The sequence below is a fragment of the Pelobates fuscus genome, chromosome 4 (assembly GCF_036172605.1).
Source record: "Pelobates fuscus isolate aPelFus1 chromosome 4, aPelFus1.pri, whole genome shotgun sequence".
Classification (NCBI taxonomy): domain Eukaryota; kingdom Metazoa; phylum Chordata; class Amphibia; order Anura; family Pelobatidae; genus Pelobates; species Pelobates fuscus.
The window spans coordinates 63002354-63074442 of record NC_086320.1 but is presented as its reverse complement, the minus strand read 5'-3'; the positions used below and the strand labels follow the sequence as shown (position 1 = coordinate 63074442).

Genomic DNA, 72089 nt, shown 5'->3' with positions numbered 1-72089 from the left:
ACAGCCATAGCTCATCAAATGTAGTTTCATAGACTGTAAGCTCTTTTGAACACAGTCTTCATCAACCTATTGTTCCTGTAGCATTTTGTAATTGTCTCATTTATTGTTAAATTTCCCCTTATAATATTGTAAATCTCTGCAGAATATGTTGGAACTCTATAAATACCAATAATACTAATAACTATTAACCATACTTTGTATCTGTTCTATTCCCAGAATCTTGTTACAGGGAAATAATCTGTATTTGTGACCATCTTCAACTCTTTATATTCTAATGGCTGGCTATGAAATGTTTGCTGCCCTTCGTGTCATATCTGTAGGTTTTACTTTATAAAAACTTGTAAGGAATCTAGTATAAAAGGATTGCAAGGTGTAGGCCAATCTTCACAAAGAAGATACAAAAAAAGAAAAAAGGGCTTGCCAGTTTTAATAAAACACTGACAGGGTAAAACATACACTTAAAGTAACATGACACCCATAACACCCAAAAGGATTACCCCCTTCCCCACAGTTGGCCAAGTAAATGATTTAAAACCCTTTTAACATTTTTAATTTCAGCGCCGAGGCTCCCTTGATGTCACAGTGATGGTGGGACCTAGTGTGTTTTGCATGCATTAACATTTTCCCATGGGAAGACATTGAAGAAGTCCTTTCCTATGGGGAATTGCAAAGCTTTAACATGTCCAATGTCGTTTCGCAAAGTAAAACTCCATTAGGCACGAGTAAGCATCTGGAAGACAGCCACTCGAAGTGTATTTACCCTTGCAAAGTAAACATTGCAATTTCTCAGATCCTGCAATCTTTTACAATGTAGGGTTAAACAGACAGGAGCACTGCACCCAGACCACTTAAATTACATTAAGTGATCTGGTTGTCTTTAGTGTCCCTTTAAATAATATACCTAGGTGGGACTATCAGAAATAAACAAGGCTGATAAACTAACCAATGTCAAGGAAACCAGAAGCCAACATTGTCATTCTAGATGAGGCAAAACCAAGAAACAAACAATGAACACAGAAATGTACTTAAAGGCTACAAAGAAACACAAAAGCACAATAAGCCTCAGGTGGTATGTATTTAAATGACATTTAGAAGGCTTGTCTCATTCCTGCACAACAAAAAAAATCATTACTGATGCTGCTAAAATAAAGCAAAGCACGGATTACATAAATAAAAATCCCAGGAAGCAACCAGCATTTAAACTGCTTTCTACAGAACTATGTTTCCCTAACATTCTAGGCTCAGTTAGGTATCAACAGCAAGTCTGTACAACACAAATTCAAAGCTAGTTATGTCTGGAGTGCGCTGTGACTAGGTTTGTCTTGCTGACCAGATGTTGATACTGTTGGTTGTTCGAGGAACCTGGGATCCACTGCTGTAATGTAGTTATACCCAGCATCTGTGAGAGAAATGTAATTAGTTTACTAATGTCTGTGTGATGTAATTACATTTTATGTGATACATTTATTATTGTTTATTGACTCACCTAGCGGGGATTTATTCCTGGTCAGTGATTACTTATAAATTAACCTCCGATACTCAGTCTCCTGTAGTGACAGTTGATCCGTTTTTCCTAGACATATGTCACGCTGTTGGGGCAGGAAGATATGTCAGTTGGCGGACACAGAAGGATCTGACATTTGGCTGGAACTATTTTAATGACAATCTTCTGAAAAAATGATGATGGTTATGTGATCAATGTGAAACAAAAATGTATTATTAATGGAGTTTTTCTAGTGATTTACAAGGAGAGAATTGTCAAATCAACTACTAAACGTGTCTGTAAAGAGAATGGTTTATCAAGGACGTGGTGGTTAGACAAACCATAATACCAAAGTAACATGTGTATGATCTTGGGCATCTGATTGAACTGTGTCTTTACTTCCCCAAACATTTTCTTTTCCCAAGATCTCATATTACTAAAGTAATAAAGGTCCAGGCACTCCTTGGTTCAAGACAGGTACTTTATTGGGAACCACAACAGCAATGTTTCGCCCCAAAAGGTCTTTGTCAAGCTTGACAAAGACCTCTTGGGGTCAAAATGTTGCAGTTGTGGTTCCTAATAAAGTACCTATCTTGAACCAAGGAGTGCCTGGACCTCTATTACTTTATTCATTTTTATAAAATCTGATGTTTGATTCCGGTTCAGCAAGCACCCTGGCTCAGATTTATGGGAGTGAGTGCAGTTCCACACACACTACTAAAGATCTCATATTACAGCACATTGACTTCTTCAATGTCATGTCATTTTCTTGGCTGCTGGGTCGGCCTTGTTCAGCTCTTTATCGGTCAATAAATATGAGATACCACACATTTTACTTGAGGACAAGTTGTGTTGGTGCCTCAGCCTTCCTTTTTTTAATTTGGAACCTAACTGATGATTTTGTTGAAAAAGATATTGATTCTTTAAGATCCGGGATTCAAATGTATATGGTCTATTAAGGAAGAAGATATATACCATGGAATTGAGAGAGGAGAAATGAGTTGTATGAAGTTGTGTGACTTTGTATGAAGAATAACACTCTTTGATAAGAGTAATGTCTCTTCAAGATGTGTAGACTAGGGTATGGAGATTAGTGCAATCAAAAAAAGAAAGGATATACCTGTAAAGGATTTTTATGTATTTACCTGTGTGCTTTCGGTTATGCCTTCTCCCTGCAGTGTAAATTCATGTAATAAGTTTGTTTCTTTTGTGTAGTTGAGCAATGTATCCGTCTACCGAATAGAGACCACCCAGGGTAGCAATCAGAACTTAGAACGTTGAGAAAACCGTAACTTAATTGCTCCTAGGTGGCCGCCATTCGGCATACGAACACGTGGCGAGAACAAAGGATGGCGGCCATCTTAAATCTCACGAATGCGGTCAGCGGGACTTACGCATGAATTGCCTGGAACTGTTTTCGGCATGGCAATTCCGCGAACACCCGGTCACCATGGAAGTCCCGGCTGACTACTTTCCACTCCATGAATCAAACCGGCATTCAGGAGGTGGAATCTACCGAACAAGGGGAGCATTTCTATATAACCAACTGCAACGTTCGTATGGTAGTTTACATGTAATTAGGCGCGAACGGAGACTGGCTCTTGCTGCTGATTTCATGGAACTGTAAAACGGATACCACCACATGGCGAGCCGGTCAAACTTCCACACGATGCGACACGGAAACTACCGAACGGAATTTTGTGAGATTTGGATATGTGACTCCCAGTATCCTCAGTTACCCAGGGATGTCAATGTTATAATTGTATGTGTTATAGAAAGTACTTTTCTAAAAAAAATTGAAAATTGTAATGTTTCTGGCCAGCAGATAATTGAGTTTAGTATGTTGCTGAAACTCAATTATCTAGCCTGGCCCAGAGGAGGAGTCTGTTACTGTTTAAATTGAATGCCTGTTGCTTTCAGAAAATCTGTCTTGTTCCAGCATTAAGCTTTGGCTCATGTGTGGATTATTTGGCGATACCAGCGTTATTTATTCCTGTGGATTATTGGGAATATTCTTTTATGGGGAAAAAGGGAATATTGGACGGTGATATAAACTACTACCGTCACAATATCTAATAATTAATTTAAGCAAATATTTAGTAGTCAGTATTGAATATTGCACATGTGAAGATGCACAAATTCACAGTTCAATCGATGTCCAGGCGCTAGGTCTTAGGCCAGGATTGGACAAATTTGCAGCCATAGACAGGCAGGATTCGTCAAACTTAAAAACAGTTATTTCACGTTCTCTTTAAATTCACTATGAATTCTCCCTTTAGTGAATAACTCTGTAAAAGCTCACAAGCAACTTTGTATTGCATGCCAAGCAATAACTGAGCAATACACAGTTGTCCATGGGCATCTTTAAAAATGATGAAAGATACACCCAGACCAACTCCCACATGGAGTGTCCTTCCTATACTCCATGCTACAAACAGAAACCCCATCCGAGACACCCCTTTTCATGGGAAAATGGGAGGCGGCCCACGGCAACACACTTACAGATGCGGAATGGGAATCCATCTGCTACCTCACACACCATTGCTCCACACATAGTAAAACACAAGAAACAGCCTACAAGTTACTAACACACTGGTATAGGACACCACACCTCCTCCACCACATAAACCCAGACCACTCCAGACTATGCTGGAGATGCGAACGAGAGGAAGGCACTATAAAACACATCTGGTGGGATTGCGCGATGATCAAACCATACTGGATACACAAAATGCTATAGAAATTTACGGACGCACCACCCCCCCTGGAACCGGCAGCAATGCTCCTGCACCACACTCCAGTTCCCCACTCTAAAGTTAAGTACAAAAAATCCATGACCATTAGAATACTCAATGTGGCCAAGCGAGTGCTCCCCCAGTTCTGGAAACAGACCGTGACGCCTCCGCTCACAACCTGGCTCAGCCAAATGGAGGAACTCAGGACAATAGAGGAGCTGACCATGACGGCCAATATTACCCCAACGACCTACATGGACATATGGACGTACTGGATCCTTGAGACAGCAAAGGAAGGATTCCAACTGGAACTCAGAACCGACCCCGATGGCACAGACAGATAGGACTCAGAACACACGCTCCAGACAACAGATGACTAATCTAGACCACCCCCACTCCCCTCTTTCCCCCCCCCCGACTAACCTCCCTCTTCTCAACGACCCGAGTGATACAACTGCCCGAAACCAGTCTACCGCACCCACCGCAACGAGGAATTGTCGAATCCTGAACAGAAACAAACATGGAACCACACAAACCCCCCCGATCTATCGGGGATAACGCCCCTATAACACACACAACGAACCCCCGACAAGCCCGGGTACGACACGAATATAGTCACAACCATATTCAGAACAGTGGAACCTAATACCCACAACACAGACACACCCCTAAATAAGCGCATGACACACAAACAGTAACGGCGGGGAACACACAAACCCAACCAGGGCAAAACCGCACAACCCAGGACAAGGGGCCCCACGAGTTGCCCGACAATTGAGGTTAAGAGAGAGGCCTGTGAGCCCCAACACATACACAGTACGAACCACAATTGCAATGTATGAACCGAGTAAAAGCTAGTGCACACCGAAACACGGACGGTGCTTGTGTAAGACATCTATAATATAGCGATCACACCAAGGTTATTGTATATATAACAGGCACAGATAACGGTGCTTACTCCATACGCACCGACGAAGTACATATTGCTATCAAACCTTAACCACAGACGGTTACAGTGAATGAGGTTCATTTCAACTATAACGTGTATACAAACTTCTATAATATGAGGTACATAAAACCCGATAATTGGGACCTGCGAGTCCATCAACGCTGTGGGCCTGCGAGCCCGAACTGACACTTTTTGCAATAACTCACCTTGGAGACCTGCGAGTCTCACTGTTTTCTAACACTTGCACTACGAATAAATAAAAATAATATTCACACACAAAAAAAAAGAAATGATGAAAGATGTGGATTGCATGGCGGTGTGGATTTCCAATGAACGTGGAAGAACTGAGGCGATCGTGGGAACAAGTCTAAGGGAAGTCATTAAAGTGCTGTATAGGAAATCATATAATAAGGAATATACTATTGGGATCACAAGCCACAAACCACAACAGGGCACAACGGAACAGATACAAAATGTAAGTATTTCTAGGCCTCGGTTGTTTACTTGATATCCACGGCTCCAAAATAGGAGTGGGCGTTAGCAATTATGCCATTTTGTGTTGATGATGTCAGGACACCAGAGTGATGTCATCACATCATAAAAGGGACAATTCTGGTGAGACATCTTTTTGTATATTCGTGCTGTATGTGGTGACTGGGTTACCAGGTGAATGGTTGGGGGGTATGTGATTTAAATTGTCTGGCTATAGAGTTTTTGGCTAATGGTAGCTTAGACCAGCAGAGATAATTATTAATTCAATTAGTAACAGAAAGTTATATCTACTGCTAAGTCCCTGAGCTTGGGGAGACGTTGAGATTGATTGATCCATGAGCCAGGAGAGCTGGCAGGATGGATTTAAATAGAAATAGCAGGTATTGTGGCATCTTCTCAGTTGTAACCAATTCTGGAATGTTTTACACCTGTGCGTTATTTCTACTGGTGCAGTCCTCTTTGTCTTCCAGTCTGGAGAGGATCCTGTCATGGTCAACAGCCACTGTGGACAATACTAACACATACAAGTGCTGGTGTGCAGTCAGGGCCGGTGCAAGGATTTTTGCCTCCCTAGGCAAAAGTAAAGTTTGCCGCCCCCCCATGTGACATCACAATGCCCCATCCATATGATCTGCAATGTTAACCAACGCCAGTGCTGCAGTGCCGCCGTGTTTACATTAAAAGGCCTACAGGGACAGGCTATAGACACCAGAACCACTACATATAAGCTGCAGTGGTTCTGGGGACTATAGTGTTTCTTAAATGTGAGGTAAATTAGAGATTAGTGCCACGAATAATATACTAGATTGCCTACTTACAACCAGATGAGTATGATGATGGGCTCTAGCTGCAGTCTGGCTCCACTGGTCTGGTGTAGAACAGGCTCTCTGGAGGCTGTTTGTAACTGTGGTCACAAAAATCAATGTTCTGGGAGAACGAGAAGCAGCTCCATTTTTGGGGGTCCCTTTACACAGCTCAATGTCTGGGTCCCAGGGTCCACCTTCACGATGTTTCACCAATGAGTTTGTTCACAGGGGGTGGAGTGTGTAGGGGATGTCCTGATATGCGTGTAAGGAATGCATTGTGTGAATCTGTGTTTGTATGTGTAAGGGCTGCAAGGTGTGTTTCTGTGTATGTACGGGATGCAGTGTGTGCGTCTGTAAGAGGTGCATTGAGTGTGTGTAAGGGGTGCATTGAGTGTGTGTAAGGAATCCATTGTGTGTGTCTGTGTGTGTAAGGGATGCATTGTGTGTAAGGGTTGCATTGCTTGTGTGTGTGTGTCTGTGTGTGTAACGCATTGTTTGTGTAATGCATTGTGTGTTTTTCTGTGTGTAAGGGGTGCATTGTGTGTGATTGTGTGTGTATGTCAATTTCTCCCCCCCCTCCCTGTCAATTCATTTCTCCCTCCCTTCCCTGTCAATTTCTTTCTCCCCCCTTCCCTGTCAATTTCTTTCTCCCCCCCATCCCTGTCAATTTCTTTCTCCCCCCCATCCCTGTCAATTTCTTTCTCCCCCCCATCCCTGTCAATTTCTTTCTCCCCCCCATCCCTGTCAATTTCTTTCTCCCCCCCATCCCTGTCAATTTCTTTCTCCCCCCCATCCCTGTCAATTTCTTTCTCCCCCCCCATCCCTGTCAATTTCTTTCTCCCCCCCCATCCCTGTCAATTTCTTTCTCCCCCCCATCCCTGTCAATTTCTTTCTCCCCCCCATCCCTGTCAATTTCTTTCTCCCCCCATCCCTGTCAATTTCTTTCTCCCCCCCATCCCTGTCAATTTCTTTCTCCCCCCCATCCCTGTCAATTTCTTTCTCCCCCCCATCCCTGTCAATTTCTTTCTCCCCCCCATCCCTGTCAATTTCTTTCTCCCCCCCATCCCTGTCAATTTCTTTCTCCCCCCCATCCCTGTCAATTTCTTTCTCCCCCCCATCCCTGTCAATTTATTTTTCCCCCCCTTCCCTGTCAATTTATTTCTCCCCCCCTTCCCTGTCAATTTCTTCCTCCCCCTTTCCCTGTCAATTTCTTTCTTTCTCCCTCCCCCCTTCCCTGTCAATTTATTTCTCCCCCCCTTCCCAGTCAATTTATTTCTCCCCCCCCTTCCCTGTCAATTCCCCCCTTCCCTGTCAATTTCTTCCTCCCCCTTTCCCTGTTAATTTCTTTCTCCCTCCCCCCTTCCCTGTCAATTTATTTCTCCCCCCATCCCTGTCAATTTCTTGCTCCCCCCTTCCCTGTCAATTTATTTCTCCCCCCCCTTCCCTGTCAATTCCCCCCCTTCCCTGTCAATTTCTTCCTCCCCCTTTCCCTGTCAATTTCTTTCTCCCTCCCCCCTTCCCTGTCAATTTATTTCTCCCCCCCTTCCCTGTCAATTTATTTCTCCCCCCCTTCCCTGTCAATTCCCCCCTTCCCTGTCAATTTCTTCCTCCCCCTTTCCCTGTCAATTTCTTTCTCCCTCCCCCTTCCCTGTCAATTTCTTTCTCCCTCCCCCTTCCCTGTCAATTTCTTTCTCCCCCCCTCCCCTGTCAATTTCTGCCTCCGCCCTTTCCCTGTCAATTTCTTCCTCTCCCCCTTCCCTGTCAATTTCTTCCTCCCCCCTGTCAATTTCTCCCCTCCCCCCCTGTCAATTTCTCCCCTCCCCTCCTCTGTTGTAGCGTGGCCAAGTTCTGTATGGTCTGCGGGTACAGGGAGCATCTGTCTCCTGTACCCGGCTGGACTGAAAGGAAGTGCACACTCCGTGCACACTTCCTGTTAGTCCGGCCGGGTACAGGAGACAGATGCTCCCTGTACCCATGGACCATACAGGGCTCGGCCACGCTACAGTGAGGGAATGACAGGAGGGAGCGCTGAGCGCTTCCCTCCTGTCAGCCCCTCTCCTTATGCTGCACGCGGGCGGTGCGCCCTCATGGACGCACCAGCCCGGGCAAAGCTGTAGCCGCCTGAGGCTCTCTACAGAGCGCTCGAGCGGCTGCAGCATGAGGAGGGCCGGCGCTCCTGGCGGCGCCCCTTCCCAAGGGGCGCCCTAAGCGGCTGCCTAGTCTGCCTAACAGGTAGCGCCAGCCCTGTGCACAGTGTCTTATAATCACTCTCTGTCGATATATTATATTTAGAAGGCTTTATCAATAAGCACACATGTATCAAACCAAAGTGCCATCTCAGTGATTAAAAACCATTAAAAAAAAGTGCAGTTGTGATGGTTATACCACTGGTTGAAGATAAGAATCTATATATTTGGACAAATTATTAGAGATGGACCCACCGGTTGACAATAGGTCTCCCGGGTGGGTTATATAAATCCTTGTGCACTTTTGCAAGGACGTAAAAGACTGGGGTTCTCGGTGATTTAATGTTAAGAAACGCATATTCTTGAGAACTAGGAGTTCTCTCTTTCTGCTTTCTTCTTAGATACTTGAATTGATGTCTCACAAGTATAAGCCCATGTCACTTTATATAACCATGACAACTGCACTTTTTTTTTTAATGGTTTTTAAACACTGAGATTGCACTTTGGGTTTGATACATGTGTGCTTATTGATAAAGCCTTCTATATATAAGATATTGACACAGAGTGATTATAAGACACTGCACACCAGCACTTTTATGTGTTCTGTTTAATCTTATTACCAAGATTTTCTTTGATGGTTGCTGCATTTTTTAAAATTAATCTTATGTTTTGTGCCAACCTATTCACATATATATATATATATATATATATATATATATATATATATATATACTGTGGACAATATGTCCACAACTTCATTATGTGCCTCACAAAGTTCATCTTGCGCCCCTATGTGTTTGTTGGTTTTCGAATGCCCAGGAGTGTTTTGCGGGCCGTCTGACTTGCCATGCCTGGAGTGAGACATCAGGAAGATTCCTCTTGAAGTTTTTAGGCAGACTTTGTTGCTGTATAACAGGCTGTGTCCATTTGGCATCAAGTGCCAGACAAAAACTTTATTACACATTTTTATATATCGCTTCTCTCTTTTTATTCATTTTTAATAATTATCTTACATTTATTATTATATATTTAAATGGTTTCTTCAAACAAACAAAAAATCATCAAAGTGATTCCCCTGCTCCAGAACAAAAAGATGAATCAAGTTTTTATTTGGAAAACTGTCTCCAGTCTTGTTGTTATTATGATTTATAGAATACATGTACACTTGCAGGTATCTGGAGGTAATACAAAATACTAGTAATAAGTAGTACGGCTGCCTAGGTACCACAGGGGATGGAGACACATCATTGAGGTTGTACCCATTTATCTATGGCTTGATAGTTACCTGCAGTGACACCTGGTGAAGTTCTAAAGTGATGGTAAGCTGGCCCTTCCTCTCAGAACATGACTTCCGCCACTAAACTCAGAAGCCCACTGTGGCGAAACCAACCTCGCCACTGGGCCCTGGAGAAGCCTGTTTGCTAGCCTCCTACCTGCTGACTATGGCCCCTGGGTTATTTGGGGCATATTGTACTTTATATTGCTGCTACTGGCCCTTTAAAATCAGCGATGGACATATTGGGACTTTTGGGACTACTGTCCCTTTAAGACTGTGGAGCATATTCCAGTATACTGCCTTTAATATTACATATGTATTTATGTGTTGAGTTTAACCTGGGATATGTATGCAGCATTCACCTGATTGTTCGGTAGAATCACTCCATTCATTATATTGAGTGAAACTACCGAACAACCAGACCACCCAGGAATAAGTGTGCCTCCAATTACAGTTTGCAACAATGTTGCAAACGGGTAATTGGCAATCAGTGTAATATATTCTTTGTCCTCTGGGTGGCCGCCATTCGGGAAACAAACACGTGGCGGCGGCCATCTTAAACTACCGAACAGCGGTGTTTTGCCGTCGAGTGTCTGGAACTAAAATCGGACACTTGACTAGGCAAACACCGCTGAGACCTCCATACTTCCAGAAATTCGTATAGAAACTACCGAATGACCAGCCGTTCGGTAGAAAGAACCCCACAAACAAGGGAATTCATTCAAACCCTCTCCAGGCTCTATAACACAGGCAATTCGTCTGTTTTCATTCCCTTGTTTGTGACCGACCGCAGGGCCAAAATGCATGGAACTGTTTTCGGATACTTTACCCATGCGGTCGGTCAAATCTTTGGAACCTCATATCTCCCGAACTGTTCATCCGAATGACTTGAATTTTGGATATGTTGTCCCCCTGAATAAGGGCTATCCAGCGATGCTGGATTTAAAGGTGTACCCCCTGTTTTTGGGGTACATCCAGAACTTGGCTGGAAAAGTGTACCGGATAATTGGGTTTAATGTTATCTGAGGGGAGGGGATGTGTGGGCTGAACCATGTATGTGATTGGTTATTTTATGCCTCCCCCTGGGTGTGGCCTGTAAGTGTACAAGTGTAATAAAAGCCAGGCTGGATGAGCCAGTCGAGAGTTCCTGTTTTACCCTCAAAGTGATGTGTCGTCTCATTATTGGGGGGAAGGATTTATTGCATGCTGTTCCAGTTGACTGCTAGGAGTACAAGCCTATTCATATGGTTCCTATTCAATGGTCTACAGCATTCATATGCTTGGGAGAATTTAAAGGTTTTCTCGGATTCGGTGATTGTGGTGTCTGCCAGAGTGCTTGGAGTCCTCAGGAAGCACTAGGAGCATCCATTAACGGAGGTACTCAGTCGGGGTGCCAGGTGATCCGTTACACCCACTGTCTTCTAACCTGTGGGATCTGTCCGCTTAACCTCATGTGCTCAAAAGTATTAGTAGTCCCCTTACAATACACAGAGCTGCAATCAATACAGAGAAACCCATACAATATTCAGAGCTAGTATAATATATAGAGATATTCATACAATACTACTCGCTATGTACAATACAGAGATAGCAATACAATAAGCAGATCTGAGCAAAATACAGAGGTACCCATGCAATAAACAGAGCTGGGCACAACAGGAAGATACCCATCAGCTCGGCTAATTTAGTCTAATATTTGGTATTCTCCTTGAATTCACTTTAAATGTTTACTATAACGAATGACCAGGATAGTCTTGTGGCAGTCTTATGCTATTGTGGTTAATTTGTTGTATGTTAGCTGCATCTTTAAATTTTCTGCTATTGCTGTGAAACAGGACAGAGGAAAATGTCCCGAGGGGAGTAACCTGAAATGATTGTGTGTTTTATTTCTTTCTTTTTCATGTGGGTGTTTATTAACACTTTTATCTTTTTTATTACACACAAATTATCGGTTTTGTATTTAAAATAAAAGGTTTCCATTGATTCCAATCTTTTACAATTCATACATCGGAGACACATAGAACAGTATGTAACAAAAATGAAAGATAAATGCCTTATGGCGTCAGTCTCCACCATCCTTAAATGGAACCATCGGGCACCATAACAACTTATCGGAATGAATATCACAAATTTTTAATGGGCTATATAGGGAACAAAAGAACAAAATGAAAAAAGAAAAAAGAAAAAGAAGGGGAAACATTAAAAAAATGTGAATAAATAATAACTAATAGATAGTAAACAGTAGATATTCCAGCTTCAAATAGAAAGGGGAATATTACCTAAATACTGCTCAATAGGAAAAAACAGCCATGCAATGCTCTTAGAATTACCTGAAAACAAATTACTTAAAACATGAAACGATTGAGGTATGTGACATGGAACACATAGATAGGTCACAGACACAACATTAATGTTATAAAAACCATCTCACTAAGTGGATCGAAAAGATATATTGGGATAGAAAATGCCCCAACATGTCACAATAGTGTATCAGTTACAATAGATACTGATGTAACATAAAATATTAGACTTACACATCTACTGAGACAAAAGAAGCACACAAAGAGATATGCACAATATGAGCCTCCCTGTCTTGAGATAAAATTAGTTTTTGATCTGTCAGCCTAGCCCTCCTAAACCAAATAGGTTGTTCTGCTAATCAGTGAAAAAAATAACAGTAAAAAATTGATCCATTACTGTTGTGTCTATTACCTTTCTATGTGTTCCGGGTCATTTACCTCAATCATTTTACGTTTTCGTTAATTTGCTATTAGAATGAAGTTGTTATGGTGGTAGGAGGTCCCGTACGCCAGCTTACCTTTACAGGTTTAGCCGTTTACAAATGGTTTAACCCCAAAGTGTTGAATCTTGTGCCAGTTAGGTCTGTCCCTCTAATTCCACTTTTCCCTGATGCTTGAATCAGGGAGCCAAGCGCCACTGATTTGCTTAGAGCATCAGCTGAACGTAAAGTAGACATGTCAGACTAGACCGGTCAATACTATTTAAAAATATATATATATTTATTTTAGTTGTGTGGTAGACAAGCATACAAACTTTGCTAAGAAATGTCCACGACAAAATCAGCTGTCGGGGGCTAGGGCAGAGAATAGTACGCATATAGAGGGTCAGTTCATGGAGCCAGATTAAATTAACAATAAACTAGCGCAATGAAAAAAAAAAAATCAAATATAGGAGACAAAACTGAGCGAGGTCACTCTTCATGCTGGTGGACCTTGTTTCTGCTGATCTCGAACGGGGTGATATGGTCAATAGACCACGACTGGCGGTAAGCTCCTGAAAAGGATCCAGCTGGTACATCCAGCTCCTGAAGTAGGGAGGGTGCTTCAGGGAGATGCGCAAGGGAGTGGGTTCTCCCATTCTTCTCCACAAGGAGCCGATGTATGCCCCACTTGTAGGGCACATTATGATCCCACAGGTGCTGGGTAAGTTGTTGGAGGGACCGTCTCCAAAGGACGATGTGGCGGGACATATCGCAGTAGAAGGTGAGCATGCTGCCTCCAAAATTCATAGATGGGGTGCTTCTCGTCGCCCCTATGGCCATCTCTCGGTCAGAGTCCCGTACAAATTTAATGAGAACATCTCTTGAAGTCTCTGGGGGCGCCCTAGTGGTTTTAGGTAAACAGAAACATTAGTCCATAACTGCCATTTTGGCTTGTTTCGACGGTAGCAGCGCAGCTAGGAGCTGTCGAATAAAGTGAGGCAGTTCAACCACAGTGAGGCTCTCAGACATTTCTTGCCTTGGTCCTGTTTTTCAGGGCGACCATGTGGCAAAGCATGTCAGTGTTGCTCTTTTCTATTGTGCCAAGAGCCGCATCTGTGGCTATTTGTGCTACCTTTGTGGCACCCAAATCTGTAACAATTCTGTTGGTGAGCCACGTCTGCCTGAAACATAAGTTTATGAAGTAGAGACTTGCTATCTGCCTTAGTGGAAGGAGCAGTATCTCAAGTTGCAAGGGCCCTTGGGTTACCACAGGTGCTAGATAGCCATTCAGGCAGACTTTCCTCATCCGAGTAAGCTCAGGTAGAGGCCTCTGCCCGTTCGGGCCTAACAATGTCCCAATATCTTGGGATCCAGGGCTAGGATCGGCCAATGTTTTTTAGTTTTCTTCCCCATTAGCTTTTGGGGATTGTTACCACGGCGTAGAGACCTGGGAGACCTTGGTGTCAAGGTTACGTGTCCGTATATATTGGGAAAGCCTAAGGAGAGCTCCTGCTGTGTGCATCTGACTCGAAAATCCATTGGCTCCACCACCTCGTAAATACTGGTTTTGCCCCATCTTCAAGCAAAGGTCAAGATGGTCATTAGTGAGCTATAGTTTATTGTAGCAAAAGACATTAACAGTTAACACACTCAAATTTCCTATATTTTATAAGGGATTTATTTGTTATATCATGATTTGTTGAAAATTAATAATTGAATTGCTAATTTTAGACCCAAAAATGCCAGTCTGAAAAATGTTTCGTTTTGGGGTATATTTTGTCTCAAAATGTGTAATTCCCATGTCAGTTGTTCCTGGTTTAGTGAGTAAAGCATAAATAATTATGTCCAGATTACTCTTTTTATTTGTAATTCTTGTGGTTTGCATGCAGCTACAAAAGAATATTGAGTACTTGACATGAACGCTTTAACTCGGCATTAAAACGGTATTGAAAGACACAAAAGGGGTAGGGGCTGCGCCCGACGCTAATATAAATAATCTATGAAAACAGACAACTACACCAAATAGTCTAAATGAAAATAAAACAAATAGGCCTATATAAAATAAAACAATAATAAAATTCAAGAATAAAAAATGGTAGGTAAAAGTTACATAAAAAGTCTCTCTATATACCAGGATAACCCCCCCTTATCCTGGTATATAGAGAGACTTTTTATGTTGACTTTTACCTACCATTTTTTATTCTTGAATTTTATTATGAACTCCTTAGGTTGACAATCCTAAGGAGTTCATCCGTACAGATAGATAAAATATCAGTATATGTGGAGAGAAAGGGAAAACGACAAAATAGTCGATGGTGTAATATCGTCAGGATCCAGTAGAAAATTATTAAAATGAAGGTAATACACTCACATTTGGAAGAGCTCTAACCAGCTCTGGGGTAAAGGGCGTGTAGCGGTATGATCCCTGCTAACGGATATAGTGGAGAGGTACGTTCGTCAATCCAGGCTTGGTAGGCAATGCTCCAGGGTATATATAAGAAAACAGCGATAGTGCTCTCAGTGTATAATGGAAAAAATAATAATAGATATATAAAAGTGTAGAGCAGAGGATACTGCTCTATTAACTCAGCGCTGGTGGAATAATCCCCACCTCGGATTTCTTTAGTACAGGATACAGAATAAAATAAAATAAAAAGATGCCAGGAAAATAAGAAAGTGCAAGTAAAATACAATAAAAAGAGAATTTGTATAAAAATTTAATAACCAAAAAACTTTTATTGCTTAAAATACACAATTTAAAACCATTAACGCGTTTCACCATAAAAAGGCTTTATCAAAATGGTATAGACCATCATACCTGGCATACAGAGTTTAAATAAGAGAGTATAACTTTAAAATTGACGCCAAAAATTGGGTCAGCCAATCACAGAGCAAATGATAACAAACATTTTAAATTATATAAAAATGAATAAAATTTGGGGAGTGGCCAAGCGACTGAGCCGCATGGTCGCACAGTTTCAGAGCTCCGTGATATTGCAAGAAACTTCTCCGTTTAACCGCAATACCGCTCCACCGAGCCGACCGGGGAAGCAAGCGGATAAAGCCCGACAAGCCCCGGACGAGCCACGACATTGGCGTGCTACTAAGACAGGCACAACAGGCCAGCGGGCCCAAAATGGCCGACTATCCTGAGGCCTATTCCGACCTGTCGGACGAACTGTCGCTGGACGACGACGAGAACGAAATACCGGCTAGACCAGCACCTGCCGCAAACACGGGTAGCCCAGGGACAGACCCAGTGACAACAGCAGTGCTTAAAAGTCTGCTGGCAGAACTGCAACACAATATACAGGCAGATGTGGCAAATCTGCGCGCTGACCTCCGAGGCCTGACGAGCCGTATCGGAACGGTAGAAGCCACAGCAGGGGTGCACGCCCAACAACTTGCCAATATGCAACAAACAATTCTGGGGCTCCAGAAGCAAAACGAAATGTACGACAATAAACTTGCGATGATGGAAGATATGCGGCGCAAAAATAACCTAAAAATCAAGGGCGTCCGGGAGGCCATATCCACAGAAGAACTGCCCCACATGCTGAGGTGTCTCACGGTGGCGCTACTCTCTCCTCGACAGGCTAAATCTATATCTGTGGAGGACTGTTTTCTCATACCAAAAGCACCAAAAGCCCCTACAGGAGCATAGAGAGGCCTAATAGTCCACTTCCGCAATGGTAGGGACAAAGCGGCAATACTCACAGCCATCAAGGACCAGGACCCCTACAACTTCGAGGGTATGCAACTCACCTTTTACCCAGATCTCTCGGGAAGCACCTTGGCGTGGCGGAGGTCCTTCAAACAATTCACCGCTCTCCTCCGACTGAAAGGAATTCCATACCGATGGCGGCTGTCACGTACACTCCTGATCCTCCAGGGAGAGACCCGGCACGCAGTCCACGACATCATGGAAGCAAGGGCTTTAATGCCCACACTGGGAATCCCGCCAGACTCACTGCCTCCAGGTGGTCCTCAAAGGAATGAACCCACGAACCACTGCTGGGACCCGGCGAAAGTGACCACATTCGTTCCAAGGAAACCTCCAGCGGCACAGAATGCAGCGGTCACCACCTGAACTCTTGATTGGGACATATTATGCTGTCTACCCACAGTAGCCCTAACACCCCAATAGTTATAGAACTAAGTTTTACCAGTTTTTACACAAACTTAACGAGCAGTATCCTCTGCTCTACACTTGTAAGTACATTTTATATATCTATTATTATTTTTTCCATTATACACTGAGAGCACTATCGCTGTTTTCTTATATATACCCTGGAGCATTGCCTACCAAGCCTGGATTGACGGACGTACCTCTCCACTATATCCGTTAGCGGGGATCATACCGCTACACGCCCTTTACCCCAGAGCTGGTTAGAGCTCTTCCAAATGTGAGTGTATTACCTTCATTTTAATAATTTTCTACTGGATCCTGATTATATTACACCATCGGCTATTTTGTCGTTTTCCCTTTCTCTCCACATATACTGATATTTTTACCATCCGGACGGATCAACTCCTGAGGATTGCCAACTTCCCCCCCTTATCCTGGTATATAGAGAGACTTTTTATGTTGACTTTTACCTACCATTTTTTATTCTTGAATTTTATTATACGCTTGGGACTTTTTAAAATTGTTTTATTTTGTATAGGCCTATTTGTTGTATTTTTTATTTAGACCATTTGGTCTGGTTGTCTGTTATCATAGATTATTTATATTAGCCTCGGGCGCAGCCCCTACCCCTTTTGTGTCTTTCTATCTTGTTTTAAAGGGTCTTGAGGGATTTCCTTTTTTGGGTTGCTGCCCTTTAGTCTGTTATCTAGTGCTGACTCTTCCCCCCTGTTCTTATTAAAACGGTATTGCCTGAAGCTCAAATAGATAATATTTATTTAAAAAAAACAAAAAAAAAACAGTGAAAGCTAATTCTGGAACAGATAGCCAGGGTTCCCACTACAAACATTCATGTCTCGTATCATTAAATTGTACATAAAAACAGGACTGGACTAACATAAGTACTAATGGAGCTGCAGCTCCAGGCCCATGACATTTATTTTTTTTAAATTATAAAAATAAACTAAATTTCCCACCTCTCCTGGGTGGTATATGTTTTCCTCATTCTAGGGTCCCTGGGAGTCTGAGGGTATTGCGCAGTATCTTAGATATATATCTAAGTTTTGGACTGTGATTCAGAATTCCACTCTGCTGCCAAAAAAAGAGATGATTCCTAAGATAAAAAGATATTGATGGTTAGGTGTGTCACTAAATGTTATCTATATTCACAGATCAAGTGAGAAGTGAGAAATAGAGGGAAAACCAGGAGAAGCAGTAAAAAATTATCTATTTTAATATACAATATATAATTAATATTCTTCTTTTTTATCTTTTTACAAATTTTTTTTTTTTTTTTTACTGTTCTGCCCTTTTACCACGTCTAGATGTTCCTTTTTCTAACTTTATTTGTGAACAAGATAGTGAAAAAAGACTCATGTACGGGTACTGTAAAAAATATACATATTTTTACACTGATTGGCCCATTTTCACAACTTTTTGGTTCATCTGACTTGGTTCCCAAACCAAGTTTTTGCTACTGAAATTCTGCCTAGTCAAACCAACATTTGGACAAAATTAAGACGTATTAAAAAAATATCTGTTAAAGAGAAAAATGGTTTAGCCAAGCCTCCTCGTTAGTAACTGTATATGCCCTTCTTAGAAACACTTGCTTCCCGCCCACTGATTCTCTCTGATTGGCTCCTGAACCTTGAGCTACCTGGCTCAGGAAACGTATAGAGATCCCGTCACCAGTCGGCCTCAACTACAATTGGAGCTCCTGAGAGCCTAGCTGAAATAGAGCTTCAATGCATGGTGAGAGGGAGCCCCTGCTGTGCCTGCAACCCCTACATTGGGACAGAGAGCCCCTGCTAAGCCTACATCCCCATATGGCGAAAGAGAGTCCCTGTGAGCTCACAAATTTACATTGCAATTTTGCATTCAACCTGTGGCATCCTCCACCCGCCCTCCCCCCCCCACCTCATAGTCATCACCCACCCTCCAGCCTATCAAATACCCCCAGTCTGTCATTATACCCTTCACCCTATTATTACAACCGCACCCACCTCAGTGCTATAATACCCATCACTCATACACAACATACATTACTGTGAGTTTTATTGCTGTGGAGCTCTGTGATACACTCATACACACCACACATTATTGTGAGTTGTATTGCTATGGAGCACTGTGATACACACCATACATTACTCTGAGTTTTATTGCTGTGGATCTCTGTGATACACACCATACATTACTCTGAGTTTTATTGATGTGGAGCTCTGTGATACACACCATATATTGATGTGAGTTTTATTGCTGTGGAGCTCTGTGATACACTCATACACACTATACATTACTCTGAGTTTTATTGCTGTGGAGCTCTGTGATACACTAATACACACTATACAGTACTGTGAGTTTTATTGCTGTGGAGCACGGTGATACACACCATACATTACTGTGAATTTTACTAAACTGTTCAACTGAATTCTTCATCATCTTCCAGTTTTCGCTCTTGTATGAGTATCCGGAGTGCCCTGCTGCTCATCAATGACTGGCAAATTATATATATAAAGGGGGGCAGGGGCGCATTGAAGATTAAGGCCTTAATCATAATCATCACCACCAGGCCCAATAGGCTCCTAATCTGGCAATGTATAAAAGTAATAAGTGAAAGGTCTTGAAGACACCAACCCAACAATTGTTTAATAAAGTGATGGATACCCTGGGACTTTCTGGGTTTTTACTTGCTACTCATAATGTATATAATATTCTGAATTCTAACTTATCATTATACTGACTTGGAAGCACCAGGCATCCTGTGCAGAACCTTATAACGGCACTGTAAATCTTGCCCAGAGGGGGAGAGGGGGGAAAGGGGGAGGAATATTATTTAGAATTTGTTTAATGATAAAACCATCAAAGAATTCACTAGAAATTGTACCAGTCAAAATGTAACACTGGCACACAAGGAACTAGGAATCCAAATAAGAAGGTGAAATAAATTGGAGCTATTAATATAATATGACCACATATAATGCACAAATGACTTGAAAGGGACTCAGTCAGTACAAATATACCAGTGGCATTCAAAGAATTAGAAAAAGTAATTTAGATACGTAGCCAAGAAACAGAGACAACTAGAAATAGCTTCAATAAAAAATGTATGGTATCCTTTTGAAATGGTGCACATAAAATGTCAGGTGTCAAACAGGCACTGCTACAATTATGCTGCAATAATATGAGCAATGTGTACAAAGGGGCCTTAAAGGAGCACTATAATGCCAGGAAAACAAACTCATTTTCCTGGCACTATAGGGTCATTAGGTCCCGCCCACGCTCGTGGCCCCCCTCCCGCTGGGCTGAAGGGGTTAAAACCCCTTCAGTCACTTACCTTTCTCCAGTGCTGGGGAACTCTCCTCCTCCTGCCAACATCAGCGCCCAATGCGCATGTGCGGCAAGGGCCGTGCGCATTCAAACCGCCCATAGGAAAGCATTACTCAATGCTTTCCTATGGACGTCCAGCGTCTTCTCACTGCGATTTTCACAGTGAGAATCGCGGAAGCGCCTCTAGCGGCTTTCAGTGATAGAGCCACTAGAGGCTAGATTAACCCTCAGTTAAACATAGCAGTTTCTCTGAAACTGCTATGTTTTCAGCTGCAGGGTTAAAACTAGAGGGACCCGGCACCCAGACCACTTCATTGAGCTGAAGTGGTCTGGGTGCCTATAGTGGTCCTTTAACCCCTTAAGGACACATGACATGTGTGACATGTCATGATTCCCTTTTATTCCAGAAGTTTGGTCCTTAAGGGGTTAAGGGGTTACATAGAGTAAGGGAATATGGTAACCCTACACTGAACGAAATATTAGTCAGGTAATTGTTTGCAATGTAAAGGAAATACACCTGCTTGGCTAAGAGAGGTGGGAGTATTAGTTCACAACCTTCGATTTGATGCTATACCTGGCTGAGACCAATGGAATTTACAGTCTACTATTTTTTAACTTCTGCCATTCCGATTTTTTTAAATGCATTTAAAATATAAGGCTAAAATAGCCAGAGCAAACACAGAATTAACTTGAAGATTTTTTTCTTTATCAGCTAATTTAGCCTATATGTTGCAAGTTACTTTGAATTCCCACCAATTCTCACTTTTGTGAATAACCCTGATAGTCTTTTTTAACCAAGAGGTTTGAATGCTGATTGCCATGGAGTCTTTTACATATCAGTGTGTCAATTTATGTTTGAGTTACCAATGTTCAAATGGGACAATAACAGTAGTAATTAGAATCTGTCCAACTGGTAGGTACAGTTATTGTCCAATTAGTGTGAAAGAACCAAATGCAGACTTGGTTGTTCCCTTAACTGGGGAATTGTGGAGAACGAATTGGGAAAAGGCACATTTTAGGATAAAAACCTGAAGAAAAAGAAAGTAAAAACTACAACTCGTTATTTGCTATGTCAACTATTGTGGGCTAAAATGATCAAATCTCATAATTCCTTGGTTAGTAGATAGTATAAATAAAATGTTTGCCTGTGTGACCCTAACATTCAAAAATCCTTGGGATTGGGTTCAAACCATGAGATTTACGAATTAAGAATATAACAAATTATTAATGATTAATATGATTAGTATTATAGTTATCAACGTGACAATGGCTTTTGGTGCAAATATGTAACATTATAGAACGCTGTCGTTAAAAAGCTTCTAATAATGCGCATTTTTCATATTACCTATAATAAAAAAAAATATCAACTCCTTTCCGCTGAGACTTGTTCACTAAACAGCAAGCTATTATTGACGATTTGGAGGATTTTAGCCTCCATTTTGCTTTTTAGATTCTAATTCTCCGCCATTCGAACTTTAGTAAAATAGCCCTGTTGACGCAAAAATAAATTTTAAAAATCTATAACCCATGAGATGTTAATGCACATTGTGCAAGTTTATTGTATCACCATATTATACGCCACAGTTTAATTCTTGCTAATGTTTTCCTAGACAGACTGAAAAACTGCAGTAAAGGAATGCAATTCTCATCATCCTCAGTCAAATGCTTGAAAATGTGAGAGATCATTTTCTAGGCCATGTTGTTAGCAGCCTGATGGAATGGTATAATCTTTTTGGCCAACTACTTCAAATCTCGACAGGGTGCATAGACCCATTGACTTATTTATCCCACTTGACCTTGGCTGTTACCCTCAATAGCTCCTTAACACCCATGCAGCGCAAACTAACAAACTAACAATGTAACTAAGATCAACAAGCAGGTGGTCAGGGAGACGTGTTACATGCAGATTGGCCTCCGGGCGGTCATGTTTCCATGCACCTGTAGATGGCGCTCTAAAGACCCTAGCCGAAGATTGCCGAAAGCGTTGACGGAAAAGACCGAAAGAAATCTGGCCAGGTAGTTCTTACCTGCATGACCACGTGGGAAGGGGGAGGAACAGCCACATCCCAAATGACAAGTCAACAGCCATTGCAAAGAGCTTTGTAGGGGCGCAGCCTGCATTGTATTGGCTCTTACACAGGAGTGCAAAACAAAAAAAAGAGGCAAAACCTGCCTTCCCCTCCCCTTCCCCCAACCTGGGTCCTCCTGTAGAGTGTGTGCAGGTCCCCAGGGTGTCTTGTTCCATATCTATAGGTGGAGGTGATTCAAGGTGTAGGGTGTTGTCTTTTTTGGGGGGTATCTTTATTTTCACTTTGGGGGTAAGGTGAAAGATTTATATATATTTGTTTTGGTTCATTTTTTTTTTGTATGTACAGAGAGATTTACCCAAATTTATTTATTTTTATTTTTTAAAAAGAAGAGGAAAAAAAAAAAAAAGATTAAAAAAAAAAAACCTAAACAAACAAATTCACAATGACTGCGGCTTCCCCGGATTACTTGGTGATTTTGTTCACTACCACTGCGGGTGCTAATGGCAGTAAATTGGGCTCTGATGAGAAGGAAGTGATCCAGCTGTTGTGGAAAGTCATTGATCTGGCCAGCAAAAAGGTGAGTAGTAATAATAATTTAAATTATGATTTGTGGGTGGGGTGGAAATATCGGCTTATTAAAATTTAAACTATAGCTAACTATATCTCTCACATCTCGAAGCTTCCATTAGTTCCACCATATTATAGACAATACATATACTACCCCTTTAAATAGGTGTTTTTAAGTAATACACCACGCAGGGCAACCTGTATTTCCATACAACCTTGCTGTGTAAATTTGCTATAAGCAGCGATTCTAGTAAATGTATCAAGAATTTACATTCCATACCCTTATACTGATTTAAATGTAAACTGTAATTCACCCTAGCAGGTCACACTGACCTTTCTTAAACGTTCTGAGCGTTTGGAACCCCGTTAAACCTCGCTACAGACTGTGTTGGTGTATTATGAAAACCAGCGAAGGGGACTAATGAGGAAATCTGTGCATGTTGGGCCTGCACTGGCGATTGGTAATAGGAAATGCACATTGTTTGATCATAGTTCAGTCTGGATCGGTGTAATACAGAGGTAAACTTGTTTCTTCTTGAACTGATACACACTGGGTTTAATCTTTTGTTGCAGGCGGGGGAGTTACATGAAGTTAAAGTCAGACCTGATCACTTGGATCTGACAGAAGAATGCAAAGAAGCCCAAATCGAGCCAGAAAGTCTATACACAGCCCCTCAGCTTGAGCAGGCTCTACAGCAGGTGAGACAGAGCTCTCTTCTTCCCCAGGACTACAAAGAAAACGTGGAAGGCAAATTACTTTTTTAGGGATCTGGCAGTTTCAGTTGTACTGTGAAGGGTATCCATAAAATTGTGTTGTTTGCTGCTGTTGTTGTGGTGGTTGTTTTCTTTGAGAATTCAAAGTGAATTTAATATTGTAGGCCAAAATTGCTGGATTAAAAAAAAAATGAATACATTTTAAATAAGCTATGGTTGTATTTTGGCCTCAAACTGGAAATTCACATGGAGACTCACACTATAGTAAATAATCCTGCATGTGCCTGGTTGGGACTTGCACTTAGTCTAATAAATGCTATGTGCTTAACCTGTTAGAGAGACAGTCCATCAGCATTAAATCTGACCAGTTTGGCTAGTACTGAGAGAGCTTGGACCTTGTTTATTGAGTAATGTGTGCTTATAGGAAACTGCTGGGTGGGCTGGCCAAAGTGGTCTAAATGAGGGGTGGCCAAATGCAAAATGTCTAGCTGAATGACAGCTGCTTTGTGGACAGCAACACATTGGGAAGTTGTAAATAGTTTTATTTGGACACTACCCCTGCTAACTCTCAATCCCACATATTAAACCCTTAAAGACACAGCTTCACAAAAAGGCCACCATGACTGAAAATGTCTGCCACGTGTCCTTAAGGGGTTAATAGAAGTTATTTTAATTTATACTAGATTGCAGTTTGCACTGGAAGCCATTTTGTCACTCACCCCACCTAATGTGGGTGTGTGTGTGTGTGTGTGTATGTGTACACTCTTGCTATAAACAACCTGTTGTGTAAAGATCATTAATGGCCACCTTTTCGTACTGGATATATAATATCCACAGGCTACACCTCAGAGAATGTAGTCAAACATTGCTCTGTTTTCAAAGGCATGCCATTATAGTTTTATTGGTTGATAACATATAGACCATTAGATTGCTTTTATAACAGTTAAACATTACTTTTCCTGTTTTTTTGTGACATTTTGGAATGCTGTTACTCTGGTAAATTGCAAAGCTCCTTTTTTGCCTCACACATTATTACCTGTTTGCCAATCCTTATTCACAGCAGGTTCTACAACTTGCTTACCCCTCCCAGCCTGTCATGTAGACACACCTCACCCAACCCAGCCAATTATTTAAATCTGCTAGGATATATGTGCTCTCTGCATCAAAGTTACACAATGGGGGTTTATTTAGTGAACCTGAAATTGTCTAGAGTTTACCGTGCAATACTAACAAATAAAACCAGTTAGTATAAGTGGAAGCATTCTTACTTGGCTATATTTACCCCCATTTTGGCTATATTGTCTATTCTGTACAATCTGTTTGGGGAATAAACCTCGTTAAATCTCCCATTGGTTAATCATTTAGAGTTCAGATTTTTTGCATAGAATTCCCAATTTAAATTGTATTGCAAGCTCAGTGAAGAATCATGGCAAGTTGATTACAATTTATCAGTCATTTAAGATTGCAATGTCTACTTCTTTGCCATAGTAGTGGCCCACTCTCACTGCTTTATTTCTTTGTGTTTTGTGGGGAGAAATAACTTTGATTAAAAGATTTTTAATTTTTTTTTTTCTCGTTTGTGGTACATGAGCAAAATGTAATGTACGACTTGACCATTTTAACTGAAATGTGGTTGTAATGTTGTTAATGTATGCTATCTATCCATCCATAGCAAAATTAAGGTTGCCCAGGGTGCCCCCTCCAAGTGCCCTGGGCTGTGTGTTTGTGTCTTTGTCTCCTTGCTGAAGTTTTTTGGTGGTCCGGTGTGGTAGCTCCAACATCTTTACCATTATCAAGTACAGACCACTTTAAAAATGCCCTCACGATTCCGCCATTTAATAATTGATAGCGCCCGCTGAGGTGCTTTGTTGTAGATTTCTTTTTAATGAATGGTTTTTCACTTATTTTTGTTTTCTGTATGACATCAAAAGTATATCAACACTGGCTACAGATGGTGGTATGCACAGGTACCTCTAAAAGTTAAATAGTGAGGCGCTCTGAGTTGTTGACAAGCGCCCAAGTGGGCTGTACCTGATATTGGAACAAACCACATTGCTCATTCAAGGAAGTTAAGGAGTGCATTGCAATTTAGGGAGATATTTTGATCTCCCCTACTTGCTTGTGGAGGACCGCCTAATCAACCTCTTCCTGGGCTCTAGGCGGCCATCTTGATTGCCTAATTGTGAGTTTGTGTGTGTGTGTGTGTGTTACTGTCACTGTCTGTTGGGCCATAAAGCACACCTTTTCAAATACTTTAGACCATTGCCTAAACAGGTGGCTTGGGCTGAACAAGTACAGCTGTGGTGTTATCCACCCATAATCCGGGTGCTTGTAATAATCACACAAGGGCAGAGTTATGGGTGGTGCTTTTCTTGGAAGAGTTACGCTTATGCTGTCTGACAGCCAGACTTTCTACAGGTTAAAAAAAAAAAATTCCATTCTAACTTCTGTTGCACTAAACTAATTCTAAACCACACACTCCATGCCGTGACACCCGTGTTATAAATAAATGTCTTTCCTAAGAAACTTTGTAAAGTGTAGTAATTTTCCTTTTTTTTTTTTTTTTTTAATTCAACATTTGTTCTGAACACTTAAAGGGTGGTGGTTACAGTGAGCAGCTTATTGGTGGTGTATGTATATATTTTGTGTGTTTTAATACCAGGACATACTTGAAAATGTGCGAAATATCAATGTATCCTTCCTGGTAAAATATTTTATAAATAATACATACAGAACTGAAAACATCAGCCTTTGCATTCACATGTTAGGGTTTATTTCAATTCCAATAGTTTTATGTAGTAATGTCTGTTTAATACACATGTGCTACTCTGCTGATGCAATATGTCATAAACTAAACACACAAACACTGTGTGATAGTAGCTCTATTCCTTCTAAGCTTATAGTCCAGTATATTTGAATGAAAAGATGTTACTTATTGTTAAATGCCTGTTGCTGTTTTTTTGTTTTGTTTTGTTTGTTTGTTACATACTTTGTATGTACATGTTAGTGGTGGGGAATGCTAAACTTGGCATTTGCCTAGGAATTGTAAATGTTGGAGGGGGGGAAATGGACCACTTTTCATAATTTTGGTTTTGGCTAAAAGTTTACAATTTCCTGAGCATTTCTCAGTTCAGTTAATAACCATATGTGGCTCCATGTTTTAATTAACTGATGGCCAAAATCACAGGAGCAATCAGCATCGAGCTCTGGTGGAAATATAATTCTCATGATGTTTAGCAATTTTGCTAAAAGAGCATGTGTGTGTGTGTGTGTGTGTGTGTGTGTGCCTGGCTGAGCATCATAGAGTTGTAGATCTCATGCTGTTGACCGACATGTTTATTAGGCAATAATTGTACTTTATATCCTTAATGTAGACCTTTTATGTCAATATTGAGCCATCTTTCCACCAATGACAAAACAATCTGACTACTAAATTTACATCTGTGATTTATTTTGACTTCTGCAGGATGAGTCCAATACATGGGTAGAGTCTGATCTATAAAATACAATGTAAAGTGACTGGATACACTTGTAATTTTTATTTAAATGATTTATTTTTGCTTTTGACCTTGCATATTAAATATGAAGCAAATGCTGTACAGGTAATTTGGAAATATTTAAAAAAAAATAAAAAAACACCTAACGTAGTGTGCGTTTCTAGCTGCTGACTGGCATTTGCTCTGTGACAGACAAAAATAAGTCTTCTAAATATTCCCTGGGGCAGTAGCAATAATAATCTTTATACCTAATCAGTTCTTTACTGTAACATTAATAGGATGGCCTGTGTTAGTGTATTGTCATTCAAGGCTTTTAAATGGTGATTGAATGCAGGTTTGCAATACAGATGTCCAGAAAAAGAAACACTTGTAATGAATGCTAATGGCGTTGGCACATGGTCATCCTTTGGCATTTACATAATTGTGTGACGTTAGAGTCACCGACATGGCCAACATCAAAGGTGGGTGGGAAAGTGTTTGAGAACATCCATTAAGTTGAGAGACGGGTGTTACCTTGGGCGTTGTCACATTGCTTAATTTAAAGATTAATTATTTGATTGGCTTCAACCTTACTGACGAGTTACTTGACATATAGTTATAAAGCTGCAGATGTTGGGGGATAGCATTACAGACTGTGCTGCTGGAGTCTGTTATAGATCTCAGGTGCAGTCATTTTGGTTGGCGTGATAAATGTAGGTTTTATGCCCGTCTATTTAAAATAATGTGCCAGGTTATTCTTGGGCCCCAGGTGTTGGCTGTGCTAGTCACTGCTTGTTTAATCTGGCACCAAAGACTTTAGGTTCTTTGCCATGTTTTAACTCAGGCGCTAGGTAAAGTTGCCTGCCTGGGCCAGACTAAAAGGACCACTAAAGTCACCCAGACCACTTCTTCTCAATAAAATGGCTTGGATGTAGAGGTCTTGTAGGTTTAACCTTGTGATGTAAAACATACCTCCATTGGCTGTTCCACTGACAGCCACTAGATGTGCTTTCAGCTGCAGTGACAGGGTGAGACTATCACATGGCTGCACTTCCCATAGGAAAACATTGATTCAATGCTTTCTTATGGGGAAGCTGGATGCATGCTCTGCTCGGTGCGCATGTCCCTCAGGTCCCCTCTATGAAGAGCATTGGATTGGACGGACTCCAGAGGAGGCCATGTCTCCTCTGACTTTATGGGAGGTAGGTGCTGAGGGGAATGTATGCGTTAAAGTAGACCTACAAGATGCAATGAATATAAGTAATAATGTTGGATTAGGGGTTTTATGGGCCTGGATATCATGAACATGACCTTAACTGACCACTGTAGCATTATAAATTCTTGGGTTCAAAATTATACAGAATATTCAAACCAACCGAAAAAAATAAATGTGTAGAGTAAGGATGGACAACAGCCCCCTCTGTTTGGGGGGAGGGGGGTGGAGAAACTCGATAACATGAATCCTTTAATGCTGTAGTAGCCTTTACACTGGCAAAGCATTGTGGGAGTAGTTTTATTTTTTGATAGCCCGCACTGAAAAGATGTAATTCGTAGAAACAAAGTTTAAAAAAAAAAAAAATACGTACCAGACAGACTTCAGATTTGACTGTGCCATCGTTTTCTAAACTAACGTGAATGCAAATGGTATATGTTGAGAGAATGGATGCAATATGATGAAAAGACAGGAGCTGAGTAGAAAAATGGAAGATGACCATGCTTAGACATATGGGGGAAGAAAGAGCAACAAATGTCCTTTTCTCTCACCGAACATTAATTGTGTGTAATTTTAGACCATTATTTTATGTAAGGACCACATGTGGGCAGATCCACAGAGCTACCCATCCGATAGGTGCTGCTTTTTATCAATGGGCAAAGCTTTTAGATTGAGCTTCGATATGTTTTATGATACAAAATAAAAGAGTTGAACACTTTGCAGTGCTACTTAAAGTTAATGACTTATAGTGAATTACGTTAAAGGGACACTACACACCATAACCACTTCAGCATATCTTGGTGCTTTTATTTTGTCCTTGAATAAAAACATTTGTGCTTTATTCTTGCATTTTTAAATTTACGTGTTTTTTTTTTTGTTTTTGTTTCGTTTAAAGCATTTAAAGACCTATACTTTGTTTCACACATACTTTTTTTTTTTCTTCTTCTTTTGTTCACCCTTATAGTTTAACCAATCAGTAGGAAATGAATTGAACATTGGAGTGGGTACTTCATTTTGTTTATGCACTGATGGGCAACTACACATCAGACAAGTGCTGCATCCTGAAGCCTCCAAAAAGGTAATATGACTTTCATAATTATGCAGTATCCGTGTTTTGATAGTAAATTCCAAAATGTGGTGTTTCCTCCTCATCGTCTGATTCGTGTGATGGGTAGAGAGGGTGCTGTGTGCCACATGCACCGCCCACTAATTGCTTGATGCTGTGGGACTTGTTTTTTTTTATTGATGCTATTATAATGTACTGGCTATGTCTTTAAACATGAATGTGACCGTGTGGTGTGTGTGTAATTATGATTATTTTATTGTGAAATGAGGAATATGCTCACAAGATACTGCATTGTTTTTAGCTTTTTTTATGTTTTACTGCTTCAGCTTTTTGAGGCTTGAGTTGCTCCGTAGCAATACAATAAGTAAATTACTTACACCAATCACCTTAACCAATCAAGCTCGCTGTAGCGGTTATGACACCAGGTGTGCCATGGCCTGGTTTCCAATAAAAATAATGGTGCAAACAGTTTAGCAGCGGTTTGTGTCCTTACTGGGGATCCTCGCTGGGGTGGGCTACAATGCTTGCCGATTGTTCATCACTTTGAGCTTCAGCAGAGCCCCAGAAACTGGGAACCACGGCTTTCACCATTCATTGGCTGAGCGCATCAGCAGACTGCTCTCTTACTACTTTTTAATTTTTTTTATTTTATTTCTACATAACATGCAAATTAAAGGAAAGGTAACATAGCAGAGAGAGAACCACATAAGAAAATAACTAATAGCCTGCACTGGTTACATGGATAAGAGAACCAGTCATGTATCAGAGACAATTTGAGTGGAACGCACGCTAAGTGACTATTGTGGCTTTGAGCCAAAGTGGGTTATCATTAACTCTGAGGAGTCGAACTACTTGAAATACTTGGTAGGGAGTGATACAGTACTGTTGGTTCAATTAGTTGAGTCCCTAACCATAGGAGGCCACGGTAGGGGCAGTGTACACCACTGTGCCTTTGAATAGGCTGTACGTTTCCAGCAATTATCTAGGAGCATGGAATAAACATTAAAACATAAACAAGAATAACTGCTACAAAATAAAAGTTAAAAGGAACATATAGAGAACAATGCCAGGTGTAACTAAAGCCTGCAGTCTTCATCCAGTACCCTGTCCCAGTCTCGGGACAAAAGGAACCATATTGTGGGGGTCCCAGGAGCAGGATGGCCCAGTTTGAGATCTAGAGGAGCCCCTAGGTCAGTCATTGTAGTGAGAAACACTGTAACTTCTGCTATAGAGTTAAATCTTTGAGGTGTCCTGTGCTTTTGGATCAGACCAGTGATGGTGCAGTCCAGCTGTATGTAGTTTTAAGGTAGCTCTGCTCGTGGAGTTCCTACATAGAGTGGAGCTGATGAGGTCATTAAAAAAGGACAGGTGGTGAGACTCAAAGGTAAACTTCTCCCTTGAAGGGCAGACATCAGTTGACTTTTGTGCAGCATAGAGTGACCATGGGTGATGACATTCCTGGGGTCAGATGCAGGTCCTCATTGGATCATAGTCCATTTATTCTATATGCATCGTGAAAAGTCAGAAGTTTATCTTGCTGAGGGGGCAAGATGGAGGCGACCAGTGTTCTTAAAAAAATAAATAAAAAAAATCTGGGTCTCCTCAGCCTCTACCGTGTCTGAAAAACCTTGTATCTTAATATTGGGCCATTTGCCCATGTCATCCAGAGTGCTCAATCTAAGTGTCTGCGGAGTTTGCAGGTGGCAATGTGATTGTTGTAGCTTTGTCACCTCATGGCATAGTACAAGTTTATCTTCTTCATTGGCTTGCATTCTGTCAGTGACCGCTTGAACCTCTGTTTTAACCAGACTAAAGTCTGCAGCAAATGGTGCTCAAAAAGAGTGAGCTTTGAATATCCCCCTTAGTGGCAGGTTTGTCGCTCTTTAGGCAGGCCCGGGAGGTAAGTATTGAAAGTTTCGTGTCCAGGAAGGTATGATTTTCTGAGGCCAACTTTGGTCTTGAAATGAAAGCTACAGTAGCATCATTAATTGTCTCCTGTGACTCTGATATAGGCCTGGATTTAATAAGTCTTCCAAAATATTCAATACAGTTAAAAAAACAATTTATCTCTAAAATTCACAATTTAAGTGTCTGGAAATTTTAGTTGATAAATCATTTGAAAAGTTGATTTAATCTAGGCCATCATCTGGTGGCATGATGCACATGAAGCAAGCAGCAGAGGTTGGCACAATAGAATATGGTATTTACTAAACAGGAAGATGTGGTTAATAAGCAACAGGTTGTAAAATATAGGCTGGCTTTTTAGGTAGCGATTTATTTTATTTTTTTTTATTTTTTTTTTCCTACCTAAAAAGCCAGCCTATATTTTACAACCTGTTGCAATTTTTTGTCTCCCCAATCACCCCTACCCCACCTGCAGTTCTTCTGTTGCGTGTCGTCTCAAATTGGCTACTTTTTAACTTCTAGATTTTAAAAATGTATAATGCATTCCTTCAATAAGCCTCGAGGGTTATTTTCTATATTTATTAGAAAATGGTTCAGATTTACTTTAACCCCTTAAGGACCAAACTTCTGGAATAAAAGGGAATCATGACATGTCACACATGTCATGTGTCCTTAAGGGGTTAAGCAACATCAGTGAAAATAAATCTGTATGCTTTACAAGTCTAAGATCTCAATTCAGTGTCCATTCACTAGACTAGAACATACATGGTCTGGAGTGACCTGACACAACAATATCAACCCCCCCAACCCCTATAGAGAATATTTTTATAAAAGGGGGAAAAAAAAATATTCTCATTATGTCACATAATTATGAGAAGAACTTTTGACCACCACTTATGTGCCGTAATTGGCCTAATAGTGCAAGGTTTTGCTACTCCTAGTGAATGGACACTGCATTGAGACTTGCAGACCAAATGGGGAGGATCTTCTTTCAGTCAACTGGCCCTCCCACCTGCTTGTGAATTGAAAGTGAACCTCTGCAGATAGTACAAACAGCTCCTCTAACTTTTACAATGTTTACATTATTAAACACTGCAACCGGTCTATTGCTCATTGTTTGTTTGAAAGCACTCTTACTGCATGTAATACACTCTTTTGCAAATGTACTTGGCACTGGCAGAGGTGAGGGGGGGACTCTTAATATTAGGGATAATGTTCATACAATAGTAAAACACAAAATAACACACAAATAATTTAGAACCGTTTTTTGGTTTATAAAAATGCTGTAATATTTTAGGCAGTATAATAGGCAGCATACAAATCACAGAAATGTGAACATGTATTACAATGTTTCAAGTTGAATGGTCAGCTGGGTAACAATGTATTTTGAGTACATTTAGATGTGTCTTGTCGAACACATTATTTGTGTTTTACTTGTGGGTAGAGCAAAAAATGTTAGGGGGAAGGGGGATACTTGGAGGAAAAACATGTTTGGGTATTTGTTAATAAGAACAACAAATGCTGGACTGAAATGTGCCCTCTACTTTATTTGAGGAAAGCTCTCCTTTTTAGCACAAGGTAGGTCACTCCCCAATGGTTTATTTTGGCACTCAGACTCCACTATCTCGGTGCTTATTCACCCATTTATCGATTGTCCTTCTGTGAGCTCTGTTTCTTGAAAACTCCCATTAACAGAATGGCAATGCCAACCAATGCACATACGCTTCCATTTTTTTTTCTTTACTAAATCACCCCAATAGTGATTTGATATGTTGGCATAAAATTCTGAAATCTAATTAGCGTTACAACACAGTAGGAACCTTCCCCCTCCCCCCCCCCCATACTATTTAAACTAAATCTTTCATTCTGGTTCTTGTTTCATTTGCTGTTTAGTAAATAAATCCCTTGATGCCAAATGGTTAATACAGACTTGTAGCTTGCTCCATTTCTTTCTCTTGTTCTCACTGCTGAAAACAAAGGGCTATTATATAACCAACCATTTCCAACATTTAACTGCTCGCTGGAAGGTGCAATCTAGCTCCAACAGGTGTCTTGTGATATTATTTGGCTTAGTAAATATTGACTAATATATCTTTGTTACGTATTCCAATTAACCATGGCAGAATGGTCTAGGTGTTGTTTTCCCTGCTTCCATGAGCCGACCAGACACTATTTTCCATCGAATCTGGTCTATAAGAAAGTGCAATATACTGTGAGCACCTCTTACAAGCTTGACTGATTTCTGCATTTGATGTAGTGTTAGAATAAGCTCAGTGGCCCTATATGCTCAGCTAAAACAAGAAGGGATTGTTCCTTATCTGCAGCTGATATGTATTAACTTTTACAGCTGTAAGACAAGGAGAGAGCACATTCTTCCAGCAATCCAACATTTCAAGTTTCTCTCTCTTAAAGATTCAGGTGGATATTCCAAACAAAATAAACCATTTAGTCACAAGGAGTCGCAGGTGTTCACAGTACAGGGGGAATATTAATTGCTTTGACTCGATTAACAATTTGACAGATATTTTACTTGAAAGAAGTGGATTTATACAGGTTATATTGACTTGAACACCCATCATATTTGTATGATGGGAGTTGCATTCCACAGTAGATGGCAATTGAGGCATGTTCCAGGATTCAGACTGGATTGAGGAAACTAACACCTAGATCTTTGCTTCTCTTACCTTTGAAAGACTTATGGCTTGCCAGTTATTTCATGATAAAAAGGGGGTTTGCCTTGCCTTTAGTCAATAAGTAGTTAATCCTATTGTTGACCTTGTGGAAAGCATTGCATATTTGTATCACATTATCTTCAAATATTAACTGTACAAAGATTAAAATTCATAGCAAACTATAGAAGGGATCCAGCAAGAATACAAATATTTCTGTGGAGCTGCAATTAAAATGATAAGATAAAATCTATAGGTTGATCCTACGTATGTTCACAATGGGATGTATTTTAAAACAATAAGTCTTCTGAGTATTAGAACTCTTATGCCTGTGAAGGGAATATTGGAACTTTTGTTCTCACTAGCACTTCTCTGAAGACATTGCTGATGCCACAGAATATTTTGGAATGTTGGCAGAAAACAATTACTGACTTTACAATCCTCCCTCCACCTGTTGGTCTAGAATAGTGTTCCGCACATTTAAAAAAAAAAAAAAAAAACATTTTAAAATGTATATAAAGTTAGTCCTCAATGTAATTATCTTTGTGTATAATTCATCATAATAGTACACAGTGTATGTTTTATACTTAAAGAACCAAACAATGTCAAAGCACTTGAGAATAGTAGAGTGTAAGCAGTGCAGCTGCACTACCTCAAAGTGACACAATAGAAATGGATACCAACGGAGCATGCTAACAACTGCAGTGGATACGGTATCATCTATATACAATCTGAAATAAATACTATATGATGACACTAATAAGAAAATACAGGAGTGTATAGGAGAGAACTCACATGTACCAGAGCCCTCTCGCCCCTGGCTCTGGGTTTGAATAGCTCCACTTGAGAGGGATATGTCCCACAGCTTACATCAGGACAGGTGTCTCCCTTCCATTAGATATCATACCAGGAGTTTCTGTGCAGTATAAGCGGATAGAGCGGCAAGGACCAGAAATTAAATAATATATTGGCACAATTTATTAATATCAAAGGTTAAAAACTCTTACTTTAAGTGGTGGGTTTGCCAGCAATAAACCCACAACTCTGCAAGCAAGCAGAAATAAAATATACACAAACGGTAGCAGGGTTTGGTAACAGACTGGATGTAAGGAGATGAGAGATCTATCTACTCTCCTTACATCCAGTCTGTTAACAAATCCTGTGAATTCCACCTTAAAAACACAAGAAATCTACATCTCTATATATCCAAGAGGGCTGCACTCACCTGAACAAGCCTACATTATAGGGTGCTGCCGGGGGCCAGTATAATACAACAACAATGTATACAAAATACACAATCCTGCGCTCTCGCTTATTCACGAAACAATGATTTTAAATCTTACAGATTGTAATAGTTTTATTTAAAAACACCTAACCTAAGCAAAAAAATTATGGGGGTTTAGTTACATGATCATATATTGCATAAGCCTGCCACAACATCAATGTACCCCATTCTTGGCAGGTCCTACTCTAGCAGCCTAATAATCCAGTTACTTGGGAACTACTTCCTACTACTTCTTATTATTCTTTGTCATTCTCCTCCTTTACTACCATCTACCTCCGTTTGTAGGTTTAACCAGTAGCTGGTAATGCCACTGATATCAGACTTTGGAACCTTCGGAAATGTTCATTTAATGTATTCTGTAAAAATCAATACATTCTTTGAAAATTCCAATGTAGTCACCATGAAATGAGTCTCTGTGCCATGTGCAACATGACCCAAAAACGTCACAACTTTCTAGTAAAGAAAACGTGTTTGGTTTTTTTGTTTTTTTTGTGCTAAAGTGAGAATTCAAAGTACATTTCAAAATTAAGGCCAAGGTGGCTGAACTGATAGCAGAGATGACATTGTTTTACAGTTTGGCTATTTTGACTCTAAAGGAACACTATAGCGTTAGGAATACAAATATGTATTCCTAACGCCATAGAGCCCTAGTCACAGTTTGTGACTAGTGCCCCATTCTGCGGTGAATAAAGGGTTAATTAACCATTTATTTGCTTACCTTAATCCAGCACCTGGCTCCCTTGGCACTGGTGACCTCTCCTCGTCCATTGACGTCTGCTTCCGAGTTGAGCCGCATGCACGGCCAGAGGCGCGCACGCGCGCATTCAAACTCGTCCTCGAGAAAGCATTACTCAATGCTTTCCTATGGGGGTCTTTTTTTACACTAAACCCCGTGAGGACGTCCAGCGTCAAGTGTGATTTACTCAGTGTAAATTGCGGAAGCGGCCTCTAGTGGCCATCAGGGAGACAGCCACTGGAGGCTGGGATTAACCCTGCAGTATAAACATAGCAGTTTCTCTGAGACTGCTATGTTTTCAGCTGCAGGGTTAAAACTAGCGGGACCTGGCTCCCAGACCACTTCATTGAGCTGAAGTGGTCTGGGTGCCTATAGTGGTCCTTTAAATTTGAAATTAATTTAGCATCCACCTTCAATTTGCCCTTTAAATGGTGCTTTTTTTTTTTTAAAATTCTTTATTTTTTGTCGTGCAGGTGAGTACAAACATAGTCATGCGCCACAACAGCGTAGAATAATATGAAAACAAAGACATGTATAGCAGTGGCTCTGAGAACTTGCACATTTTTAAGGTTATATTAGTTACATAGGTATGTCTAATGAGCTAAGCAGAACTTGTGTTAAAGTAGAAGATAATAAAACAGGCAAGCTTTTTACACTCTATTGTTTGGGCTGAAAACACGATGCGCAGTATTCATAGTAATGATCATGCTAGATTTTGGTTAAAGTAAATGGTGTTTTAAGAAAAAGGAAAATGCTTGGATGATCTGAGAATGCCTAGTTCATTGAAGGCAAACTTGGACTAGAATTTATTTTAAAGTTCAGTCAGCCACATGTATCTGTAGTTCACAATGTCTAGCATGCCAAGAATGGACCCATTTCTATTTACTAATCACCAATGTGAGTGACTCATGCCACCATTAGAATTCTTGGGGCATTCTAAAAATGTTAGCCCCGAAAAGCCCCCCAAAAAAATCACTAACTTCTCGCAGCAGATTCCAAACCCATTCCACATGTGTTTTGGAGTAGGGTTTTGTCACAATGTTAAGCGCATAAAACAAAGGTGGTTGCACCCAAGGGTGATCAAATAACTAGATGCATTTAACAGAGCTTGGTCATACTGAAGTCTTGATAACCTTTATTGTATACATCTGCTGGCACAATGTATAGATATAATTCTTTTCACATTAGAACATTTATTTAGACTATTTATTTAGCTCCTGCTTGTGGCAGTTCTAAAAAAGCTGAATTTAATATTTTCAGATTTCTCTGAAGAGCTAATTGCTATTATGATATCTCTGGCTGCTACAGAAGTTCTGCCACCTGAAAAAATAAAGCTGTACATTAATCAGCACCTCCCAAAAAGCAGTCTGTATTTACACTTGTTTCTTTGAACCGTGCAATTAAGATTTTTAATAACTTGTTTGCCCCCCCCCCCTATGTTTCCTGTCTATTGTACCATGGACAGATTTCCCAGCATACATTCTCATCCTACCAATAATCCTCCAAATATATTGTTTTTTGTATTTTTAGCTTGTGCTATAAGTTATTGAAAAATATTTGCTTTTATAGGACTTGCATAAATTTCACTTAAAATATGCTTTTTTATTTATTTTTATTTTTTTTATTTTAGATTTACAGAGGTATAGATTGTTCATTTTTTTTAAGGGATGACAAAATAGTCCTATTTTACTAAATGCAAAAAATATTAAGTTTCAATATAAAATCCAAACCTATATATCTGTATTTGATATATTTACACCTCATCACTCCCCTCCATCCCTCTTCCCCCACTCACTCTTTATACAAAGAAGTAAAGAAATACACTGATACATGTACTGTAGTATGTAGCAAAACCTAATTTGTTGGATATCTCGCTGATCACAAACTAAAGTGATCCTGATCCGTGAAATGGTTTTGCTTGATTTCAGAATTCCAGACATTATCCCAAAGTCTGTTAGACATTTTATCTCATAGACTGGGTTTATTTATTTTCTGTGGCAAGTCTAAAATTGTCAACATGAGGTTGTCTTACTTGATGTCAGAGCTTGAAAGATAGTTGGTACAAATCCTTAAGAGCTAGTTATTCTAATAAGTGATCGTTCCTTGCTCATTCACACCAGTAAATTCTATTGCACAGTTGCCCATTTACTCTCTATACCCTGCCCATCTTGCCCTTCTGCATTGTGAGCTAATGCATCTATGAAGAATGCCAGTACTGCTTTTTATCCAGTGGTGCAGTACGCACACAAACGGTGTCTGTCACTGTAGGGATTGGCTAATATCCATGGTGTGCTTGTCAATGTATGTAACGCATCTCAAATAATCTATAAAGTTTAAACCACATCGCCAAATAGTTGTAATTTAGTTTTTTTTAAGGAACTGTCACTTCAGAAACTTTAACACAACCAATCAATATCTTATTAAGATATGTATCTAAACTGTAACCCGACCACAGGAATGTGGTTTGATCCCTGTGTTTCGTTTAGTCCCTTCGCATTAATAAACTTGTATCTAATCTTTATCCCAATCCTACATAAATCCTCTATTGAGAAGGCAGATTGTGCTGCACATTGAATCTTGACAACCTCCCTGGGGTACATTCACTAAATGGTGAATAAAAACTTAATGTGAAAAATTCGGTCCGTATAGAGTTTGGGGAAAAAATTCCATCTTCATGGTCCTATTCCAATTTTGCCTTCTTTGCGGTCTTTCTTTTTTCAATTACCCACCGTTCAGTTCAGTAAGTAGATATTCCTGTTTAATTTTTGTTTTGCTGCTACGTTCTCCATCATTGTGAGATTTTAAGACTATACTGGATAACGCAGAAATGTACACTTCACCTTGATTACCTGGTTCAGAACGAACATTTCTGTAAAGCACCCACACTGCCAGTGTCATTTACTTATATAATCATCATCTTAAGCCCAAGAGGGGCACTTCACTCACCAGGATTCCTCCGGTGGAGAATAAGGGCCCAGCAAAGTTTCCCTAAAGAATGTAAAGCATTTTAGAATACAATTTCAGAGCCCACCAAAACATTTAATCATTATCATAAATATGCAAACTTTTTGTACTGCCACACTCACACTTCTGGTTTTCCCCAGACATTAAGGAAATCACACACACTAACTCCACATTAGTCAAATAAGCCTTTATTCACAAACAGAACATAGCAATGTTTTGGTCCTCGGAGCTCTGGGAATCCCAAAAAGTTAGTCCAGGAGAGAACTAATGGTGCCAGATTGTGATGGTGAATAAAGGCTAATTTGGTCCACTCTGGTATGCTGATTACTTTCTCTAAATATTTGCCTATACCTGTGAATTGCTATGTTGCCTGCAGTTCTAGCTAAAAGCCAAATACAGTGTTTTTCTTGGTTCATAAGGGGCCACACTATATTTGATATTACTGCACGTTGTAAAACTATGATCTACACTGCAAAGCACATGGTGAACTACTGGCTGTGGTCATCTGATGTGATCTGTTTGTAAAGCTCACTCAGGGCTGAAACATTTTTGGGGTTTATCAATTAAAAAGCAAATCATTGTCATTATACAGCTAATTGCTAAATTTGTGTTTGGAGAATATTTCCAATGTTTACCATAGCCTAAATTTTGCAGGATGGTTTAGAATTTAGAATTCCATTTTAATTAGCTTAGTAAATATGTGATCCCAAAATGACAAACTGCACCCTGTAAAAATGCCAGCTCTTAAAGTAGTAATTCTAGCAGATTAAGTATGTGTTCAGATAAAAAGAAAGTGGCAGGATTGCTTTAGTTTGGGGGGTTGTTTTGTGTGTGTGTGTTGTGTGCATTTAAAAAAAAATTTTTTTTAGACATGCTTTTCAAAGACTTGCATGAACCAACATCGTGTGTGTGTGTGTGTATAATATATATTTATATATAGTTTCTGGTGGGACTAGTTGAAGAACTTGCTTTTGATGTGTCAGGCAGCAGAGGGGTTAATTAGTGCTTCTATCTGTCCCTAAATAGCAGGGTAGCAAGTAAATTGAAAGAACACGGATTACTGCCAAAGCAGTGTTACATATATGTTAAGTGCATAGACTGGAAGAAATTTAATCTGGATTGTAAAAGAATTTTTGCCACTGGGGTGGGAGCGATTTTGAGGTGCAAGTAATGACTAAACACAAAAAAAACAAGCATTAATACTCCAGGGCATTCACTTATGTTTCTATCAACATCCCAGAACTTCTGTTTTGTTTTGAGGATATAAATTAGATTTCCTTATTGGAACAGCTGACGTTTTCTGGAAAATGCTATTTGTTTTTTTGTTATTTTTTTCTCTCACAATTGTTGGTTAAGGGTTAACGACACTGAAGGTTGAATGTAAATTGTTGCACAACATAGCTAGACCTGTTCTGTGTTTGATTTAAACTATACCACAGTATGCACAGTTTGTTATATGAATATGAGTCTTGCAAATTCCAACGCTTATAGCCCAATGAAATATGAAATCGGCCAAAAACATTTTGTCCTATTTTTACCCATGGTGTACATGCATAGCATTTAGTCTGTAAGACTGCGCTTTTTGTCTTTCCACGTAAAGTCATTGATTATAAGCTCATATTGAAGCTTTTGTCCCGTAGATGTTCCCTTTGTTTTTTTTTAAAGTTTACAGGTGAGCTAAAATCAGAGTGGGATCCTCTTTCCATATCTGATGGAACCCACTGATGAGATGAGTCCAGACAGATCTGCAGAACAGATTCAATTTAGCCACGCAAGATAATTTTATTTTGGCCTCTTACAGGCCAATACCTCTCTATAAACACAGCCTGCGAAGGATCCACATACTTATCCTTTACATTAGTCTTATATTGATTCCTTTGGTTTCCCCAAAAACTTAGAACTCTAATGGGTGAAAAGATTTGTCCCATGGTTTAGTCCACACTTCAGTAGTCAACATACATGTTTGTCTAATGCTTTTGTGTATTTCAGGGCAGACCTATAATGCCCTTGATCTGAATGGCGTAATGTAATCTCTCAAAATGATCCCATGTCAACTAAATTTTTTTTTCTGGACCAACAGAAAAGTCTCCACTTCATAATCTTTAATCTCTTAGAATGTGTCTGCATGTGTTTATGGTGTAACTGTGTTTGTTTCACATGTGAGACTTGTGTTATAAAACACTACATTTGTTTCTATGGAGCTCTGATGCATCTTTTATTCTTTTTTGTGTTCCACAATGTCTGTTACTGGCAAACTGATTTTACACTCTGGGTGGTTTAACAGGTTCTTTTGTTGTTTTCCACAGAACATCATGCTTCCCGAATGCTTCTACTCCTTCTTTGACCTAAAAAAAGAATTCAAGAAGTGCCTACCTGGATCGGGTGACACAAGCGAACTGGACGTGGCATCAATGATGAGCTGTATCCTTTTGAAGGATATTGTAAATAACACTGTCTTGGGATGTGCAAGTACAAGAGAAAGTGTTCTTGTTTGAGTGTATTCTGTGGCACATGTTGCATTTCCTTTTGTTATATTTTTATAGTGTTTTTTTTAAAGGAAGTATATTATATACTTCCTGGCTGTTATTGGGTATAAATATTACAAACCCTGTTTCATGAATAGCAGGGTTATTTACAAAAAAAGTTAATTTCAAATTTAACTCCAGGGTAGCTGAACTAAATGCCAAGCTGACTTCTTTCTTTTGGTTTTGTTTTTCTGTTTGGTATTTTCACCTGAAATTTAACATTCACTTTGAAATCACCTTGATTTCTCACTTTACTGAATAACCCTGATAGTGTGAATGTTGTTCAATCAGTAACAATAACCATTTGCAGGCTCTATTTCTAGAGAATAAAATATCTGAGTACTAGACGGAGATCATAAAGGCAAAGTGATATGTAATAACGTTACTTCTTGCTGGTGTGGAATCTTCATGTATCGTACAGGAGTGTCATTGGCAGACTGAATGATAGGTGAAGCTGTAGTGAGATAAAATATCTTCTCTGCTGTATGTACTTTATGGTAGATAGAAGACCGTTGTCACCCCACCTCACCACCGTCCTCTTTTGATTCCCTTAAGTTTGTAGTATGTTTTTAGTTTTGATAATATACTTGTTTATCATTCCACTTTAAAGTTTAGTATTAGTTTAAATCCTGATTTAGTTGTGTACCAAATTGTGTTTGAATCCATATTCAGACCGCAAGGCCACCGTTTGCCTAATTTCCATGTTCAAGGGGCTATCATTGGTTTTTAATTTACGGTTTCTGATTCACTGCCTGCTTACTTAGTTGTGTGTCCTGGAGAAATGGCCGATAACTAAAGTCTAAATTGTTTGCATATTTTGGCCTCAAATTAAAAATGTGCTGTAAATACCCAACTTAATAATTATCAAGGCAATTTTGGCAGTGTTGGCCTCATTTTCTTTCTGGCCATCCACACTTTAATGAATAGGCTTGTAAGGCCTTAAACTGGGGGAAATGCCCCATGAGTGAAGTTGGAGTTTAATTACATGCAGAAGTTGTATTGTTGAGATATTATGTGGTTTATTTTAAATTTTTATGGGACACAATAGTCACCACCAAAACCACTCCAGCTCAATGTCCTAGCAGTCTGAACACTGTGTATACAGAGAAAATGCAGTGTTCAGACTGCTGCCTAGTGATACTTATAGTAGCAGTCAATCAGATGGCCACTAGAGGTGCTTTCTAGTCCAGTGCATCTCTATGAGGAGATGCTGATTGGTGCAGCATGGTGTTTTGCCATGCATGCGCTGTAGTCTCTTAATTCTTTTCTATTGGCTGAGATAATCAACACTGAAGTAAGCCATGAAAGCTGGGCCAGCTGCAGCGAGACCAGTGCACTGAGGGACAAAAGGTAAGTGATCTCCCCTTTAATGGGAGAGGGGGTGTAGGTCACCTAAATAATTTAAAACTATAGTGTTCCTTTAACGTTTGACAGAACAATCACTTTTGCAAGAATATACTTTGAGAAAAAAGCAGCTCCGTCTCTTTCCCCAGGACACAGTGTTGATTTTATCAGCTTGTAACAGGAGTCCGATCTTACCACTCCTCTATTGATTCTTGATATATATTGACCTATCCTGGCTCTAACATCCTTGTCTATTAACTTGCTTTGCAGGGTGTATTTGTTTCTTAGACACACATTGCATAGAAAGCTAGGGATTTTTTTTTTACTCTTTACAATATTTATTTCATAACCTTTAAAACTATTCTTTGCCATCACAAAGGTGCAATCTTTTACAGCACACCATACGGTGAACCAGGTCTGGGAATTACTAAAAATGACATGTAGCTGCAGCAGGACCCTTCCTTTTTTTTTAACATGCCTGTAGCTGTAGCATTTGAGTAGTTTGGTTGGCTAGTACTATCCTGGCAATTTCCTTCGTTAATCTGTATAAGGAGATTTTAATTGGCTAATATTGTGAATGGTGTCTGATGCAGCATTAATAGGCATCTAAGTATGAATATTGGGTACTAATGGCAAGTAATACGTCCTTTTTTTTTTTCTGAATAAACAGCCGCTCTCCTTCCTTTGACGTCTGCATTAATGATACTTTATTGCAATAAACATTGCGTTGAACTCTACTCTGACACTCATAAACTGGTTTTACAGCGAGATTGTTTTGAGATCACATAAAGCTTTAGGATTCATTAAGTTTTGCATGTAGGTTGTTTTTATTTAATTTTTTTTTATTTTAGATTTTCATTTTCATTCTTTCAGCATATTTTGTTATATGATGTTAAGGGTCAGGTTGGTTAATTTTTGTATATTGGTTATAATGGGGTGAAGGATTGTACAGTTTTTACAACTCCCATTGCCCTCAGTTGTTCTTGGTTACTTCCAGTCCTTTCAGTCAGTTTGACGAGTATCGCAAAGCAGGAGTTTGCTGAGCTGCAATGGAGATAGTTTGCAAGAGCAGAAGATTTTGTTCTGGTGAAAATAACTTTGTGAGTTTGTCTGACTTGTGTGGCCACTCCTGCATTCCTGCCTCTGGCATTGTCCTAGAGCAAACTAACTTGGACATCAATAGAGGTACTTGGAGAAAGGTGTTGTTGGAAGATCTGTGTTTTGGGAGTTGCCAGTAAAAGCCATGTGACAGAGTACTGTTGGTTTTGCTATACTGCGCATGGTTCAAAGCATCCAGGAAATTCTTGGTTCCTATAATAGACAATAGACATCCTGGAAGTGCTGCAGTTCAATTCAATAGCCACGTGCCCTCCATTTCAACAGTGCAAACAATACTACAGCAAAAAGAGAATCACAAACGCTGCTGACAGAGGCAGAGTTGATGGTGGTTCTGCCGTTGTGTGTGTGGGCGCGCAAAATGCTAAATTTTATTAATCCTTCCTGGTTATTTGCTCCTTTTTACTTTTTTTTATTAGCTTTCAAGAGTTTGCTTTTGTTTTTTTGTATTTGTTACATTTTGAAAGTCCACTTGCTTTTGTGCCCCCATAATCTTTGGTTCTCCCTGAAATGGTAATCATTTGTATCTTAAGGAAGTAGACGTGAAATATTATGGTAAAATGTGTTCATGTACAGAGAACCCTCCCTAGATCACAAGGTATGTTTATTAAAAAAAAAATGGTATTTCCCCCTTTTTTCATATCAGTGGGAGACACTTCTAAGTAAATATTTTGAGGCTTTATTATACAAACACACATCAGGATTGTGATATGTCTTGTGAAAATGGAATGTATGTGTGTGTGAAAAAAAACACAAAGTACAACCACTAAATAGGGCCTGCATTTGTGATAAAGTGGTCTCTCAAAATACACCATTTGGAATACTCTGCTTTGCCTACTTCTTTAAAAATGGTATGCTCTAATGGTGGAAATGTAATTACGTAGGCTACCATACTCTCTCCAAAGGGATTTAACTCCTAAATGGCAGAGGATTGAGCAGTGAGGCTGCAGGGGCATGTTCTATACACCAAAACTGCTTCATTAAGCTAAAGTTGTTCAGGTGACTATAGTGTCCCTTTAAGACTGAAATGGGCAAGCCCTATATCTTACCCTGTAACTTTACAAAACACGATAAAACCTGTACATAGATGGTACTGTTGTACTTGTAAGACATCACTGAAAACAAAATTAGTGTTTTAGAGCAGTAAAACCTAAAATGCTGATGATCTAATCAATGAAAGGGCAGTTTTGTTTTGAACACCAACATTGGCCTTGGTTTGTGACTAAGAATTTGGACAATTGCCTCCGTCCTAAGCGGGTTAAATAAGCTATGATGGTAAAGCTTTCTCCTATTCTGTTCCTTATAGCAAAGTTACAAGCATGTACTTAGTTTTTTCGATGATAAATTCTATGCATGCCATAGACAACCCTGGTTCAGGGTGACCTGTTGTGTAACATAGATACACACAAGTAACTTTCTGCTGTCTGAAATCCATGATGCGGACATGTGTTTGGGAATGTTTTTTGGCTCCACTGCAGGTTTGCAGATCACATGATGCTCCTTTCTGTATCCTATTTTTCTACAGTTCATACATCCTGGATGTATTCCTTGTTTGTTTAGTGTGTTTCAGTTGCAAATATTCAGTGTGAGTTCCTCGTAGAACTGCTGATAGAAATGTCTGATTAATTTCTCCTTTAATTCACAGTGCTGGCGTCTTTAAACAAATGTTTTTTAGCACTGGACTTTAGCACGTTGTTATATACTATTCTGTCTGCAGGGTAGCGTTTATAGTATGAGCTGGCACAGAACTGGTTTTCCATTGATCTTAAACTGACACTTTTTTCTTAAGAAAAAAACAGATCTGAGCGTATTAATAAATGCAAATAGACAATTTTGTCAGGATTTACAGATTTAGAATTTTCTAAAGAGTAAGATGGACTGTAACTAATGCAGTACATTGGGATTGTAAAATGTCTTTGAGGAAGTCTGGTGTCGAAATCTAATGTTGACAATAGATCTGCAAATCTGTAGATTTTGTTTACAGTTCAGTTTTGCATTGTGTAAATATGAAATGATATTCAGACTTACAGTATATAATGTTGGATTATACTGTGTGTGTGTGTGTCTGTCTGTCTGTCTCTCAAAGGGAGTTTTTCATTTGCCTTTCACAATTCTAAGAGAATTGTAATCCTACAGTACTTGGTAAAAACAAATTCTCGTTTTGAGATTGGATGCACAAAACCAAATAGCCTTGTAATCTTACACCACATACACCTATGTGTATTTACAGCTTCAAGGTCGCTCAGACTTCAGCAATGCTAATGAGAACAAGGTAATATTTGGCGAGCACAGTTTCCTACCCACATTTAATGTCTGAGAGTTCGGACATTAAAAAAAAAACAAAAAAAATTTAATGAGCAAGCACAAATATGTAGCAGCAAAGTACATACTAACCACACATGACAAATCCGTGTAATTCCTGTTTATTAACAGACTTAACAGAAAATGATCCAGGTTAAAAAGTGTGAGGAGTTTTACCTTTTACCTAAAAGAATGGTTTCCTTTGATCATTTCTAAAGATTATTTTTTTTTTATTAGGTAACTGTTATTACTTTTTGCTTGTGTAGATGTTGATACTGCTCCGTGTGTTTGCGTTTAACATGGGAAATGGATTTGAAGTGTAAAGGTATTGAAATAGTTATCTCTATATTCCATACCTCCCAAGTGTCCCTGTTTAGGAGAGGCCGTTCCTATTTTGGAAGGTTTTGGGGAAATCAGTCTGTGTGTAAATAAAGATACATTGTTCTTGTTCTAAATCACATTTTAGTTGCGTAAACTATAAATTATTAGTAAATCAACTAACATTTTTGAGATTAGCCTCCCGTCTCTTTTCCCCCCACACTCACATCCCTAAAATGAAATGTTTGGAGGTGTGCTATAATTTTTGGTTTTGCCCTTCTGTGCATATTGTTACGATTTCCCCAAAATACGCTTAAACCTACTTGGGGGGTGGGGGTGGGAGGGTTAAAAACCGCTTTATGTTCAAAAGTAAACTGCTACGGAAAGGGTTAATTGCATGATTAGGATGGGAGGAACCGGGCACCTGTCAACATGACCATTCCTATCTCTGTGCCAAGCCTGCTTAACTAGTTTAGTGTGTTTTACCCCTTGGGGCGAGGTGAATGCTGTTTTGTGAGTTGCTCTGAGTGATTCATGCAGACGTAGTCCAGCAAACGCCTCTCCCTGAAGAGTTTATTGAAATGAGCTGTCTATTTGTGTTTTTTCATTTTTTTTTTCCCCCTGATTTTCTAAATGGTGCGGAAACGGTTGTCCTGTATTTTTATTCTAACTACATAAATGAAACCCTAAATTGTATTTACCTGTAATCACATTCTTAAACTGCATTGTGTTGCAGAATAATGCTGAACGTGCACATTTAGCATTTGCTTTAAATTTCCTAAAAAGCACATGTGCAGAGCTGTACGTACATTTCCCTTCGCTTTGTGTTTGTATGGTACATTTTAGAGTTGAGGGGTTCATCTTCTTGTCTCCATTTTGTGCTAAGAATATACATGTAACACTACAATATTATAATTTTAAGAGAAATGTATCTCACTGGAGAGAGGGGAAATTTCAAGATTCTGGGGCTGAGGTTGCCGGCTTCTGTGGGTCAGACTACACTAATCTATTTGAAAATCAATATATACGGTACTCGTAAAATTATCTTATTGCATCCCTTATATTAGTGATGCAATATTGTGATCCTGCTTTAGCTTAGCTACCTTATTAAGTATTTGGTAATCTTCTGGTATATTTTAGGGGGTGCAGATATTGGCTGCACCTGGAAAGCTAATAAGGATTGGGTGAAAGCACAAACTGAAGTGATTTGGCAAGATATTGAGAGAAACATGGGCACAATATTTTGGTTTCACTTGCATCATTATGTATGGCTAAAGAAACTTGAGATTGGAACATTGTCTCATTATGCCAACAAATCATATTTTGCTAAATCCAGTTTGTTCCCACCAGTCTTTGCGTTATGCCATTATCTATAGCAGGTTTGACTTGCCCCCTTCATATGGTACTGCATTTCCCTTTTTAATCATTTTAGTGCAGCTGCATGAGCATCCTATTTTTTCCTTTTGGTTTTGATTTAATTTTTTTCAAACTAAAGGTGCAATATAGTGATCCAACCCCCATCGCTGTTCCTCCTCCGTTGATATGAGCCAATCTGGGTAGCCTTATGTGCATGCCAAGAGAGTGCCACGCATGCATTAGGCTTTCCCCTAGCAAAGCATCGACTCAGTGCTTTCCTACAGGAATTTTTAAATCTCAGTGAAACAGGAAGCTCCTCTAGTGGCTGTCTAGTAGACCGCCACTAGAAGCAGTCTTAACATTCCAATGTAAACATTGCACTTTCTCCAAAACTGCATTGTTTTACATTGAGGGGCTGAGGGAACAGGGAAACTTCACCCAGACTAATTCAATAAGATGAAGTGGTCTGGGTGCCTATAGTGTCCCTTTTAATTGCACTTTTCCACCTGCTAGTCATGCAGATCTTTCTTCACCCAATTCAGATGTAATAGGTTTGCTAAAAGAGAGCTGGTTTTGTAAAATCCTAAAATAATCTATTTGTCTGCACCATTGCACAACTGATATTATGAATAGCAATTAATTATGTGCTCAAGATTGGCATGTAGCAACAAGTCACACCACATACAGGAAATAAATGGTTGCATTTCAAATGAGGCACTGATCAAAAGAGTAGGGAAAAGAAAGTATTAACTACTTGATGACATAACATGCCAGGACTGTTATGATAAAAAGGTTAATAGAAATGGTTTAAAATTAATGCCACACGTGATAAATGGAGCTAACGGGAATTTTGACTTGTCAATATATGATACGTCTGAAACATTTACATTTTAGAAATTTTAAATAAATGTGGATTATAGAAGTAACAGCAATTCTTGTGGCTCTACTTTTATAATTCACCATAATATTGCATTTGCACTTTATATCATAACTCAATCACTTCATGTCCCTGCTCTTGTTGACCACTTTTCCTTCCAACTGGTCTTCTGATGTCTAATGCTTTGGGTGATTGGTGCTAAAAGCCTCTAGTTTAAACTCCATTCTATTGTCTATAATTTACCTTTTGCCAGAGTTCGAACATTTTATTTTCCCTAACAAATGTTTCCAGACTTGGGTTTTGAAAAGCAAGATTCACAGCAAGCGTATGGTGTTTCGGAGGTGGAAGCTATGGGAGATATAATTGTAACACTAATTTCAGAACCGTACAGTAAGTGCTTATTTTCATATTTAATATTTTCTGTAGCGTTTTATAGAGAGGGTTGTGGCCGTTTTATTTTTATTTTATTTTGTATAATTTTATTCATGACTTGTATAACATGCAAAAATGTTTAGCGCACTCCTGGTATATTGAGTTTGAATAATAATTTAATTGCTGGCAATTGTTCAGCTCATCAGTTTAATATATTAATTCATTTTAAAACTAATTCTGCTTTTAAAGGTCTGAAATTTGTTTATAGATTAACTGGTTTATTTATTAATGAATTTCGGGTACTTCTAAACAACTTTCGGTTATTAAATGATTGTGATGGAATTCGATTAACTCAAGTCCCAGGAAGTTAATTGTACTCCAAAAATTAACGAATAACTATTTGCACAAATCTAATGGTAAACCTATTGGGTGAGCCCTACATCTTACCTCCCCAAAACTCTTAGGTATTACATCAGGACAAAGAGTGGGCATTCCTCTAGGGTGTGTCAGTGACACCAGTTGTACCCATGGAAAGGGTATGCCAGCCAGCCATGATGAAGTCTGGTCCCACTGAGTGCAGCGCATTCTCATGCTTTCGAAGCACTCTACAATGGCTTACTGCATAGTGTGAGTGCATCACATGAGGTGCTCGTGTTATGCTGATTGTGGACCTTTCTCTCTGTTTTGAAACGCCAGGGAACCAAGCCATTATGGCGGAACCGGAGTTCAAATATGGGACAGTTTCGCTGGATCTAGGAAAGTTGGTATGTCTTATGTATGATCACTACCCCACTGAACAATGAGTATTTCATAAAGAAACGATTATTATGGTTTACTCATTATGACTGTGTTGGAATTTCTCTGAAGTTCCAGTCCGGTCAAGTGATTGGGACTACTTTTGTCTCAGTATTTCTCCTACACCTGACACTTCTAGACTCTGGATGGAGCTACTGCTGTCTAGAAATGTTATTTCCACCAGCTGCAGGGAACTGGGTTTATCTATGGAGGATTCCGTGGTCTCGCAGGATCCTCCAGAGACCTTAATGCTGTACTCTTGCCCATGCTCCTGGTGCTTCAATGAATAGGACCCGCTGGAAGAAGATGGCTGCACCTGCGAGGGACAGGTTCAGGTAGGTAGAACTTGCCTTTGCAAATTCTGCAAAGTCCCCAGATGGTGACAGTGCCACGTTAACAATATATCTTTCTACTTTTTTGCTAAAATACACAATAAACATTCTTATGAATCCCTACAAAGTAACCCTTAAAGTGACACACATGGGGCGGGTAGCAGCACTGTGTAACATGGCTGCGTGATCCAAAAGAAAATTAACCTAACCGAGCATGGCTGCCATCCAGTAGCATTTTAAGTATAAGTTCACAGCTATGGCAATAGTACTAATTTACCGAATATAATAACCCAAAAATGTTACCTGCATGCTGTCCCAAATCCTTACCTGCTTTTTAAAGCAGCATTTATGGTACAGTTTAAATAGCCTATTTATTTTATTATTTTTTTTATTTATTTTTTTAAATAGACATAGGACATTGAGAGCGTGAAGATGACTTTTGGTTTTAGGCATCATGCATTAACATTTGAAGCTCCTAGTTTCCTATATATGGGGAAAAAAAACAAAACATTTTATACAAACTTTAGCTTGATGAAGTGTTTTTTGCGAAGAGTTTTTCTTTTTACAAAATGGAAAATAAATGCAGATTTTAATAGAAATTGGCACTTTTTAAAATTTGTTGCACCCCCTGGCTGTCAGTCGGACAACTGGTCCTGTTACTTCCTGGTTGTTCAGCTCAGAGGAGACAAACTCAGTAGCAATTGCCCAGAGCGACCTGCCTTGCAAAGACTTCTAACCCATCACAGACTTCCCAATGCAGCTCAATGAGCAGGGAGGACTTGCAAAGGCAGCAGACAAAATATCTGTAGGTTTTGCAAGCTGTTTGTAGATATGCCCCATTGAAGAAATGTATAATTAAATACATGCAAGTTTTTTCATTGGGGTATATATATATTAAATAGTTAATCTGTTTGACAAAATAGTAGCACAATCCCGAACATTTGGTTGATTTTAATTTTATTTTAAATGTATTTATGTATTTTTATTTTAGATTTTAGATTTTCTGATTCTGAACGAGTAAACTACAAATTTGAATCTGGCACCTGGTGAGTAATATATCCAAACCTGTATCTGTGATGTTACTGATGAGCTTAGTGCTGGATTTGGGTACACATTAAGAGGAGAAAGTGTTTAGTAATTAAGAGCTTTTTATTACATATTGTTCTAAAAGAAAATGGTACACACTCCCATGTTCGTGATTGGATGGATCCTTGCAATTATGGTGTGCCTGTATATCCTGGGCACCAGTTTATTGTATTGAAATGGTACAAACAAATTTGATAAAGTTTTAAGTCTGTTAAGTTCTTTCTATACATTGTTGGCAGAATTCCTAACAAATGTTGGATTGGAAGGGAAAATAAGCACCTCATTGGATCACTTGACAGGCAATTTAACACAAATGACGGATAGGGGAGTGTATGACAACCCTCCTTTATTTGGCTGGTGTCGGGCTAGGTTACATAGATCCCAGGCTCGATGACCTCCATCAACAGTAAGGATGGAGATATGCTATGACCTATCTCTGCCTTTCCATGTTATGTCCCCTCCTATCTATCCATAGCATGCTGCTCCCGAATCTCCATGAAAGCAGTGCTTTTTCAATGGTCTAACAAGGTCTTCAATGTGGTTCTGCCATGATACCCAACTAGTAGCGGGTAATGCAGTTCTGTTTCCCAGCAACCCCTATTGACACCACCACCTTTCCATTTTTAGTGTTACAGAGCCCTATACAAATATTTTTCTGTTCATATCCGGCTTTGAAAAGTAGATGCCTGATGTAAAATTTAAATATAATATTCCTAACCCCTCCACTATTTGTAAAATTCCCACATGTGGGGCTTTGGACTCAAAAGCCCCTCTCCCAGCAACGCGTTTGACTCATATCACTCTGTTTGAATGCTTATACGCTGACTGTGTGAGGTCCGCAAGTCTGCACCGTGGGCGGGCATTGCCATGCATTGGGAATTTTCCCCAAGCCAGGGTCAGTGAAGTCACTAGACTTGGACAAAATGCAGATATGTCTGGAGGTGGGTGTTTGTTATACCATTACAAACACTAACAGAGCTGCAGTTAAGGTGTACTTACCATGACCGGTTTTATTTAAAATGGCTAGAATCTGTATTTTGTTCTTGCCAACTGAAAGGAAAGTGGTATTTTTCTCTCACTTTGCCAGAATAATTTGGGGGTAAATAATATAAATATATATATTCTAAAATGTTCACTTGTCGGCATTCTACCAATTAGGCTACCTTATACTAAGTAAGACTCACAGAAATCATTTCCCCACTTAAATGCTACATATTGGATGAGTGCTATAGAATGCCAAGTGAACAAACACGGTTGGCTGAAAATTTGCAGAAAATGCATGAACTTTTCTATTTCTACTGTTTTTGCATATATTTACAATGCATTATCTGTGTAAGATGTCGCAAAATTGTCCCTGTAATCCACTAGCTACCACAGGAGTTAGTTTTTCAGTGACACCACTGATCGTAGTCTTACAAATGACCGTTGTAAGGGATCAGATGTCCTGTGTGTGACAACCATATATTAATGGAAAACGTTCATTCTAACTAAAGTTGAATTCTGGGTTGCATTTTCCTCTGGCCTTTTATTCAACGGATAGCACAGTCATACCAAAAAGGTCACACAGCGCTGCTGAAATGTTTCTAAACATTTGTCAACATTCTGGTCAATGTGTTAATTTGTTTCTGTAAAGAACTCTAATTTTCTTCCGTAACCTATAACTTATCTTTAGCATGGCTGTAATTAAATCTAGGCTACGTTGTACTGTTTACACAACCCATTACTTTCCTTAAGACCTGTAAACGCATTTCCCCATTGTCCCTGACCTATCAACCATGCAACGAGAATGCTTGTATGTTGTCAAGCAAGATAACGCTTAATTCTCACAGGTGACAATGCTATGAGATCCCAGGGGGCAGCATTGACAATCTCATTTCACTATTTATTTATTTATCTGGGTGGAGCGATCTTTTATTTATTTTTTTAAACCGCTTCATGAAAAGATCTTTTTTAATCATCACCTTTTCTGATTTTTTTTTTTATTTTTTATCCCACAGCAGCAAACTGGAGATAATTGATGATAACACAATCATTCGTGCTAGAGGCTTGCCATGGCAGTCTTCTGACCAGGACATAGCTCGATTCTTCAAAGGCCTCAACATTGCAAAGTGAGTATCTTTTTAATTATGGACTGGTTTTCTCTTTTGAAAACCTTTTCAGTGTTATTGTGTGTGTGTGTGTGTGTGTCTGGGACACTTTGTGAAAGATAACGAAATACACTGAGCAGACTTTTAAGTTGTCATCAGTGATCGTACACCTCTTCGTCTATAAGTGCTGCCACATTAACTATTTTGCTTATTTACACCAAAATTCAATATCCGTCCATCTGTCAGTGTTTGTTTTTTGTTTTTGCTTTTTTTGTGTACATGTTCAGTTTCTCTGGTGGCAATTGGTAAAAGTAATGTGGGTATTAAAATGAAATCGGTGTGGCTTTGCCAAGTCATCATTAAGCTCTGTTGATTCCCATCACTGTATATAAGTACCGTATATACTCGAGTAGAAGCCGAGTTTTTCAGCCCATTTTTTGGGCTGAAAAACCCCAACTCGGCTTATACTCGAGTCAGAGTCTGTATTATGGCAATTTGCATTGCCATAATACAGACCGGGGGAGAGGGGGGCTGGCAGAGCTGTACTTACCTTTCCTGCAGCTCCTGTCAGCTCTCTCCTCCTCCGCCGGTCCGTTCAGCACCTCGGTCAGCTCCCAGTGTAAATTCTCGCGAGATTTACACTGGGAGCTGACAGAAGAGCAGAACGGACGGCGCAGAGGAGGAGAGAGCTGACAGGAGCTGCAGGAAAGGTAAGTACAGCTCTGCCAGCCCCCCTCTCCCCCCCACTGAACTGCCACTGGACCACCAGGGAAGGAGAGCCCCCCTCCCTGCCATATATCAAGCAGGGAGGGGGGACGAAAAAAAAAAAAAGAAATAAAATAATAAAAAAAAAAATTAATAATAAAAAAAAAGGGGTATAAGGACCACTATGGGAGGGGGGGGGGGGTATAAGGACCACTATGGGAGGGAGGGGGTGGGTTAAGGACCACTATGGGAGGGAGGGGGGTATAAGGACCGCTATGGGAGGGAGGGGGGGTATAAGGACCACTATGGGAGGGAGGGGGGGGGGGTAAGGACCACTATGGGAGGGAGGGGGGGGGATAAGGACCACTATGGGAGGGAGGGGGGGATAAGGACCACTATGGGAGGGAGGGGGGGATAAGGACCACTATGGGAGGGAGGGGGGGTATAAGGACCACTATGGGAGGGAGGGGGGTATAAGGACCACTATGGGAGGGAGGGGGGGTATAAGGACCACTATGGGAGGGAGGGGGGGTATAAGGACCACTATGGGAGGGAGGGGGGGTATAAGGACCACTATGGGAGGGAGGGGGGGTATAAGGACCACTATGGGAGGGAGGGGGGGTATAAGGACCACTATGGGAGGGAGGGGGGTATAAGGACCACTATGGGAGGGAGGGGGGTATAAGGACCACTATGGGAGGGAGGGGGGTATAAGGACCACTATGGGAGGGGGGGTATAAGGACCACTATGGGAGGGAGGGGGGGTATAAGGACCACTATGGGAGGGGGTGGGATAAGGACCACTATGGGAGGGAGGGGGGGTATAAGGACCATTATGGGAGGGAGGGGGGGGGGTATATGGACCACTATGGGAGGGATGGGGGGGTAAGGAACACTATGGGAGGGAGAAGGGGGATAAGGACCACTATGAGAGGGAGGGGGTGGGATAAGGACCACTATGGGAGGGGAGGGGGAAGTAAGGACCACTAGGGGAGGGGAGGGTAAGGACCACTAGGGGAGGGGTGAGTCAGGACCACTGGGGGGGGGAGTGAAGGAACACGGGGGTGGGGAGGTAAGGACCACTGAGGGAGGAGGAGGGGAAGTCAGGACATATGGGGGGAGGGGGCGGCAAAAAATGTTTTGCCTACGGCGGCAAATATCCTTGCACCGGCCCTGCACACACTGCATTCACACACTGCATTCATGCACACACACACTGCATTCATGCACACACACACTGCATTCATGCACACACACACTGCATTCATGCACACACACACTGCATTCATGCACACACACACACACTGCATTCATGCACACACACACACACTGCATTCATGCACACACACACTGCATTCATGCACACACACACTGCATTCATGCACACACACACTGCATTCATGCACACACACACTGCATTCATGCACACACACACTGCATTCATGCACTCATACACACACTGCATTCATGCACTCATACACACACTGCATTCATACACACACTGCACTCACACACACACACATACGCACACACTGCATTCATTATACACACACTGTAAATAAATATTCAATTAATATATTTTTTTTAGGATCTAATTTTATTTAGAAATTTACCAGTAGCTGCTGCATTTCCCACCCTAGTCTTATACGCGAGTCAATAAGTTTTCCCAGTTTTTTGGGATAAAATTAGGGGCCTCGGCTTATATTCGGGTCGGCTTATACTCGAGTATATACGGTATCTTTTTCTTGGAATTCTAAGTTCTCTAGTCTAGGCCATAAGCATCATATCTTTCTATTTACTTGAAACCTAGGCTGTGATTTTTCTAGAGCGATGGCTATAGAGTAGATCCACCCACCTCTCCCCCAAATGTTGAGGGACTACAACTCCCATTATGCTTTGGCAGCTAACCATTCTACCAGGAGTCTACCTTATGGCAACAATGACCCAAATAAACATAATTTGTGATATCAATGTAGTATCTTCACTTGCTTTCCTCATTTTACATGCTTGTTTTCAGTTGTGTCGGGAAACTATATCTGTCTGCCTTGTCTCTTCTGCTTTTCACGCTCTGCTGACAATCTGGTGGAAGTATAAATATACACTAACTGGTCTTGGTGCTATGTGTACAGGGGTGGAGCGGCTCTTTGTCTCAATGCTCAGGGTCGTAGGAATGGAGAGGCACTTGTGAGGTTTGTAAGTGAAGAGCACAGAGATCTGGCTTTGCAGCGACACAAGCACCATATGGGGAACAGATACATAGAGGTATATATATATTTTTGGAGTGTTTTGGGTTAACTAATGAATGGTTGTGCCACACAGTTATCAGAATATTGAAATAAAACTGTTTGGTTTTTCTTTTTGTTCCTCCCTCCACACCCCCTCAATTCCCCAAACAAATTTTAGGTGTATAAAGCAACTGGAGAAGACTTTCTAAAAATCGCTGGAGGTAATGATTTAATTATTCTTAAGACATTGAGTTATGGCTACTTGAAAACACAGTTTAAAGGACACTTTTTATTTTTTAATTTTTTCCCCAACACCTCTATTTTGGCCTATTTTGTACCTCTGATACACTTTTAAAATGTGACATCTGGTACTATGACTTCTGCTCAAATGTTCACTAAACTCTTCATCTGTAGAATGGAATGAATGTGGGACATGATGGGTCCGCTATTAACGAAATATTTGGAATTTCTGTTAGAGCTTTTATTGTTTGTAGAGTGTGATTTTTGCAATTGACATTTTCCAGTCCGAAATCATGCATTTATGTAATATCTGTGATGTGGAAGGTCAGAGTCGATAATTACCTTTTGAGTGTCAGTGTGTTTTTCTTAGGAATGCCTAAAGGGCAAAATTTAAGAAAAAATTGCTGTGTGCATGATCATGGTATTTGCAGACACCTGGAAAAAAAAAACAAAAAAAACACCTTGCCAAAGTTCTACATTTCTCAGACCCACTCAACAATGACATTGAAACCAGACAACCTTTGAAAAATACTTTCCAAATCAATAAATGCTTCTCTACCTAGGCCACATTCAACTAGCTTCGGTGTAGATAACCAAATACAATCCAATTAAACATTGTATTTGCATTGTGTCCTACTGGTCATAGTTGAGCCTTTGGGATTTTTTATTTATTAAATTGTAAAACATATTTTTTATTTTTTTTTTTTTTAATTTATATCGACTTCCTCTTTCAGGTACATCCAACGAGGTAGCTCTGTTTCTGTCGAAGGAGAATCAGGTGATCGTGCGTATGCGTGGACTGCCATTCACAGCAACTGCTGAAGAAGTGTTGACATTTTTTGGGCAGCATTGTCCTGTTACTGGAGGAAAGGAAGGGATACTGTTTGTTACGTACCCTGATGGCAGACCAACGGGAGATGCCTTTGTGCTATTTTCCTGTGAGGAATATGCTCAGAATGCACTGAAAAAACATAAGGACTTGCTGGGCAAAAGATATATTGAACTTTTCAGGAGCACAGCAGCAGAGGTGCAACAGGTCAGTGAATAGTCTGCTGTGTTCTAAAGCCACAACTGAGTCCTCAATTGTAATACTTTTTGGATACATTTTGAATGATTGAAAATAGATTTAATATTTAATGTTTTAATATATAAAATCAAATATATCATAAAGAAAAAATTATATATATATTTTTTTCTTCTTTTGATATATTGTTGAAAAAAATGAATTTTAAAAATTATATATCCAAAAATATTTAATTACTTGGAAAGTTTCTCCAACAATACTAAATATTAAAGTCAGAAACGTGAGAATATTTTATTCCTTAGTAATTTGTATTGGATATAGAAAAAGTATTATGTTGTGAGTTGTTTCTTTGGTCTTCCATACGAATTGTAGATTTATTTAAAGAATACTTTTATTGTGTTAGTATTATCTTGTGGACCAGTGATGGCAGACTCTTGTTTAATTACCAATATCTAGGTATGTTTTTTTATTTTATTTATTTTTTTTACTTTTTTTTATTAAATACAAGTGTATTCTTCCATAAGACTAGGTATACATAAATCTTTATTCATTTTCTGACCTTCAACCACGTTCTAGTTCACCCTTTTATGGAAGCTGACAAATGCTTCCTTCCTATTCTATAAACACTGTTTTAATCTCACTTTATTTGTAAATTTTGTAGCATATTTGCAAGTGCGTGTTTGTATTGTATTACAGATGCATCTTTCTCCAGATATGTGGGGGAGAGAAGTATTTTGCCCAGTACATCCTGTGTTGATGCTATTTACCATGGTCTTATTCACAGGTACTGAACAGATACTCCTCAGCACCACTCATCCCACTTCAGACACCTCCTATAATCCCTGTACTACCTCAGCCCTTCATTCCTCCAGTAAATATTAGGGACTGCATCCGTCTACGAGGCCTTCCTTATGCTGCTACCATTGAGGATATTTTGGAGTTCCTGGGTGAATTCTCTGCTGACATACGAACACATGGCGTGCACATGGTGCTGAATCATCAAGTAAGTACCGAGTTCGCAGGACAGTTGAATCATTATTTAAATCAAACAGGATTTTCATATTGAAACATGACTTCTGAGTGCTTCTAATCTGTCGTCAGCTAAAACATTAAGTAGCAGCTGTTCTCAGATTTCAGGGGGCCAATTGCCAGTCCTGTGTGAAATAATTTTGGCCTACTGCAAACTGTTTCTTGATTCCACACACCTAAATGTATGTTTGGCTGATGAATCTTACAGATATTTAAGGATTCCATTTTTGGATGCTTCTCGTTTGAAAATGCGGAACACTGCTTGGTATATTATCTTTATAGGGTTATAATTGTAATAATGTAATTGTCAAAAATAGGAAAGTGTTTCAGATTATAAAATGGTTTATTGCTGCTGGACTATTGTAAACTTGTACTAAAGAATAACGTTAAGATGACCGAAAAGGCTGACTCCAAAATAGTTAAGTGAGACCGGTGGCTTTGGGATTTTACCTTTCCCTAAGATGGGTGCATGTTTTTTGGTAAAGTTTTTTTCCTGAATAAGTCTACTTCAAATATACATGAATGCACAAAGCAGGTTTAATCCTATACCTGATTACTAGGCATTTTATTTGGATCAGAAACTTCTAATAATATAACACTATCCAGTGGTTTGCAACTTGCAGGGATAAAAAAAAAAACTTCTGTTCTTCCCCACCCCCTCTGCAATAGAAAAACTAGAATTCTCCATAATGCAGATAATTGCTCTGAGATTAAATATCTCCATTCATTTCCCATACCTATCTCTCCAATAATCAATAACGTACATTTATTCAGTGAACACAAAATAAGGATCGCTCTTACTTGATGTCCTCCAGAGACTCAGTTATTCTGTCCCGTATGGACGTGTAAACACATGTAGAATATTAAACTCTGTCAGAATCTGATACATACTTATCCCCTTCAGAGTCTAATATATAGAGCATACCTCTGCTCACCCTGGGGGTGGAATTTCTAGATGCCTAAAACTGCTTAGAAGCTTCATAGATTGAGGCTAAAGTTTATGTCCGTATGAATTTACTTCAATAGCAACTGATATCAGGTTACCAGAACCAGATTGCATTTTAAGGATATGGTAAAAAATATATATATATATATTTAAGTTTTCATTATATTTATTTTGCTCGTAGCTATATCTAATATTACACTTGGCATTTCAAATGTAATGTTTTGGTAGAAACTGTCCAGAGAGTTACATAGATAAGCAAATTGCTTCCAGTTCTGTATTCACACTTTTATTCTGTCTCTTATCAAAAATTGATGAGTGACGAGTGTGCCAATGTAATCAAGTAAAGCACTTATTTTGGTGTATGATTTAAAGGGTGAACATGTCGCCTTCCCAAAAAATTAGTCCTGTGGCGTTTTTCTTAGTGCAGGCATTCGGAAGCCAATAAAACCATTGTTGGACTAGTAGGATGAATGACATGTGCCTGTTACTTAAATGGCTAACTATATTTCCATGAATTATTTAGAAAAAAAAAATAAAAAAATCTTGTTTCAAATTTTTGCATCTTTAAAACTGCAAAATTCCTAAATTCTTAATTCTTGACACTCAGACGTCTGCTTTGTTCTGGTTTAGAAGGATTAGAAAGCACCCCCCACCCTTACATATTCCACATAAACGGCATAGTAATTGTTAAACTTTTGCCCTAGGGACGACCATCAGGAGATTCGTTTATCCAGATGAAATCCGCAGAGCGAGCCTTTTTGGCAGCCCAGAAGTGTCATAAGAAGACCATGAAGGACAGATATGTGGAGGTGTTTCAGTGTTCTGCTGAGGAGATGAACTTTGTCTTAATGGGGGGAACTTTAAATCGCAATGGCTTGTCCCCGCCGCCATGTAAGTTACCATGTAAGTCTGGGTTGTGGGCCTTGCAGCTTCTCTCTGCTTTGAGCTGGTAGGTGCTGGATCTGCTTTCTTTCTTGGTATTTGGTTTATTAAGGGCAAATTTGCTCTTGACATGGGTTTATTTTACTATGTACCAAATCAACGAATGCAATTCTTTTGGTGAAACATTTCCAGACATTAATGGGATGTCTGCGCTACCCTGTAATTCTTTGCTAGAGGGGTGAGCAATACCACATTTTTTTTAAGACTGTTACAGGAGAACTATAGGCATCTCCTGGAGCAGAGTGGTGACTCCATAATTTACCACTTTCAATTTTTTTTAATTTAAAAAAAAAAAAAACAATAATAAAACTTCACAGCCTGTCTAAATTGAGCACTGGTGCTAGCCGCTAGTAGTTTTAGTACACTTTATTTTATACTATGTCCTTTCTATTTTTTTTATTTTTTTTTTCTTTCTCGTACTTTGTGAGGAATATATTCTAGATCTGGTTATAAAACAATTTATAGAACGCCCTTTTTATTATTTTATATATTCCTTAAAAGCGGTTTATAAAGTAACAATTCCAATCAAAAAAAAAAATAATTCAAGAAATGTTTAGGGCTGCTATGGTAATAGGATTGGTAAAAAGCCAATGGTCTCTGTTTTTGCATCATGTGACTTGGCAGAAGTAAAAGCCTGCTGTAGTAACAGATTTAAAAAAGTTGATGTAAGAATATCGCGATTTGGAGTTATGAAATCATGACTGGGCGGGTCTAAAGGTTGGTGATGTCCAGAATGGGTGATCCTGTCTCGAAAGAGGGCATGATTGACCTCTTCTTTGGCCCTACTAAGGCAGGGTTTTCCAAAATCAGGCCCTCCAGATTTTGCTGAACTACAACTCCCATGATTCTCTGGCTATCTATTTAAATCTAAGATTTATGGCAGTTGTAGTTCATCAACTTTTGGAGGTTTGGAGTTTTGGGAACCCTGTACTAAAACAAGAGCGCCGCTGAAGCAAAGAAGGCTCTTAGTCTTCTGCATTGATACATTCTGGTAAAAATAAGAGATCTACAGATGCCAACCAGGGAAATATTGGCAGCCTAAATTTGATAACCTAAGAAACAAAATTGGTAATAAAGGAAGTTTTAAACAAAACTAAAGATTAATGTTCGTCTTTTCGCATATTCTCAGCCATTTTTATATCAATCTTAAGTGTTAAAGGGCATCGTAACCTATGCCCCTGGTGTAGGTTATTTCAAGGAGCTCCCCGTTCTGTCACTTCCCATTTAAAAAATAAAATATGTAAACACAAGAATAAAATATATGCTCCATTCGATATGGATGTCAATGAGTATCTCTGTCACACTGACACATTAGCCTGTGCCCACCAGGGAGCACACACAGAATATGCTGGCTCCATTTGGTAGGGTATAAGTAAAATGATGCAGGCACATTGCCGTGCACAGCAAGATGCCTGATATCCAATTGTGTCTCTTCTGCCTTGTTGCAGCAGCTCAGAAAGATTTGGCACAAAATAGATATAGGGAAGATATAGTGTTTCTAAGTGCAGAAACTAAGTCTTACTAATTGTATGAGCTGTCTGCTCGCAGCCTGAAGCAAACCAGGCATGATCTGGAGAAAATACAATTTAATATGAAAAATATAAATTTAGCGTCTATATTTTTATCTTTTAAATATAGTCCCTCTTCAATTCTTTGGCACTGAGAAGGTTAGGTTATACCATTCCGACCAGAGTTACGAGGTCCGTTATCCGCTGGAAAGTCATTATATGTTAATTTCTAATTTTTTCCTCTCTGTTACTCTAGGTTTGTCTCCGCCATCCTATGCATTCCCTGCGCCTGCCGCTGTTATTCCTTCTGAAGCTGCAGCCCTGTACCAGCCCTCCCTGCTCCTGAATCCTCGAGGTTTGCAGCCATCGGCCGCCTATTACCCAGCTGGAGCTCAGTTGTTCATGAACTACACAGCATACTACCCAAGGTAACAGGGATTTAAATAAGGAGGGTTGATCCAAAGTTGCTTAAACTGGATATCATTTCCTAACATCCATTTTGTAATAACTCCACTATTATTACAAGGATCATTTAATTTAGGAAGGTTTTAAACAATATTGTCAAATTGCAAAACGATGGGCAAGAGCAGCTGTACTGGAGAAATTCGTATTCAGCCACGTTCCCTCTTTGCTAGTTTGGCTTTTATTTGCAATTTTGATAAATGCAGTGTTGAATATAAATTACAAAATTTATTTTTTTATGTTTATTTCCCCCTTTTATTTTGTTCCTTCATAATAGTATGTGGTTTTGTGGGGGTAGTTTTTTGTTTGTTTGTTTGTTTTTTTTGTTTTTTGTTTTTGTTTGTTTTGCTCCTTGGAATCATGAAGCAGTTATATGTTAACCATTCCAAAATGTGGGAAGTGTTTTACACAGAAAACGAGTTTCTGAAGTATTACCCTCTTGCTCCTGGAGAAATCTTGGGTTCTGTATATCTGTGCATCTGAATGCATTGTGTTATGAAATATTGGCACAGGCGTAATATTAGTGCATCACCAATAGATTTGTGACTCGATCCTGTTCTATTGATGTCCTGTATCAGATACAGGATGGAATGAACTTCTATTGTTTATCTCAAAAACTTAGTGTAGATTGGGTTAGCCATATTAGTCCAGTAGACAAGATACCAAAATGCCAGAGTATTTGCAGTATGCTTATTGACTCTCCTCTGTTTATTTACTTTTTCTGGCTATTCTCAGTCAACCTGCACCTTTCGCTTTCAGGCACATCATCTGCTATTTATGACATCCCTCTCACCCTCCTCCCTCTCCTTCTCCAACATCAGTTGTTTTAAGTGTTAAACTCTATCAGATTGATCAGTATTGCTTCAGACCTGAAGAAGGGAGGGAAAACTCTCAAAAGCTTGTCTTTGAAATATTATGTTGGTCCAATAAAAAAGGAATCATTGCATACTGCAAGACTCTGGTATTTTGATTCTAATCCATTGTGTGGGTCACTGTAATATTGGTCCTAGATAAAGCATCTGAGATCAGGGTGGTCTTGGACTGGCACACATAAAGGATTTATACAATGTCTCTTAGATGCTCGTCACAGAAGCCTGGGTAACCCAGTAGCTGTAGACTGTTAATGAATTGGCAATTGAGGCAATGCCACTCTCCTTAAAACCATATATTTAAATTCAAGGCCATGGAATGGTTATAAGCAGTTAATGGCTGAGCGAGCGGCAGTAAATCTTGAGCAGTAAAAGCTTCTGTAATGAGCAGACATCCTTTGACCTGCTAAATAATTGCCCTGCAGTGAAAATGATTGTGTCCAAGGTCAGGTGTTCCTCTCCAAGGTCTGTAGCCTCCTAGCAGAGTTTGGAGGAATGTCGCTTGTCTGTAGGAGGGATGAGCTAGGGCTCAATAGGACGGAATGTTTTTTTCGGTGGTTGTTCGGGGAGTGGTTCTATAAAGGGCAATTCTCAGATTTAGGTTAGCGCACACTTTTCTAAATCACTTTTTGACAACATATACAGTGTCTGTTTTTATATATTCTGCGCAACCCATTTCTAAAAGCACATTTTTGTTTTTCTGCTTCATTTTGTTTCCTGTTTATGATAGTAGCATACATATTTCATATCCCAAACTTATTCGAACTCTTTCACAATTGTAGCATTACTGTAGCTTTTACAGGTCTAAACAAGGAGAAACTTTGTATAAAGAATGACCTGGCTACCAAATTAAACCCTTCCCTTTAGTTTTAGGAGACTGGAGAGTAGCTCAGAGTGTGTAGACCTCTAAGGCTCCACAATGGAATAAGTGATAAGGGCAACATGTAATTGTATTCATATTCAAGAAAAGTGTCTTTTTGTATATTTCGTATATCTGACTCTGAGCTCAGTATTGCAAGTTACTATTTTATTTTGTTGTTTTTTTTGCCCCTTTCTAACAAACTTAAAGGGACATACATTATTTTTAACCATTGATTCAGTCCCACTATTTTTTGTAAATATGTCTAATTTAGTACAGGGACCGTCTCCTTGCTGCTTCTTGATCTGTCTTCAATGATGGCATCAGCCGTCTAGGTCCAATCTCATGCTTTCCGTAGAAAACTAGACTTGTGATTGATTCATTGATTTGAAGTGGTCATGGTGCCTGGAGTCTGTATGTGCAGCTTTTCTCTTTGAATCCCTGCACAGATGGAGATTAACCCCCTCTGCTGGTGGAGGTGTAGCTACACCTCCAGCAGCATCCTAGTGGTGTCATTAGCCAGCCTGGAACTAAATTTCCCAAGTTGGGGAGTTGAGCAGACCAGCAGGACAAGGGTTACTTTAACCAAAAACATTGTTTCATGAAAACAGCGTGTTTTTGTTATTTTTTTGGGTTGAAGTGGCACAATGGAACCCGAAATGGAAACGTTTTATTTTATTTTTTTAATCAATTTTATTTCTAGAGTATTTCTTTGTATTAAAACGATTCCATTAAGGTGTAACTGTGCTGTTACTTTACATAGCGATAAACTCCAACAGAAGCCCAGTCCATTCATCATTCCAACTGTTCATACGAGCTGGTTAGGATCCAGACAATGCAAAAAAAGCAAACCATGTCTTAACGTTCTTTAGCCGACTGAGGTGCATTCTTAACCCATAATATGGTAAACCGTTTAGCCTCTTATTTTCATCAAGAAGTCATGGTTTTAAAGTTGGAAAAACAAATATTCTATCCAATTTACAGAGCTTAGAAAATAGGACCTTCTTTACTGATTTAAAGCCAGGAATCGGACGTTACGTGCTCCACTTTGATAGAAAGTCTGGTGTGAAATGACCTGCTACTCTCAATGCAGGAAAAATCGCCCAGGTGTCGAGTTTCCTATCTGTGCTTCCCTTAACGCTTCCTTCATTATTTCTGCACTGTCTCCTGACCAGCCATTCAGAACATAAATCAACAAAGGCTACACTCCCTTTTTAATTGTCATGCAGCCCACGCCTGAGCTCCAGGGATAAGTTACTTATGACTAGTAAGCACCATGTCTGCCACTGTCATGTAGCCACATGTTTGCTAATTGCTTTGTTCTTTCTGTGCTTCTGTTAGTGAAACATTAAAAAGCTAAAACTACACAGCCGCTGACAGATCCAGTGTCTTTTACATTTGTTACGATTGGGTTGGTTGAAAATGTACGTGGCTGTGGAAATACACATTCTGTCACTCTGTGGTTATTTGATTATTTTTTGTTTTAAATTTATTTATTTGATATGGATTCTAATTTCGTTGTTTTTTTTTTTTTAAAGGGACACTATGCTAAAACTGCTAAATTTGTTTTGGTGCTTATAGATCATGCCCCTCCAGACTTACTGCTCCATTCTCTACCGTTTAGGAGTTAAATCACTTTGTTTTTTGTTTATGCGGCCATAGCCACACCTCCCCTGGATGTGACTTACACAGCCTCTGTGAAAAAAATGGTTTCCTTTACCATCACATTTTACAGTTTCCTTCACATGTTCTCATATCTCCCACGTGTCCCTATGGAGGAGGTTTTTATGTAGTGGTAACTTTTAATGCAGGTGTACGTTTGTGTGCAGTGTGTGAATGCAGGGGTGTTTTTGTATTTAATTTTTGTCATTTTGATACAGGGTTGTGTTTGTTTGTATGTAGTGTTGGCTTTTAAAAGCAGATGTAAGTTTGTGTGTAGAATTGTAGTTTAATTGAAAGAGTATTTGTATGTAGTGTTGGTGTTTGCTGGGATGTGTGCACATAAACTGCCACATGCATACTTAGATACACATTCACATTACACGCACTGACGTGAATACACAGACATGTCATAGGTCTTATATTAACATACCTTTTGTGTGAAGATGGGTGGATTCCTGCAGCCGGCTGAGGCTGATGGGAGTATGGGGTTTGCGGGAGCTAGGACTCTCCAATGTATTCTCTCCCGCATTGCTCTCTCTGTAGCTGGGAGCGAGTGACAGGCTGGTTAAGCTGTTAAAAGCATTTACACCCAACTGGGCCTCTGTTCAGCAATACCCATCAGGTGACCTTAGGTACATGGACCCCCCCCCCCCCCCCCCACCTCCCCAAGCATGCAGGCCCGTGGTAGTTCTGTCACTCGTAAGACTGTATGGACAAAAAAACTGATTCCCTAAGCTGCTTTTGTTTTTGTTTTTTGATTATTTTTTGGGGGGTGTTTGGTACCCCTTTTGAGGCACTTAATTATGTGTTTGCAAGCATTGTATGCATGATAGTATTTTAGTTGTTTAGGATACTTTGTATTTTAAGGTGTTTTTTTTGTTTTTGTTTTTTTGTAGACCTTAAAACCTTGTTGACTGTAAAAAAATTTAACATCTAATTTGTAAGTTACAGAATTGGGTCTTCTGTTCTCTTGATTTGTCAACTTATGTCCTTCTTTGAAGGGACACTCTAAAAGACCTCTGAAATACTTTAGCTTGTTGTAGTGCTTTGTGTTAAGTGTGTGCCCTTTTTGTAAAGGTATAATTGTGGCGTGCAGACAACTTTAAGAGCTTCCTTGTGGTCCCCAATGACTGAGTGCCAGTCGACATTCGTTGTGTCATCAATTGAGTGATGGAACCATGATGGAGCTCTTAAAGTGCTCTGTGCCCAATTTTGTAGCAGACTACAATGTTCCCACACTGTATCACATTGGGGGAAGGGGGAGAAACTATTATGACCAGTTCCTTAGTTCTTCATAACTTCACTGTGGATGAGTAAGCAGTGGTTCTTCTGGTTTTGAACAGAAACTTACATAAGTTTGTAGTTCGTCAGCTGACTAGTAATTATTACAGCACTGGGCGTCTGTTCCTGAAGTGTTTTGTTTCTGATAGTTGGTTTTGTTTTTTTGTTTTTTTTCAGCCCACCTGGTTCTCCTAGCAGCATTGGCTTCTTCCCAGCAGCTGCCAGCACTAGCGCAATGCCTCCTCATGGTGGAGCAGCTATGGTGCGCATGCAAGGACTGGCATACAATTCTGGCGTCAAAGAGATTCTAAACTTCTTTCAAGGCTATCAGGTATATGTGATTTGTTATATGCTGAAATTGGATTAGACTAACATGTTTGAAAATGTTTTCTTGAGGGAATGTGAATAAATTAAGAAGGGACACAATGTAAAATCTCTAAAATGTTTTTTGTTTTTTTTAATACGTTTAACCGTACAATGAACTATGAAACGTTGTGTGGTGGGTTATTTTTTTTTTTTTTTTTTTGTGGCCAAGGTGTTATCTTACCGTTTGTCTAGGACTGGGGTAATCAACCTCCAGCACTCCATATGTTGTGGACTTCATCTCCCATGATGCTCTATCATGCTAGCTGAAGATGAAGTCCACAACATATGGAGTGTTGAAGGTTGCCTAACCCTGGCCTTGGTGAATGTGTGGCTGCACAGCCTCCTGATTTTGGTAATTAATTAGCCACAAAGTATATTTAAAAAAAAAAAAAAATCTACTGTCTCTTCAAAGCCGTTTTCACACGGTTAAAAAAATGCTTAATGTGAATGCAATCCATAAACTATTTGTACATTTACAGAAAATTTAAATCTGCATTGATTTGATTGCTGATTTGTTATTTGCATACCTATTTGTGTGTGTCGGGTGGAGGCGAGTTCTTCTTCCCTTTGTCATTTTAGGCATCAACTGTCTTGCACTTTACAGCAGTTCTTACTCCGCTGTGTTTCTGTTTTTTTTTTTTTTTTTTTTTATTCAGTATGCACCAGAAGATGGTCTTCTGCAAGTAAATGACCAAACAAGGGCCCTGCTTACTCACCCTAAGGAATGGGTGTGTATTTAGAGTACCTGCAAGTGTTTAAAGACAAGGTATGGAAAAGCAAACACTATTTAAAAAAATATATATAAAATTATATCAAAACAAAATATATATATATAATTTTTTTTTTGTTTGATATAATTTGTATTTTATTGAATTTTATGCAAAAACATTCACATCAGGGTATTGGTGTTAGGGAAAAAAAGTCACGTAACATAACATAATGTGTGGGGTACTCCGTGCACACCTCAATTTTAATTTTTATTTTTTCTTTCTGATATGGGGGTTTTGTTACACCTTATTTGTACAGCACTATTAAAAATAAATAAAAATTATGATGGACACATGCTGCCTGCTTGCTCATCCACCTTGTATATTGTTTGTGCAAAGATTTTTAAAAAAAAGTGTTTTTGAATAGTGGGTGAGTCACAAGATGTGGCAGTGATGTGCCACAATATTTTATAAAACCATTAAATGGCTGTATTAAAAAAAAAAAAATAAGTTAAGAAAATTATTGACTTAAGAGGGGGTTTCCTGCTGCCTATTGTACTTCCTCGCTAGATTTGAAAATTATGTTGGTGATATTAACATGTGGCATCGCAGGTTTCCAAAATGTGTATATGTAAATGCATTTTAAAAAAATACAAGCATGACCTAGTGGTTTATTTTGTTAAGTTATTGTTAAAGTAGTACTATTAGTATTGCTCATTGAATTTGTTGCATATTTACAGGTAACATTTTAACATGGATTTTAATTTTCCTTTTTTCCCTTTTTTTTTTCCATACAGGTTCTATAAGACTGATTCTCTGTAGATGTCTGACTTGCCAAACAAGCTTCCAATACCATACTTTATTTTTTATTTTATTTTTCTGACCATTTACCGACCAATCCATGCAAGAAAATTTGGATGGCTAAAACATTTTTGCGAAAATCTCCATCAGACAGTGTGACGTCTATTACTTCTGGACCTAAATGGGGAGCTGTCAGTCAACAGAGGATCAATTAAATGGACACACCGATCACTGTGTAGCCTGGGTAATCCCCCTAGATTAAAAATGTCCATCAAAGTGCATTGCAAGATGGCGTTGCAAAGGGGCTAACTCAAAATGACTTGAGATCTATTTATGCAACTGACTAAATTGTGAACTGTGCACTAGGAGCTTCTATTGTGACACTGGTGCACGATTTACCTTTCCAGGCAAAATAAACAATGAAATGCAAAGGCATATAAATCTATCTAGAATTATATATGAAAAAAAAACTAGGTATAATAAAACATTTTCTGAATGTCCCTGCTAATCCCTTTTCACTGTGCAATTAATTGTGTTCATACAGATTTTTTTTTTTTTTTTTTATTTGATTTTTTTTTTTTGTCTATTTGAGCTTTTATTTGACTACCAGACCAATTAATTTTAATGCGTTTTTAGGTCTGGACTGCAAGTCCGTTGTTTTTTTGTTTTTTTTTTGTAAGCCTTGTGTAACCCTTGGAGTGCAATTGGGTGTGTACAAAGCTTTTCTGTGACCCTCAATTATTTAGTGTTTTTTGGCAAAACACCCTAATGCATGCACCCCTCCCCCATCTCCCAAGATACATTCATTACTGAAATTGGACTCATCCCATTGTGTTCTTTTTTGTTTTTTTGTTTTCTTACCTTTTGACTATTATTCTTTTCTCAAAAAACAAACAAAAAAATTACAAAAAAATCAGTTTCCTGGAAAACTAAAATAGTTCTACCTGTGAGTCTTCTACTGCTCGCACGATAATGCACTCTTTGTTTTGTAATAAATTCTTTGTTGTTACATTATCTTTTTTATGTATTAATGTGTATATATTGACACTAGCTTATGAGCAGTGAATTTATTATGTGATGAAACTACTGCCTATAGATGGACTACTAAGTTCAATTAATTATTGGCTTTGAACCTGCATTATTTAAATAATTTCAACCGTTGTCCATGGAGGTCTAATAAGGTTAAATGCCCAAAAGATTAACTCTTTCATCAGTGTAAAGTGTCTGGCTAAAGTGTTTCTTTTTTTTTTTTTTTTTTTTTTAACCACTATGTTAAGTTTGTGCTATGACGCAAAATAAATTGTTTAAAATTATCTAAAATAGTTTGGCTTCCCTATGCTTGTTCGAAGCACTCAAATTTGGATATTGTAAAATCCTTAATCAGTGGTTTCAAGATGGCTGTGCTTTATTTTTAGACAAAATAATAAATTTTGGCAAAACTTGTCATGTCGAACCAATTCACATTAAACTCAGTTTTGTTTTTGTTTTGTTTTAAACAGTGTATATAACTTTCCAGAGATTACTGTGTACCACGTGTTAATGTGTTCCAAATAAATTCTTTATGTGCTTAAGGATGTGTTTATAAGATGCGGATGTATTCATCTAAAATGAGAGGGGTGGGGGAGTTGTCAGATTGGGACTCTTTACCTGCCTGTATCCTGTAGAGAATTTAGGAGTTTTAGTTCAACAGCAGCAGGAAAATTTAAATTTAATAATTGCATTAATGAGCATAGCCACAAATTACAATATGCAAACACTATTTTCGCAGCGCGGCAAATTCGTGTGAAGAGGAGAGCGTGCCGGGGTATTTGTGCCATAAAATATATTTCGGCTTGATAGACTGGGAATAATTTTTATTATTTAATTATTTGCTTGTTTTCTGCTGTGTTCAATGTGCCAGTCCATTTGTAGTGTTTTGTAGTAATTTCAGTGGTACTTTTGACTAAAAGGCGCAGTAGACCTATGCAATGCTCAATTAATAATCCCAATGATATATTTTATATTCAACTGGAATGAACATTCCATGATGATGATGATAATAATAGCACTATATTTGATAATTTGTATGCTAAAATGATTGGCTCATTGGTATTGGTTAGCCAATCGGAATTCGACTCTAACAGCCAGAATACAACGTTAACACCGTTAAATGTCAATTCAATCCATTCACAGCACTTGCGAAATGATTGATTTAGACCATTGCTCTCAAATGCCCACCTCTGTTATTTTGTGTAGGTTACATACATTCTTAATGCATGAATAAAATGCTTTATTTTATTTGATCATGTGGCCTTTGCATGTTTAATTGACACAGTTCTAATCACCGTGGAGAGGTATTGCAAACTAACCCGAAAACTGTCAATAATATGTTTACAAATGTGTAGAATTATTTTTCTGCTCATCTTGTACATAAATAGGACCTCACAGATCATTTTGTAAAATTTTCCCAAGACCAAGATGTTTTTTATTTTTAGTATAGTTATATAAATGCTTTTCATTTTTATTTATTTTTTTTATGCCTTTTTTATTTCCTTCTACAATCTTCACATATCTATTTTCTGGTTGGCTTTGGATAGTCATCATTTCGGAAAAATTAAAATAAACATGTATCTTTGCTTTCTCCTATGCGTGGTGTACATGAATAATTAATTTATGAAGCAATTCTGAAGGTACACTTGTGCAGTCCATCAATATTTGCTTTTGAGTCGCATGCCAAGTTTTTTTTGTTTTTTTTTGTAGCATCCATCCCAATTTGTTTAATGAAATAGCCATAAATCCTAGATACAGAATGTGCATTTCTTCCATCTCTTCTAAGGGGGCTATATTTAAGTGCCAAAGTAACTTGGCATTGCATTACACGGTAAAAGACCTTTCCGTGCAACTTGTGTTTTTACGTGCTCCAATTGAAGAAAATTGTGAATTTAATATCTCATCTTTTTATGGGAGATCTGCTGATAAATCGTGTATAGTCATCTAACATTGTAACGAGAATCAAATCGGATTGGCTGGAGAATTAGTGGTTGTTTGGGTTTGTTTATTTTTAAAAACCTTTCCAGAATTCTATGCACAAAGTCAAACATGAGTCTGTTCTGTAATCTTGTGGATATGAATGTGGATTATTCTGCTACTTCTCTACAAAAAGCACAATGTGAACACAAGCTTTCAGTTCAAAGTGGGGGGAAAAAAACTGATACAATTTAATATTTTTGAGACTTCAATTAATTTTT

At 39.2% G+C, this 72089-nt stretch overlaps 1 protein-coding gene across 3 annotated transcripts; it reads left to right on the top strand.

Annotated features, from left to right (window-relative positions):
- Positions 1 to 22228: 22228 nt before the first annotated feature.
- ESRP1 (epithelial splicing regulatory protein 1) lies at positions 22229 to 68114 on the top strand. Of its 3 annotated transcripts, none has more exons than XM_063451240.1 (15): positions 22229 to 22709; positions 23273 to 23398; positions 29067 to 29180; positions 41034 to 41148; positions 48856 to 48954; positions 51055 to 51109; positions 53147 to 53257; positions 56071 to 56203; positions 56345 to 56387; positions 57141 to 57442; positions 58215 to 58433; positions 60110 to 60296; positions 62112 to 62283; positions 67166 to 67319; positions 68011 to 68114. In XM_063451240.1, the coding sequence occupies exons 1-15, from the start codon at positions 22575 to 22577 to the stop codon at positions 68092 to 68094; spliced, it is 2049 nt and encodes a 682-aa protein (XP_063307310.1). In that variant the 5' UTR covers positions 22229 to 22574; the 3' UTR covers positions 68095 to 68114. The 3 variants fall into 3 exon arrangements, with proteins under 3 accessions (XP_063307310.1, XP_063307309.1, XP_063307308.1); XM_063451239.1 differs by having other exon boundaries at positions 22230 to 22709; positions 53150 to 53257; positions 60110 to 60308; XM_063451238.1 differs by having other exon boundaries at positions 22233 to 22709; positions 60110 to 60308.
- The last annotated feature ends 3975 nt before the right edge of the window (positions 68115 to 72089 follow it).

Bases quoted from the DNA above. Each gene is read 5' to 3' on its own strand.
- ESRP1 (XM_063451238.1), top strand. From the start codon at position 22,575: ATGACTGCGGCTTCCCCGGATTACTTGGTGATTTTGTTCACTACCACT. The intron at 51,110-53,146 runs GTGAGTAATATA...TTTATCCCACAG, and splicing joins AAATTTGAATCTGGCACCTG to CAGCAAACTGGAGATAATTG. The intron at 67,320-68,010 runs GTATATGTGATT...TTTTTTATTCAG, and splicing joins ACTTCTTTCAAGGCTATCAG to TATGCACCAGAAGATGGTCT.